Source organism: Coptis chinensis, chromosome 6 (genome assembly GCF_015680905.1).
Source record: "Coptis chinensis isolate HL-2020 chromosome 6, ASM1568090v1, whole genome shotgun sequence".
NCBI lineage: Eukaryota > Viridiplantae > Streptophyta > Magnoliopsida > Ranunculales > Ranunculaceae > Coptis > Coptis chinensis.
The window spans coordinates 33,604,225-33,676,313 of record NC_141461.1 but is presented as its reverse complement, the minus strand read 5'-3'; the positions used below and the strand labels follow the sequence as shown (position 1 = coordinate 33,676,313).

Here is a 72,089-nt window from a genome sequence, read left to right as displayed (position 1 = left end):
TTAAGGTTGTTTCTATGTTTATGCTATTAATATCTTCTTTCCTTTTATGTAAGCTCAGCCAGCCATTCAATGTATTACCGAGAGCAACATCAAGGAGTACTTCCTAATAGGGCGGCCATTCATTGAATCACAACTTAAGGCAAACACAAAGAATACTTCCCCTAGGCAGCTACTCCCTGAGCTACCCCTAAGGCAACACAAAGAATACTTCCCTAACTCTAAAGAACTATACTACTAGAAGAAAAGTAAAGAACATTAGCATGATATTAATATTGCAAAACATAAACCCTATTCTATACTTCCATCCCTTGGTGTGGGCAATGGAACTAATAACTAAAAACATAAAGAGCTAACCTGATTGAAGAACACCATGAACCAGAAGAATCATTAAACCTTAAAGATTAACCTTGAAGGAGAAGATTAACCTTCCATAAAGAAGGAAGAACACGAAGAACGAGAAGAAGAAGAGTCGAAGAACATAAGACTAGAAAGACTAATTTATTAAGACTCAGCTAGTTGAAACCGGTCTTTTATTATTAATCTCTCTCTGCCTCAAGTTTTGGAGACAATAATATAAGTGAATTGGCCAATTACATGAGGCACTTAAGTCATTTACTTATAAGGGTTACAATGAGTTCTAGAAGCATTCCAAATCGTCATTTGTTTCCTAATACAAATAGACTTCTTTCAGAGTCCAACTTCGTCTCCAAAACTGAGAAGGAATTGGCTACAGTGTCGTTTCATGCATCTGGACACACGATCCATGCATCTCAGACATGAGAAATACGTCTGGATGCGCGATCCATGCATCCCATATGCAAAAGTCTATTTTGTCTCTTCTGCTCTATCCTTCTATCCTCTTTTGCAGGCTTTGGTCCAAGCAACGAATCCTTTGGCCTTGGGCTTCCAAATAGGTCCAAGTCGTATCTTTAATAGCTTCAATTCCTTGGCCTTCTCCATGATTGTCCACGGGCTTCACATGTGATCCTTAATGCTCCGAATTGCTCCATTTTTCCCCTTTTTCTCTAATATTCCATAAAACTCTCTCTTTCACATATAGAATCATAAAACATAACTTAGAAACACTATTAGTCCCCAAAGATGGCTAAACAAGAGGCATAATCGAGGGTTAAATCGCACTTTTTGAGCACTTATCACGAGCCAGCAGCAACATGGCCATACATTTTTCACAACTCTACTCGTTTCTTTTCCTGGATTGCTTTTCATGCAACATACGGTGATGGTCTTGAAATTAAAGACGAAGGAACTAAACTTGGCAGATGGCCAGAAATCACCATTCCCTTAGCCAGCATGACCATGAACGTGGGAAATGCGATGTTGTTTGTCCTTCTGAACATCATGGGAGATTAGCATTTCTCGACCGCCAATGATGCTGCATGTGTGGTCTTCAATGCGCTTGCCCAAGGTCATGCATTCTTTGATATCTTAAACTATGTTATCTCCAATCTAAAACAAGCTCGCACAATTTGGGATCAGTATATACTTTTACCTATAACCACTTGTCGAATCATGAAGACATATTTCCTACAGTTTTCAGCTACTTTTCATGATTGAGTCAAGGAAGATTCTATGTGCCCAACAAACAAAATCATTCGTTCATTAAGGTTTAGGCAATGGAAATGTCCTGCACGGTACTTGAGACATGTTCATTGTTATTCGGACGATGATAAGATGTTGAAACATTTGAACAAATTTGGTGAACAAGAATAGGCCACCATTTGGGAAATGATTATCTTTTGGCGCGATGCTAAGAAAATGCATTTCACTTAAGAAGATGCAAGACCATCACCACATCCTGGATGGTAAACTTGAGTAGGAAATTGTATATAGTTGTATATAGTGTGCTATTGTTTTTCTTTTTCTGTATAATATATTATGTTACCACAACTTTCTATTCCAGCAATCCAGGTCTAATTTTGCTCACGGTTATTAGGTAATTCATTTCTTTATCTATTTTTTTTACTGTGAAGACTAAGCATCATTATGTTTAGGAGTGCTTTAAACCTGTAGCAAAAATTAGGCAACTTGTAGGCTGTATATAGTTTCTATTTTCTTGTTAGTAAATGTACTTAGTAACAAAGTCTTGTTTCCTCTTCAACGATGAAAATTGTTTAGAAGTCTCACATTAGCATTCGAATTAGGATTCATTTTTAAGAAACTTAAGATAATACGTACGCAATAGTTTTTACATCTTTTCATGAGTATTCATGCACTGAGTATCATTGATTGTACATTGCAGTAAGTTTCTGGAACCCACAGTTAGTCTACTTAAACTATCAATCCTGTGAGAATCTAACCAAAAGCCTCGACATGAGTGATGTGTGTGTGATGACACAAAGGAGTAGTTTTTCCGAATAGAGAAAATCACGCGTCGACTTACTTGATCACCATCCGAACCCTAGGCGAGAATTTAGGCCTTCTTTGGATCGGCATAGCTAAAAATTCTTACTTGTTACAAATTTTACCGCTAGTCACTCCACTGAACCTTTTATCAAACCTTTCACTTTCACCAAAAATTCCTTACCCATCTATTAACCCCAAATAAAATAATATACCTAAGTGATGAGTATGAGAAATAGGATGAAATGTAGAAAAATAAGAGAAAGACTTATTCCAAATAAAAGTTAGTTACCTGCTTCAAAATAAAATAAAATAAAATAGAATCATGTTTCTTAAGCCTTGAAAAAAAAAATGAGTACTAACGCTTAAGAGCAAAGTAGGAAAACTCAGGTAGAAGTAGGAAAAGAAAACAAAGATTTCTCTAGTGTAAATATCTTGAAAACCTTATTCTCTCATACTTATCATTTTGATCTTCCACTTCCATTTTTTTCTACACCACCACCTAAGCCCCCTAATACCTAACAAAGACTTCTAGCTCAATTAGGAGTAGGATGGTGTGATATTAAGTAGTAGATGTGATCGATCGACCTTGGCTCCTCTGTTGTCATTGAGTATGTGAGGAAACGTATGCCCACTGCACACTGGAGTTAACAAAACCTGAGTGGAAAAATTATGAGTGAATTTGTGTTTCGACACATACCTGTGAGAACCCCATCTAGGTACGCTCTCAAAAGGATCAAGAAACGGCCCTACTAGTGCATTTCAATGTAAAGTTCACTGTATGCATATTCATATGTAGATGTTTTAATTATTGTATGCATATTAACTTGAGTTAAAGGAATTAATCCTGGTTCCCTATTAAGGAGATGTATAGATATTTGAGATTAAATTAGAAAACAAGCTTTTGTTACTGAGTCGTTGTAGTATAAATGAAGTTTGTGAGTATCTTCTCTAGAAAACTTTCACGAGGCTATAACTCGTCCACTAGGGAATTCCTAGTGGTTTAAGGCCTTGTTGTATACGGTCAATACAACCGCACTCTGCGAAACAAGACTTAGCTTAGAATGCACAGTTTTGGCCACTTATCTGGTTTAATGTCTCTTCTTTGCTTAAGGACAAGAAAAATGTTGTTTGGGGAAGGTGTGCTAAGCACCCAAAATTGTACTATAAAACCACGTAGAGACATTACATTTCGGTTAATTTTGTGCTTAATAATCATGAAATAATCTCATTTTCGTGCTTTTGCAGGTTTGAGCAACTAACGTACAAATGATGATGAAGCCAACATATAAGCACGGAATAGGGAGTATACATAAGCTTTCCGATCAAGCCCATGTGAAGCCCAACAAATCCAGACTAAAGCCCAAATGACTCAAACAGTACAAAATCCAGTCATAAATGGGATTATTTACACAGAAGCATCAACTGTCGAAGCTCGTATCTTTTGAACTAGGACTCCGAATGCGACAAGTGAGCAGCTCAGAGGATCAGTGCGACGAACTCTACGCATAGGCGGGAAGTTGCAAAAATGACCAAAGACTGAACCACCACTGGACACAGTATATGGACCCACCATGCAGGCCCATAAGATTTGATGAGTCATCATGCAAGACAAAATAATTGGTGCAAATAATTGGTGCAAAAGTGACCTTTGCATGTAATTAATGAGATTAGGTGCTAATAATCAAAAGAAAGCAAGGTGTCAAGTTTTTGGATTGTGTGGGTAAGAAGGAAGTAAATGTGGTTTTGTTTTTCACGTGGAGGAAATGAGATTTCTCTCAAATGGAGAAAAAATAAAATAAGGGGGGATGCACTACATTAACTCCCTTGACTCTTGTTCCATTTTAATTACTAGACTTTATGTTTGGAGTTTTTAGTTTTTAGTTTGAAGAAAAAGCTTGTAACATGTTAATGGAGGAAAACACTTGCTAATTTCTAATAAAAATTTCTTTATTTCTTAGGTAATCAGGTGGTTTACATTCTTTTCTTTCTATCTTTTATTACATCATCTATCTTGTAACTTTAAACAAATACAAGGATCATGAGCCGAAATCCTCCAAGGTGGAGGATTAATGAAACTCATGAGAGGATTCATTAAAATTTCTTAGAAGTAGGATTCACCGTCTGGACTTAAGGGCACATATAGCACACTGCCCCAAAATGGTAGTGTCCGGCCAAACTTGAGACTTGGAAATTTATAAGGACTCGCATGCGCCTCCCTTTTTATGCTTGGGCTAGCCACGCACGCGAGTTATCTTTAATCTCTTCTTTTCATAGTTAATAGGATTATGTTGTATGAGTCCAGGAGTTGAGATGGGATTTCAGAGATGAAACCCCAGTTCAACTTTTTAAGCTAGGGAAATGGACTTAGAGATGAATCCATTTTGCTAGGGATCGACGCACAAGCCGGTTCGGGTTTGATAATGAACCCAAAACAGTTTAGAGATGGTGGTAATCCGATACTAAGATAAGATAATATGACCTTGCATGAGCAGCATGATTCTCCACCTTTTCTTTCCCTTTGAATATCTTAGGAAAAATACTAGGTTTTTACCGTTTTTGTTGTATTTCACATGTTTAAGCATCCGTTAGGATTTAAATCACATAACTAATCTTAGCTAGTAATCCAAAATGAATCTTACTCACTAGTTTCCTTACTTAGAGCACAATAAAGTTGTACGCTCTCCTAGTATTTAGGTTGGTACGAATCCTTTCTCGACTTAGACGCACGAAGACGTGAGTAAGGACTTGAGTCTACACCTAACGAAAATGAGATTTTGTATCTTTAGTCCGCAGAAGTGTAGAGATCAGTCCGCTTATGTCCCAAGCAACTTTTTATGTACTGTTATCTCCATTAAGGATGGAACTCATATAGGAGTTGTGTCTGCAATTTAATTCTTTATATTTTGTATTGTTTAACTTTATTTTATATGTGCTCCCATTTACAAACACGTTTTTATGGTACTCTCTATCCTTTATTTTCATTCCATACTTTGGAGACAAAGGATGATTCTGTTTAGGGGTGGTATAGAAACACGCTGTAAATGTTTAAGCACATAGCAGGTTGTATATTACATATTAATTATCGTATAAAAATAGAAAAAGCATAAAAATAGTTTATATTATGCACTTAGGATAATAGTAGTATTTCTTTTTCCATGATGATATTAGTCTAAAAATCTCAAGTACCAATAGAATTAAGCATAGTTATTAGAAACTTAGGTTAATACGTAGGTAATAGTCATTGCATCTTTTCATTAACATCTTGCATGATCATGTATGAGTGTACTTGGCAGTATTTTTCTGAGACCTAGGTTAGACTACTTAATTTTACATATCCTGTGAGATTCTAGCCTAAAAGCCTCATATGAGTGAGTATCTGAGTGATGACACAAAGAAGACATATAATTTGAGTAAACAAATCACACATCCACTTGCTTGATCACCATACCATATCCTAACGAGAATTCATGCCCTCTTTAGATCGATATAGCTAAAAATCCATACCCATAAGTAATTATCCGCTAGTCGCCTCATTGAGCCTTTCATTTGCCTTTTCGCAACCACAAATTCTTTACCCATCTTTTAAACCAATAAAAATAAAAATAATCCTACCAATTTTTGAATAAGTCTGAGAATAGGATGACTAAAGAGAATAAAGAGAAAGACTTGTAGAAAACCAAAAATTAGTTAGTTGCTTCAGAAAAGAAAAAGAAAAGAAAAGAAAAGTATAAATATAAATAAACCAAAAACTCCAAAAATAGAATAAAAAGAGTAAAAAAAGCCAAAATAAAAAGATTAAGGATGGAAACTAAGTATAGAAGCAAAATAAGAACAAAGTTTTCTCTAGTTACATGTAATTGAAGACCCTATTATCTCAGACTTGTTTATTTGAATATCCATTATGTTTTTCTTAAACCATCACCTCAGCCCCGTATCACCTAATAAAGACATCTAACTCAATTATGATTAATTTGGCATGATAATAAGTGGTAGATATGATTGATCGACCTCGGCTCCTTTGGACGTCATTGGGATTGTGAGGAAATGTGTGCCTACTGCACACTGGAGTGAGTTAACTTGAGTACAAAAATTAGAGTATTTTTGTCTTGACAAGTTGTGAGGACCTACTTAAGGACGCTATTCCAAAAGTTTCAGAAACAGACCTGCCATTATATTTCATAACATAGTTCATAGCATGCATATGTATTGTTAGATGATTTGATTATTATGTGTGTATTGGCTTAGGTTTCAGAAGCATTGTTCTTATTATATTGTTATAGAGATATATAGATATCTGAGATTAATTAGGAAATTTTATTTTTATCTCTTAGTCGTTGTAGTATAAATGAAGTTTATGAGTACCTTCTCTGAAAAACTCTAACGAGGCTACAACTCGTCTACTAGGGAATTCCTAGTGGTTTAAGGCCTTGTTGCATACGGTCAATGCAATCGCACTCTGCGAAACGAGATTAGTTAGGACCACATTTTTTGCCACTTATCTATTTTTATTTCTCATCTTTACTTGAGGACAAGCAAAATGTTGTTTGGGGGTGGTGTGATAAGCACCCAAAAATGTAGTTTAAACCCCTTAATAGTACTCTACTTAGGCCAATTATGTTTATAATAAATAAAAGTTAGTACTGTTTATGTGTTTTTGTGCATTTCAGGACTTGAAGTTGATTAGGTGACTAAAAGCACCACTTTTGCATGGAAAACGAGTCAAGATGATTGCCAAAGAAGTTATACATTTAAATCCCAAGAATCATGGAGAAAAGCCTTTTTCAAACCCAGTCAAAGCTGGGAAGTCAAAGTCAATCCGGGTAGAAAAGGGACAGAAAAGTCAATATAACTTCAACAGGCCGTATCTTTAGACTTGAGCCTTAGAATTGGGCCTACTTTATGTCAAAACGACCAATTCGGAATCAGCTTTCCAATGGACCTAGCCTTGCACCAATCAGAGCTATAAATATGGACAAAAAGAGCATGAAAGTAATTTCCAGCAGCTGAGGCCCTTTTAGATTTAACCTAATGGACTTTGGGCTCACATTAGAGGCCTAAAGTCCCTCTTTTTGGCCCATGCACAAAAATGTAACCCTAACCCTCTCCTATATAAAGAGAGTTAAGGCTAAACTTAATGCTCCTCTTCTAGCAAACCCTTAGTTTAAATTAGGTTTATGTTTCTTTAGTTTATAATTAGGTTTAGCAAATATAGCGCGCCACTATTAATTCTCAATCAATCAAAAACTTTAGTTTAATTTCAATTATTGTCTTTTCCATTATGTCTCATTATTACTGCTTTAGTATAATGATTCCTATGACACTAGGCTAAACCTCCATTAGAGGAGGTTTATGAAGCCATGTGAGGATGATTAATCATTAGTATTTATTGTTTTGCAATTAAGAACTTCAAGTTCTTCGTTATGAGTAACTAGAGATAGAGCTCATAACAGAGAACTAGAGTATAGAGCCACCACCAAAGAGATTTGTGGGGGAGCTACACTCTCATGCTAGTGAAATCTCAATCCGAGAGGACTTGGTCTTCACTAGGGATCAATACAAGCGATTCGATACTAGCGAATCGCGTGGCAGATTAAACCCTTTCTAATTCCTTTATTCATTATCTAAATTCACTGTTTTTACTTCATATCTACTGTTTTGACTCTCATTAGTGAAGCATACTTCTAATCTAGACTCGCATCCAAGTAAGGTACAACTAGAGTTTGGCAAACACGACTACTCCCTTTTATCTCACATGATTTAGAGAGTATTTATCTACTATTTTTCCACCATAATTTACTGCTCACGGTCTCATAATTCTACTATTCACAAGTCTAAACTAAATACAAGTACATCACTAACAGTTAACGTTAAGCCGGTAGGCACTTTCAAGGAATCAACAAGAAAAAGGGGTTTACTTGAAGATGGCAACAACATCAAAAGTTGTTTAAGAGAGGTTGCAAGTACACATATGTCTCTTCCTTTGAGACGATTGTTTGCTACCATTTTAATTTATTGTCATCCAAGTGGAGTAAGACAACTTTGGAATGAATTCTATCCATTTATGATCGAGAACTACGCTTCAACAAATGATAGAAATAGAAATACCCAACTATTTATTAATCGTCTTTTGAAGGAACTTGATGATATTTTAGTTAAGAAACAAAGAAAAATTATTGATTATAATTTACCCAAAATTACCGGGGACATTGACTAGGATATTGAATTAACAAGGCTTATTATTGAAGAGAGATCACTGCAAATTCCAGCGAAGGACCTAATGGCGATTCAGAACTTGAATGTTGAACAAAAATTGGCTTTTGATGAAATCGTTTCAGTTGTTAAAGAGAAACAGCATTCTACTTTTTTCATTGATGGTCCAAGAGGTACAGGGAAGAAATTCTTATACAGAGTACTTCTTGCATCTTTAAGGAATGATAATCATATTGTGATAGTGACAACCACATCAGGAATAGCAGCCATAACATTACCAGGGGGTAGAACTGCACATTCAAGGCTTGCCATTCCAATAAATATAGATTACCTATCGACGTGTAACATTGGAAAGTGTTCAGACCCCAAATGTGCATTTCATTACCTTTACAATGCTGCAAATATGTCGTTCTTATGCTCAATGAACAAACAACTCATAGCTTTTACTGTCATTTGCAGGTTACAGGCCTTTTCAAACCACTAATTGTAATAGATGCATTTTATCGCCAAAAGGAGCTCTATTAACACTTGTTATGAAGACTCTAGCTTGCAAGAAAAAATGTTGAAAAGTCAAAGTCAAAATCAACGCTCAGTGCTCAAGGACCCAAACCCAAAAGACTGAAGCCTATGGCCTTGACTCAAAAGTAGCATTGCATAACAAAAGCTTGCTCAAGAAAAAAATCAAAAGCATAAGTAAAAAGCATAAAGCATAAAGGAAAAAACAACTCATGAGGTGTCTTGCATCTAGAGAAAACATAAAGCAAACTCATGAGGTGGCTTAAATCCAATGGAGGAGGGCAAATCTGTAACTTAGAAAAGGTGTAGTATATAAACCAAAAAATGAGAGGAGAGATAGCACATAGACTTAATCTATGGTCATGTAGGAGTAATGCAGTTTTTCAATTCAAGTCCTTTACTTTCATGTTTTTATTTGCTTTATTTTTTCTTTTGTTCTTTATCAAGTTTTCAATTCAAGTTATTCAATACAAGTTTTCACTCAAGTTCTTATGTTTTAGCATCTCTACTCAATGTTTTTTATTCAAAACCAAGTTTCATTTAATTAATTTCATTCAAGTCGTCATTTCAATACAAGTCATCTTTACAAACAAATCAAGTTATGAACTTTAAAGAATTAACTATCTTTCCCCCTTCATCAAACCCCCATTCATCCATCTTCAACATTCTATGGTGAACCTCACAACCCACTCATACTACAACCATTAAAATCAAACAACTAGAGCCTAAAATAGTCATGCTCCTTCAGAAAATGACAAAAATATAGCCACGAGGATTTAGCGTAATTAATTACCAAATTCTGGTGGACCAACTACCTTCCTCACTCCCCTCCCCCAGATTCACCGTGAGTGAGTTTCTTGGTAGTACACTACTTAGTGAAGTAATTACTTACTCTTTTGAGCCGTGCAGTAGATCCCACCTAGTTTCATGCCCAACTGTTCGTTTGAACAGGGCATAGTAATCTATCAACCAAGCAAACATTTTTTCAAAACTCCAAATTGCAAAAACGAATTTCAATTGTTTGAGCATCCACTGCATCGTTTGTGCATTTTTAGGTAGTTTTGCTACTCTTGCTAAAGTGCATGATACTACGTTTAGGCACTACAAGGTTTAGCGAGCATAAAACTTACTCACTTAGGAGAGCACGTCATCCTAGACAAACTCCTATCTCTCATTCTTCACCTTCTAAGATGGCTGATGAAGTCGTGCAAGCTAAAAAGCCTCTCTCCAACTTCTACACACCATTATAATATGGACCTCCATCTTGTATATGATTCACACCGCTCACGAGCAATTTTTGCATTCCACCGAATGTGTTCAATCTTCTACCCATCTTCCACGGGTTTGAACACAAGTTACCATACGAACACCTACGCAGGATACATGAAGTATGCAATACTTTCCACCATTCGGGCATCACTGACGATCAAGTGAAGCTATGAGTGTTTCCTTTCACTCTAGCTGGTAAAAGTCACGCATGTCTTCTTTCTCAGAAACCCTATTCTTTTGAGATATGGGAAAATATTGTGTTCTCTCTCATGAAGAAGTACTTCCCACTGAAGAAAACATAAGAGATAAGAAGCAAGATACAGTTCTTTAGACATAGTCCAAGTGAGACATTCTCTGAAGCATGGGATAAATTCTTTTACTCCATTCATGTCGTCACCATAAACTTAAAAAAATCCACTCTTGTCCAATGTTTTTTCAAAGGTCTTCTCCAAGAACACAAAGTAACCTTCGACATCATGAGTAATGTAAATTTTTTTGATAAAGGTGCAACCGAAGCTTTAACCTTCCTTGAAAACCAAGCTGAAAAGAGTATTGAAGTTGGTATAGTGGAGAGTAAGTAGACTTCAAAGATTATTTGATTGAGTTTCACCATAAATTGGTTAGAACTTGGATTGAATGGGAGTTGTGAAGGAGAAAAGGTAGTAAGTACTCTTAGCTTTCAGGACTTGTTTTTGTTGACTAAACTTGTATTGAAAGAAAACTCAAAGGAAACAAATTGATTGATGAAAGGAAACTTGAAATGAACTTGTTGATTGAATGATAGAAACATAAACTTGAAAGAAATAACTTTGATTGAAACATAAACTTGAAATAAAAAGGATTGAATTGAAGAACAAAGAGTAATATAACTTGAATGTAAATAACTTGAAAAATAAATCTAACACTACTCCTACATGACACTAGAATAAGTCTAGGTGTATTCTCTCCTCCTACTTTTTGGTTCTTATACCCATACTTTTATAAAATTCTGATTTGCCCTCTCCCTCTACAATCAAGACACCTCACCATGTTTGATTTTTGCTTTTCCATTTTGCTTTTTCTTTTGCTTTTTCATATCTTCTCTTTTGTATCAAGGACATCCATCTCTGGTCTTCTGAGTTAAGGACGTGATTTTCAGTTATTTGGTTTTGAGTCCTTGACCTTTGACCTTTGACTTTGACTTTGATTTTGACTTTTTTAGCACTTTTTTAAAGCATCTTCAAGTCATCATAATAAGCATAAAAAATTCTCCTTTTGGTGCTAAGATGCATCTTTTATGATAAGTGGTCTGAAATGCTCTATAACCTGAAAAAGGCAATAAAAGTTATGAGTTGTCTTTTCATTATGCATAAGAAGGGTTGTAATGTAGTAATATAAGGGTAATAAAACGCACATTTGGGAGCTGATTACCACCCCCAAATAGTATTTTGCTTGTCCTCAAGCAAGGATGAGAGAAAAAACTAAGGTAACAAATGAGTGATTTATTATTATTATACTAATCTCGTTTCACGGAGTGCGATTACATTGACCATATGGAACAAGGCTTTAAAGCACTAGGAATTTCCTAGAAGACGAGCTTTAAGCCTCGTGAGAGTTTTCCAGAGAAGGTACTTACAAACGTCTTCTATCTAGTACAAAGGTTTTTGTTACTTTATTTATTCTCAGAAGTCTATACATCTCATTAGCGGGTAATAAGGATAAGCTCCTTTGAACTTAGAATAACATATGTATAGTAATTTAATCATCTAAAGATAAATACACAAACATGAGCAATGAAATGCAAAAGCAGAGTCGTTTCTGAAACTTTTTGAGAGCGTCCTTAAGGTGGGTTCTCATAGGGATGTGTTAAAACACAAACTCTCTGATAGATTCATTGAAGTTTCGTTCTCTCAAATGCAGTGAGCATTTATATTCCTCACATACATGAATGACATCCAAAGGAAATCGGGGTCGATTGATCACACTTGCCACTTACTATCACACCATCCTATTCCTAATTGAGCTAGAGGTCTTTTATTGGGAGTTACGGGCCTAGGGTGATGGTTTAGAAGGAAAAAAGAAGGGAAAAATAAAAATCTGATAAGTTGATCGAGAAATTGGGTCTTCAAGATACTTATAACTAGAGAAGAACTTCGTTTTGTTCTTTGCTTCCGAATTGTGATTCATTTTTTAGCCCTTTGGCTTTATGATTCCATATGATTTGGAAATTTTTTGGAGTTCTAACTTTGCTTTTGTTTCTTTTTGTTTTTTTTTTGGTATCGTCTCATTTTGATTTTGAATTTTTGGGAGATTCGATTTTTGACTCCTTGATTTTTTTGGAGTTTTGGTTTTTGATGGGTCTTTCTTTTCTTTTCTTTTTTTTTTTAAAAGCAATTAACTGATCTATTTTTGTACAAGGTCTTCTCTTCTCTTTCTTTGATATCCATCTAATTATCAACTCGTCAGCTGGATAAGCTTTTTATTGTGTGTTGTAACGGGTCAGGGATTTATGGTGAAGAACAAAAAGGCTTTTAGTAATTGGTGAAGGCTCAAGAGGGGTAACTAGAGGAAAAACTATTTTTTTAGGTTTTTAATGTTTCTTTGGCTATATCGATCTAAAAATGGCCTAAATTCTCTCCTAGGATATGGCGTGGTGATGAAGCATGTGGATGTGTGGTTTTTCTATCCGGACATCCTTTGTGTCATCACTCAATAATCATTCAGATGAGGCTTTTGGCTAAATTCTCACAGGATATGGAACTTAATTGTTATAACCTTTGTCTCAAGAACTCACTACTATATACAATCAAATGCTTATACATGTCATTCATGAAAAGATGCAGAAACTATTGTACGTAGATTAGTCTAAGTTCGAAGAACGAATCCTTACTCTATTACTATAATGATTCTTCTAAACTTTTTATTCATCATGGAAAAAGGAAACATGACTTTTAATACTAAACAAAAAAATATTTTTGGTCTTTTTTTTGAAAAATATTTTAGAAAGGAAGAAATATACTACTATATTTAATATAAGAAAATGTCTAGTTTTTGCAAAATGTTACTATACCACCCCCAAATAGAAATATGTTTCGTCCTCAAAGTATGGAGAGATAAGGAAAGAGATTACCATAGAAACATGAGCAAAAACGGCGATACACCTGTATTATGTTCTTCGTGATGAAAATACGCTACCCCCAAATAAGTTTGGGGTGTGGGCTGTTTGATATAGAACGAGAAATACATGGTTTATTGTACCAGGGATAATTACTCTATTATGAACTTTTTGGGTTTTTGTATTTTTGAAAATATATGTAATGCAGAAACGAAAAATGGAAAATTTTGGCATGATGTATTTGTATTACCTTATACTCATATACCAAATTCCACATAAGAAACAAATAACACAGGCAGATAAAATTAGAATTACACTACTAGTTATAATTATACATAAGTGCTAAAAAGAAAACAAATTGAAAATAAAACATAAATTATAAATAAAACATAAACTATTTATACAGACACTAGGGAGCTGCCTGGTCAGAATCCGTGTGTGATTCCTCACGACATCAAGAAGATCCTTCTACTTGCTAATTTCAGGTCCTATGGTATTTATCGTTACGCGGGAGTGCATCTCTAATGCTCTGCAGTGTTCTTGTGACACTATACTGAAAACGTCCCTGCTTTGGCCTACTGAAAAGACTGCTGCTCCTCTCTGAGGTTCTGCTGAGCCGTTCTAATAACTTGCCGACCTTGCCTAAGGTGGTGGATGTGCTGGTGCAGGATCCTTTGACCCTCATGGAGGAAATGAATTTTGTCCATTGGCTGAGTGAACTGTTGAGTGGCACCTTCAGCGAAGTAGTCTACAAGCTCGGTAGGGAGTGCTTGCTCAGCGGCTCTGGCGGCAGGTGGATGCTAGAGTTTCTGGACACAGTGAGCATAGATATGACCTCTAGTAGCATCTCTTACCTCCACTAGAGCATCTATAGCATCGAACCCCCATTGCTGCATGATCCTAGTGACCAACACCGGTAGAGGGGGGGTGGACCTCCTAAGTTTGTAGAGTTGCTCCCAAACGAAGGTGGCGATGCAGAAGTTGTTCTTATGTTCCTGAAGAATCCACAAGATGTGGAGCATCGCATTACCGATATTAGAAGGCTTGACTGAGCCAATCAAGTTTAAGGTTGTCCATTGAGATATTGCCAACTGATTCCTTCGCAGCGAGTTCTGAAACGCGCAGTGTGATGTGGGATTTTTCCTACCCTCTAGAAGCATTTTTGCCATCATAACACCGATGGTATTGTCGTCTGTGGACTGTTTCGTCTGAGTATAGACCTTCAGAGGAATCCCCAGAACCTCATTCACCACCTCCTTAGTGAGTTCAAACGTGTGGCCATCCCTACCAACTATGATGCAGTCATCCTCCCCTCGCTACATGTGGTTATAAAATGAAAGAGTGAGAGAGGGAGAATAACTCCCACCTTCCAACAAAACCAAAGATTCTCATTTTCTTCTTCTAATCTCAACCTTGAAGTCCACTTCAAATAGATCGGAATTAAAGAGGGTTTGAAAATTTTGCTACGACATGATTTTTAGAACTCGAGCCATTTTGAGTAGGGATTGATGAAATTGGGGTTTTTAGTTGGAATGGGAGTTAAAAATGGAGCTTATTGTAAAAATTTGGGGTGGTGGTGTGTATAGGTGAGAGGGCGGTCACATTCTGGTAGGGGGTGGCGGGCGCGCGCAATTATTTGCGGCTAGGGTTGCAAAATTTTAGGAAAGATGAGGTTAGTAGGGTGGTCACGAGGCTTAAAAGGGTTTGATGGCACGTGCCTTTTAAGTTGTTTTGAAATTTTGGCCCAAGCCCAAATGAAATCAGGTAATTCCGATCATATTTTTAGTGCATTGCCAACTTCAAAAGCCGATCCGCACTTCGTTACTCGCCCGATCTTAACTCGTGAGATACCATAACGATCAGCATCGAATATGCTACATAAGGGTATAGGTACACTTACATCTAACGGTGGATGAAAAACAAATAAAGGAAAGAACGAAAAAAGAACTTAAGGGAAATATATACAAATAAAAGAAGGAAAATTTTTAATTAATTATTTTGGGTTTTGAATATGTTTGGACTGAAAATTTAAAAGGTGGGTTGTTTTAAGTCAGATTCCTAAGACTTTGAAGTTTTTTAAAACTTGGGTCAATCCCAACCAAATGGTTGGATTACTCTCTTCAGCTGTACTCGGTGAGTGGGTAGCTGGCACATGAAAACCTTGAAAATTAAATTTTCACTATGAGGTTGAAGACCGGGACAAGTTGGTGTTTGACAATTCAAGCACCAGCCTTCTCTCATAGCTCATCTCTTACGTGTGTATGAACTCTTATCCAAATCAGGAATGGTTTTTGGTATATGTGTCCATATCTTCAGTTGCAGTTCTCTAGGAAGTACATGCACATGATCATTGAAACTGATCCATCTAGTTTTGCTAGGTGGAGGGTTTTTGTTAGTAACAGAAGACATTTTTGAAAAATTTTAGGAGAGATTGAGAAGGGGAAAGATTTTGAGAAGAAAGGAAGAATTTTTTTTGAAAATTTGTTCAAGTTTGAATCTTTTAACGTCAAATTCTCGAGACAAATAAAGAGGTGGAGGCAAAAGATAGAATTAAATAGAGAGTAGTATCACTTTGGGTTATTCTATTTATTTAATTCTCATTTGGAGATGCCTCATCTTCTTCTTTTTTAGTTGGTTTTCTTAAGAAAAAGATATCTCTAACCATATAGAGGTTTTGACAAGAAGATAAATTTATATGTGAATCTGGGATCATTTTGGCTACTCCGGGGCGTATAATTTTTATTTTTATATTATCTAGTTTTGAAAACTATGGAGAGATATTTTAAGTTACTCGTTACTCAAAAGTTGTGATTCTAAACGCTAATTTTTTTAAAACAAACCATAACAAGTACTCTCAGGCAACTTTCGTGTCAGTTCTGGTGCAAACCCAATCTAGACAAACATAGTTTTAGTTACGCGAGTTAGGAGATTTACTATGCAAGACATCGAATGACCTGACCCATGCGAATAGTGATAAGAGCCCAAAACTGTAGTTTTAAATCCTTAATAACATTACTTATAGACCAATTATGTTTATAATAAATAATAGTTAGTACTGTTTACATACTTTTATGTATTTCAGGTTTTGGAATAAATTATGTGAAGAAATATGTCACTTTTGCAAGAGAAAGGAGCAAAGGTTGGTTACTAAGAAGTTCTATGGTTAAAGCCCAAGTTTCAAGGAAGAAAAGCCATTTTAAAGCCCATTCAAAGCTAAAAGTCAAAGTCAACGCGGGCAGAAATAGAGCATAAAAGTCAACAGAACTTTCGCAAGTCGTATCTTTGGACTCAGACCTCGGAATTTGGCCTATTATATGTCAAAACGACGGGCTAGAAAAGACCTTTCAAATGGTCCAGACCTTGATCCAATCATAGGAGAAAAAGTGGACGAAAATGCTATTTCAGTAATTTCTAGTAGAGAAATCCCTTTTGGACTTAAGTAATTAGGTTTTGGGTTTGATTTAGTGGCCCAAAATATGGCTCCAAAGCCCATGCACGAAATTGTAAACCTAGCCCTCTCCTATATAAAGGGGACTAAGGCAAAACTCTAGCTCTCTCACCCATTAGTTAATTAGTCTATTGTCTCGTAGTTTTTCTTTTTAGTAAACCTAGTTTATGTTTATTTAGCCTAGCCACCATTAATTTAATTCAAGTTATCTTTAATAGAGTAGTTCTTCATTATGTCTTCTTCTTTCTATTATTTACTCTATGATAGTCCCATGATTCATAGCTAAATCTCCATTAGAGGGGTTTTATCAAAGTGTTGATGAAGACTTGATGTGTTAGTATAAAATCATTGTATTTAAGAGTTTCAATTCTAGAGGGTAGTTCATTCACCATGAGAATGGGTTTAAATTTCCTCTCATGCTAATTATTAGTTGGTTAGAGATGCCATGAATAATTAGGGATAAAAAGACCTAACCTTTATGTTGAACCTTGTGTGAAAACATAAAGATTAAGATTGCAATAAAAATCTATACTAGTATATTAGGGATTAATCAAGGTGGATATCCAATCTCCTTAATTCCTTCTTATATTCAATCTTATTACTCAATTGTCATAGTTTAAAATTACAATATATTAAATCATAGTTTTTTCCATATTAGTTATATTAGAATTATTACTCTCATCATGTTTGTGGAATTGTTAATCACTAGTAGAATTATTTACTTTCTAAGCAATTAGGAGTGGAACGAATTCTGACTCCAGTTTATTATATGATAATCGAGAGTAGAAAGTTGATATAAAAGAATCTAAATTATAGTTTATTTCTTCCTAGCATAATTAGCGTAAGTAGGAGTCAAAGCTAAATTTTAAGATTATCAAATAGCACAGTGATATAGGCGACCCTTAATAAGCAAAACTGATCTCAAACCGCCCTTAGATTGCGTTTTTCTAAGGGTTGGTCTTTGTAGAATCCATTGCCCGTTTTGTTTTTGGAAAATCACATGACTATTGATGTATCGAGAATCTAGCATTAATAAAACAGAGAAAAACCAACTCTTTTGAAAAAGAAATATAAAATAAAGAAAAGAAAAATTATATACTCGCTCCATAGGTTCACACTTACGTAAACGACGAGTAAAAAGTGTTTTACAAAGAATATGCGAGATATACATGGACTAAGGCTCTGGCACTTACAACTACACACTCCAAATGGAGGGTCCGGTTATCTTATTGATGTATTTCCTTTAAAGCAAAAGGTGGAATGGAATGGGGAAGGAATACAATGTGGAAAAGAGGATTTAATCCTCGTAGATAGGATGAACAAGAAAGAATTTTTAGCGCTCCAGCTTTATTCACATCTCTTGTTGCTTCAGTTGGCGGTATCTCAATGGACGACCTACAACTTGGTAGGCTCAGTCAAACCTTCTAACATCAATAAGGCATTGCTTAACATCCTGTGGATTCTTCAGGAGCAAAAGAACAGCTTCTTCATCGACACCTTCATATGGGAGCAACTCTGCAAACCCAGGAGGTCCACTGCTTCTTGATCAGTGTTGGTTACTAGGATCATGCAACACTGGGGTTTCGTTGTCCTAGATGTTCTAGTAGAGGGAAAGGATGCTATTGAAGGTCCTATCTATTCCCACTATGTCTAGGTTTTCTGGCTCCCACCTGTCGCTAGAGCCGCCGAGCACGCGTGTGCCACTCCAACACCTACGTCAATGAGCTATTTCGCTTAGGGTGCCACTCACCAGTTCACTTAGCCCATGGACAGAGCTCATTTCATCCATGAGGGCCAGAGGATTTTGCACAAGCAAGTTCACCAACTCAGGCAAGGGCAGTGAGTCGTTATAGCGACACAACAGTCTTTCCAATAGGAGCAGAGACATTTTCAGCATAGTGTCACCAAGACACTGCACAACATTAGAGATGCGCTACCTCATAGTGATAGACACTCTAGAACTCGACGTCAACGTTGAGAAGGATTTTCTCGACGTCGTGACGAGTCACGCACGGATTCTGACTAGGTAGCTCCCTAGTATCCATATAGATAGATGTTTATTTTCTTTTCGCACTTATGTATATGTATAACTATTAATATAATTTTAATATTATCTGCCTTTGTAATTTTTATCTATGGAATTTGGTATATGAGTAGAAGGTAATACACATACATCATGCCAAAATTTTCCATTCTGCATTACATATGTCTTCAAAAATACAAAAACCCAAAAATTTCATAGTAGAATAATTATGCAACTTACTAGTTACAATAACCCATGTTTTTCTCGTTCTATATCAACAACCCACACTCCAAAATTATTTGGGGGTGGTATATTTTCAACACGAAGAACAGAGTACAAGTGTACTGCCGTTTTTGCTCATGTTTTTATGGTAATATCTTTCCTTATATCTTCATACTTTGATGACAAAGCATATTTCTATTTGGAGGTGGTATAGTAATATTTTGCGAAAACTAGACATTTCTTATTAGATATATTAGTATATATTTTTTTCTCTAAAAATAAATCAAAAGACCAAAAATATTTTTTTGTTTAGTACTAAAAGTCTTGTTTCCTTTTATCAATGATGAATAAATAGCCTCGAACTCTCATTCTAGCAATAGAGTAACGATTCGTTCTTTGAACTTAGACTAATATACGTACAATAGTTTCTGCAACTTTTCATGAATGGCTTGCATAAGCATTTGATTGTATATAGCAATGAGTTTCCGAGACCAAAGTTAGAACAATTAAGTTCCATATCCTGTGAGAATCTAGCCAAAAGCCTCATCTGAATGATTATTGAGTGATGATACAAAGGATGTCCAGATATAAAGATAACACATCCACTCGCTTGATCACCACGTCATATCCTAGGAGAGAATTTAGGCCCTTTTCTGATCGATATAGCCAAATAAACGTTAAAACCCCAAAAATATATTTTTTCTCTAGTTACCTCTTTTGAGCCTTCAAAAATTTCTAAAACCCTTTTTATTCTTTGCCATCAATCTCTCACCCGTTACAACACACAATAAAAAGCTTACCCAGTTGACGAGTTGAGAATTGAATGAGTATCAAAAAAAGAGAAGAGAAGACCTTGTACAAAAATAGAACTGTTAGTTGCTTCGAAAAGAAATAAAAGAAAAGAAAGACCCATCAAAAACCAAAACTCCAAGAAAATCATAGGAGTCAAAAATTGAATCTCCCAAAAGTTCAAAATCAAAAGAAGTCGATATCAAAAAAAAAACAAAAGCAAAGTTAGAATTCCCAAAAATCACAATCATATGTAGTCACAAAGCCAAGGGCTAAAGAATGAATCACAATTCGAAAGAAAAGAACAAAACAAGGTTCTTCTCTAGTTACAAGTATCACGAAGATCCAATTTATCAACTTATTAGATTTTGTTTTCCCTTCCATTTTTCTTTCTAAACCATCACCCTACCCCGTAATTCTTAATAAAAGACATCTAGCTCAATTAGGAATAGATTGGTGTGATAGTAAGTGGCAATTGTGATCAATCGACCCCGATTTCCTTTGGACATCATTCGTGTATGTAAGGAATATAAATGCCCGCTGTATTTAAGAGAACAAAACTTAAGTGAATCTATCAGAGAGTTTGTGTTTTAACACATCCCCGTGAGAACCCACCTTAAGGACGCTCTCCAAAAGTTTCGGAAATGACTCTGCTTTTGTATTTCATTGCTCATGTTTGTACATTTATCTTTAGATGATTAAATTATTGTACATATGTTATCCTAAGTTCAAAGGAGCTTGTCCTTATTTCCCACTACTTAAATGTATAAACTTATGAGAATAAATAAGGAGATAAGACCCTTTGTACTAGATAGAAACAGTTTATGAGTACCTTCTCTGGAAAACTCTCACGAAGCTTAAGCTCATCCACTAGGGAATTCCTATTGGTTTAAGGACTTGTTGTATATGGTCAATGCAATTGCACTCTGCGAAACGAGATTAGTATAATAAACCACACATTTGTGAGTTTAGTTTTTATCTCTCTCATCTTTGCTTGAGGACAAGCAAATTTTTTTTTGGGGGTTGTTGATTAGACCCCAAATATGCATTTTATTACCTTTACAATACTGCAAATGAACAAACAACTCATAGCTTAATTTTATTGCCATTTGTAGGTTACAGGAATTTTCAGACCACTTATTATAAAAGATGCATTTTAACGCCAAAATGAGCTCTATTAATGTTTTTTATGAAGACTCTAGCTTGCAGGAGAAAACACTGAAAAGTCCAAATCAAAGTCAAAGTCAAAGTCAAAATCAACAGTTAGCGGTCAAGGACCCAAACCCAAAAGACTGAAGCTTACGGCCTTGACTTAAAAGTATCCTTGCATAACCAAAGTTTGCTCAAGAAGAAAACCAAATGCATAAACCATAAAGGAATGAAAAAATAACTCATGAGGTGTCTTGCATCTAAAGAAAGCATAAAGCAAACTCATGAGGTGGCTTAAATCCAAGGGAGGAGTGCAAATCTGTAACATGGAAAATGTGTAGTATATAAACCAAAAAGTGAGAGAAGAGATACCACCTAGACTTAATCTATGGTCATATAGGACTAGTGCAGTTTTTCAATTCATGTCTTTTAGTTTCAAGTTTTTATTTGCTTTATTTTCTGTTTTGTTCTTTATCAAGTTTTCAATTCAAGTTGTTATTCAACTTCTTCAATACAAGTTTTCATTCAAGTTCTTGTGTTTTAGCAATCTTTACTCAATGTTTTTTATTCAAAACCAAGTTTCAATTCATTAATTTCATTCAAGTCATCATTTCAATACAAGTCATTTCCTTTTTACAAACAAATCAAGTTATGAACTTTAAAGAATCAACTACCTTCCCCCCTTCATCAAACCCTTCATCAAAATATGATCAAAACACTAAGTGATGACGAAAGAGGTGAATAACGTAGAAGAGTAGTTGGAAAAGTGATGGTGATCGGGAGAATGATGAAGCTGTACCTTTCGGTTGCCTACGTACCCAAATTATCGATGTGATCAAGTCTCAAGAACGTAGTTCTGTATGAAAAATAGTTTGGTATTTATATCTGTAGAGTAGAGATTTCTTGTAGCTCAAATAATTGTAATTGAACCTGACTCTTAATTGATGATTATCTCTTTGATATGAAACAAATCTAGACATAAATTAATGTACGTAAGTGGCAAGCCATGTGGCTAGGGTTCAACCCTAGACACATGAGTTAATGGGCCTGTACATTGATTTATGACATTGCAAATTGGGCTTTAGCCCTGTTGATTAAACAAATAAAGTGGAGACTCCTACCAATGGATGATTGCCACGTATGTGTGGGTCAAAACACCGCCCCCTCTTTGGTATGCGAACAAAGTTCATATGACAAAGAAGAGAAGAAAAATCAAGAAAAAAATGGAATAAGAAAAGAGTGAGCGGAATGTATAACAAAGTGTCGTGCAAATGTAAACGATAAGAAAATAGACTGTCGAGAAAAATTTGTGAATTATTGTGAACGAAATAATGTCAAACTAACTTATATGGGATGGAATGTAATTAAATGAAAGATGGCTGAAGTGAGAATTGAAATGATTGGCACAGAAAAAATTTCAAAAGAAATTGATGGCAAAAACTGTACCGAAATAATTACGTAATAATAAAATTGATTTTGACTATTCATGCCAATGGAAGATTTATATTATGATTAGACAGTTAAACTTAAATGTAGGGACAATTTAGTAATAATAGGAAAAAAAAGGAAGTTAAATACTAATTGGATTTGAAGGTGAAGACTTTAGCGACTAAAACTAGATGCTAACTTCGGATTAGATAAGAGTTTGGATTAGATAAGAGTTTGGATTAGATAAGAATTCGGATTAGATAAGAGTCCGGATTAGATAAGAATTCGGATTAGATAAGAGTTTGGATTAAATAAGAATTTAGATTAGATAAGAGTTTGGATTAAATAAGAATTCGGATTAGATAAGAGTTCGGATTAGAAACGCATTCTATATACTTGGAAAAACAAGAGCTAGACGTTAAAAAATAACGATTGGCAAGGAGTGGGAAGATGAACTTGGAATATGAGAAATAGAAAGTGATAAAAAATATCAGTTAAGTTGGGCCTGGAATATATACCGGATGAGATAGATTTTTGAAGAAGACCAAAAACCACAAGCGGTGTGACAAGTCATGATGCAGCGAGGAACGGGAATACAATGTGCAAACGGAAAAAGGCGGTAAGATATGGTTGCAAGACGAAAAGGTTAGTATAGTTCTTACTTGGTTATGTTTGTTGTTTGAAATTTGGTATATAAGATTCGTATCTGGCGATGAAAGATTAAAAAACAGACGACGCATGCTTTCAAGAGAATATTAAAGGACGTTAATGGTACATTTCATCTTGGTTATGTGCGGAAATAAACAAGGTTTTATCATATGAACTATATGAAGCAATCAAAGTGACAAAAAACAAGGTATGGTGTCATCCAATTACTAAGTATATGGGGTATGGGGTATGGGGTATGGGGTATGGCATGTATAGAATTGGTTATTAGTCGGAAAAGGAATTAGTAAAGCACTTAGAAGTTAGAACTAAAAACGTAGTGCATGTGCACTCAATAAGCTATATATATGAACACGGTAAGAACTAGGAATTGGGTGAAAAAAAGACTTGATAACGTGTATTGTATGTATACAAGGATCGCACAATATGAGTGTATGGCTCATGGAACGTAAGTGTCCAACCTTAATTGGGATAAAACCTAGTAGTGTCCCACTTAAACTTGGTTTATTAACAATTAATTGGGTGAGGTGCGAATAAGATCTCACAAGAGAACATATAACAAGTATGTCATAGGTTTTTTTTGTTATTTTACAAGTTTGGTTAAGTCTGAAAGATTGACGAAAAGTTATTTTCTTTTTGCCGCAGGTAGAAACGAAGGTGTTATACGAGTAAAAATTCCACAAAGAGAAGTTTCGATTAATGTCTTAGAAGAATTAAATAAGCTGACAGAAAGGTTTGCTAAGAAAGTTCTGCTCAGAAGATTTCCTTAATTCCTTAAACGAAATAAAGAAGTGGGGAAAAGTTTCGCTCGGAAAATTTTGCTCAGAAAGATTGGCTTAATGAAGCTGTCGGAATGATTCACTCAGAAAGACCGTCTCGTTGCCTTAGAAAAAATAATAAAATCGTCATAAAGTTTCAATTCGCTCGGAAAGATTTTCTCAGAAAAAGCGGCTCAATGCCTTAGAAAAATAATGAAATTGTTGGAAAGTTTCAAGTCACTCGGAAAGATGTGCTCAGAAAAATTGGCTCAATGCATTAGAAAAAATAATGAAGCTGTCGGAAAGTTTCTCGTAGAAAGATCGGCATAATGCCTTAAAAAAACTAATGAAGCTATCAAAAAATTTCGCTTGGAAAATTTCTTGTAGAAAGATCGGCACAATGCCTTAGAAAAAAAATAACAAAACTGTCGAAAATTTTCGCTCAGAATGATCGACACAATGCCATAGAAAAAATAATGAAGCTCTTAGAAATTTTCACTCTGAAAATTTCTCGTAGAAAGATCGGCACAATGCCTTCTAAAAAATATTGAAGCTGGCGAGAGTTTCACTTGGAACGGAAAGATTTGTACGAGTTGTATAAGCGAAAAATTAGTAATGAAACATTGGATTTTCCCAAAAACCAATGATTATGTGATTGCGTGAATGTAATACTATAGAACTAAAAATTCTTGTGATGAAAATAAAAATAAAGTATGGGATTGATATTGAATATTGTTGTTGTGTTAGAGAACGTACCTGCGGAAAACTGACAGTGTTGTTGATTTACATAGTTGAAATGAAATAGAACGAGATGCCCCCGTGTAGAGAAAAACGCCCCCAATGCTAACTTAACTTGGCAAAATTAGACTAAGCGAGCGTAAAAATGTTCAAACTTAAACTGACGAAGTTAAACGTGGTAACTTTATCAAAGTTTGTCGTAGTGATAGTAACGTACTTAAACGAGCGTAAGTTGTAGCAATAGTAACGAACTAAGCGAGCGTAAAAGCGTTCAAACTTAGACTAACGAAACTAAATGAGGTAACTTCGTCAGATTTTGTCGTAGCGATAATAACGAACTAAGCGAGCAAAAAAGCGTTCAAACTTAGACTGACGAAACTAAAAGAGGTAACTTTATCAGATTTTGTCGTAGTGATAATAACGAACTAAGCGAACAAAAAAGCGTTCAAACTTAGATTGACGAAATTAAACGTGGTAACTTTGTCATATTTTGTCGTAGCGATAATAATGAACTAAGCGAGCATAAAATTGTTCAAACTTAGAATGACGAAATTAAACGTGATAACTTCGTCAGATTTTGTCGTAGTGATAATAACGAACTAAGCGAGCGTAATTCAAACTTAAACTGACGAAATTAAACGTGGTAACTTCGTCAGATTTTGTCGTAGCGATAATAACAAACTAAACGAGCGTAAAAGCGTTCAAACTTAGACTGATGAAATTAAACGTAGTAACTTCGTCAGATTTTGTCGTAGTGATAATAACGAACTAAGCGAGCGTAAAAGCATTCAAACTTAGACTGACGAAATTAAACGTGGTAACTTTGTCAAATTTTGTCATAGCGATAATAACGAACTAAGCGAGCGTAAAAACGTTCAAACTTAGACTGACGAAATTAAACGTGGTAACTTCGTCAGATATTGTCATAGCGATAATAACGAACTAAGCGAGCGTAAAAGCATTCAAACTTAGACTGACGAAATTAAACGTGGTAACTTTGTTAAATTTTGTCGTAGCGATAATAACGAACTAAGCGAGCGTAAAAGTGTTCAAACTTAGACTGACGAAGCTAAACGTGGTAACTTCGTTAAATTTTTTCATAGCGATAATAATGTTGCGATGGAAACCAAATTATACCATTAGAACTGAAGTGAAAGAAATACTTTATTGATCACCAAATCTTGAAAAGTGCAAAGATAATAACGGAAAAGAAATTATTGAACTGGGAACAGACTAAGAAATTGTTCTCCGATTTTTCGTTCAACTTGTCTATTTTGTCCGCTCACTTAGTAAAATAATTTGTTACAATGAGCAAAAAACGAACACTGCCAGGGGCTGTCGGAAATAAACCATCAATGTCAAGGCCCCATTTTTTAAATGACCAAGGTTTATGGATTGGATGTCGCTTCATCGCGGGAAGTTTGACCTATATCATATATCATGTTTTTGACAAGGCATACACTTCTCGGACAAACGCTTAACATCCATTGGCATGTATGGCCACCAATACCATTGGGTCATTGCTATGTGAGCGAGACTTCGCCCCCAAGAGTGGTGTTTACATAGTCCTAAATGAAGTTCTTCGAGGCCCAGTAAATCGTTCATTTTGCCTAAACAATGAAGGAGAGGATTGAGACTTGTGCCACTGCGATAGAGTTTTTGGTCATCAGGAATTTCGGAGCATCATCAGCTGTATGATCGTCATCGGTAGATACCGAGACATTATCAGTGCCAAGCTCATTGGAATCATCTAATAGCATAAGTGGTTAATCCAGTGTTGTTTTGGTAGCGACGACTTGATTTCCACAAATAAGTTGCGATAGAATCAGGATGTCGTACATCATAATATTGATACTGCACAATACTGATAGATGTACAATTTCATGCAATTAGTTGAATTAAGTCCAGATAAATGACCATTCTAATATCGCGAGCCACATATTATCATTCAAAGTGGCTAGCGACTAACTTAGAATAATTAATCATAACTTAGTCACCCCCAGCTGAAGAGTTGTGCGTATACCGCAAATGACAGTTTCGTACTCGACCATATTATTTGAAGCATCAAAACCCAAACGTAGAGACCTCTCAATTATGTCTTCATTCAGCTTCAAGATGACAAAACTAAGATCGGAGGCGGACTTATTATGCGAACTATCGGTGTAAATCTAAGAATCAGCTAATATATCTGATAAATATTTCAAGTCATCGCCCCTGGGAGGTAATGACAATTAGGGATCGATATTTTTCTCATCGAGTAATGCATTTGACGTAGGAATATCATCAATAAGAAAATTAGTAATTAGCGAAACCAAAATTTGTCTATGTTTAATTGTACGAGTGTTAGAGATAATGTTGTAAGCGCTAAGATAACGTTTCCATTCTGCGACTCAATTTATAGACATTGCAAAAAAACTTGTGCAGCGGATAGTCAGAATAAACTTCGATTATTCCTTCCTGGAAATAAGCTTAAGACGTCTGGCAGTAAGAAACAAGGCTAATGCAATTTTCTCAATGTAAGAATGTCTCGATTTAGCTGATATAAGAGTCTTGCTAACAAAGAATATGAGACGACTACAGGCACTATCAAATGACAATGAACAAATATAAATTAGAAATATTTTGCTGAGATTCGTGAAAAGTAACCAGTGCGAAGTCCGTATTTATCGTCTTGAATTCGTGGGTAACCATTGCGAACAATGAGAATCTAATCATTACCACGTAAATGATCCCACACGCAACTATGTTGTTAGCGTGTGTTACGTTATGGTGTGACAGATACAACACCATTTTTGAGAACTCATGGATTACCGAATGTTAGGAACAACAGAAATCTTATCCTCACCACGTAAACGATCCCACACACTATGATGTCGTTGGCGTGTGTTATGTTGTGGTGCGATAGATGTCACATCATCTTTGAGAGGAATGGTTCATTTCAAATGATGCTTGTAGTAACTATTATATTTCCAATTCGTACACGCTTGAACTTCTGAAGAAGTGCTTCTCGAGGCATTTGACTGATATTATCAGTATCAAATTGCGGATACCATATCTTCATGGAAAAGTAGTAATGTCGCGCGGCACTGAAGAGGAGTAAGACGGATTTTTTTTTGTCCGTTGTTACCAGGTTGGCCATAAACATCATGGTTTGGTTGATCGACAATAATTGTATTGGGAACTTGAGCTCTTCCAATATTCGTTATAATTTGTGTAGAACGTGATCGAGGGTGTTGAATAAGAACCGCAGACGGCGCCAATTATATTTCGACCAATTATGATCAAAACACTAAGTGATGATGAAAGAGGTGAATAACATAGAAGAGTAGTTTGAAAAGTGATGGTGATTGGGAGAATGATGAGACTGTACCTTTTGATTGCCTACGTACCCAAATTATCGATGGGATCAAGTCTCAAGAACGTAGTTCTGTATGAAAAATAGTTTGGTATTTATATCAGTAGAGTAGAGATTTCTTGTAGCTCAAATAATTGTAATTGAACCTAACTCTTAATTGATGATTATATCTTTGATATGAAATGAATCTAGACATAAATTAATGTACATAAGTGGAAAGCCCCCTAGACACATGAGTTAATGGAAATGTATATTGATCTATGATATTGCAAATTGGGCTTTAGCCCTGTTGATTAAATGAATAAAGTGGAGACTCCTACCAATGGACGTTTGCCATGTAGGTGGGGGTCGAAACACTTTTGAACCTCTGGATAGAACCTTAAAAGATATCACCGACTCCCTTTTGGTGGAAAAGTATTTGTTATTGGAGGTGATTTCTGTCAAACGCTTCCTGTTGTTTCACGTTCTACGAGGACTCAAGAGATTGACGCATCTGTTATGAAGTCATGGTTCTGGACAAAGGTAAAAATAATTATTTTAACACAAAATATGTGTGCATGAACTGATCCATGGTTTGCTGATTTTTTATTACGTGTGGGAAATGGTAATGAACCCTATATTGATGATGATGATAGTATGATTAGATTGCCTGATGATATTGTATTGCCCTAGACAGATCAACGGTCAATAAATGATTTAATAGATTGTGTTTATCCTTCACTAAGACTTAATGGGTGTAATAGTAATTACATTATTGATAGGGTAATTTTAACACCGAGGAATGATGTTGTTGGTAAACTTAATAATCAGATTATAGGAATGTTCCTAGGACAAGAAAAAACTTATTACTCTTAGGAATATTAATCCAAATATAGGGTTCTGTAATGGTACTAGATTAATTTGTCTTCATTTCTACGATTTCGGTTGGATAGTTTAGAGGTAAGAGAGAGTTTATACCACGAATACCACTCGAGCCAAATAAAAGCAAACACATGCCATTTACTTTTATAAGAAAACAATTTCCAATTAAACTTAGTTTTGCATTGACTATTAATAAATCACAAGGACAGACTATTCGTAATGTTGGTATATACCTTCCTGATCATGTTTTCACTCATGGCTCGAGGTGTGTCTCAAGAAATAACATAAAGATTTTAGTAAAAAATGGAACCTTAACTAGGCTAGAAAGATAGTATATCATGACGTGTTGCTTTCAAATAATGATGACGTTATGGATGATTTACATTGAACTTATTTTCATGTCATTATGCTATCATGCAATGAATCGTTATTTGTTTATTTTTTTCTTCCTGATTTTCATTTATACAAGAAAATGTGGTGTATTCCTACAGTGCCTTCATTATTTGATGATTATTTGTCTATTGTCGTTCATATGAAACAATTGGGTTAGTTCGGGATACCCATCCACAATTAATAGTTGCAGGTAAACAAAACAAAACAAAAGGTACTAAAACAAAACAAAAGCTTTTCAAAAAAAAATGGGGATACCCCTGTAGTTGAAAATTCCCGTAGCAATAAAATTTTATAGGGGCTTCTAGAGTATGCATGCCGCACTATAGATGTGGTGCGCAGCCTTCTCAGCCACATGTAGAGCGAGGGTAAAACCGGAACATTAGCAAACAAGTTGCCCCAAACAAGTTAACGAAACAAAAAATTCAAAAAATAAAATAGAAAGAAAATACACCAAAATTTCCGCTATAGCGCTAGTTTCGTTTAGTGTTCTTACCCATTCTCAAATCCCTAATTCCAATCATTGAGTGTTATTGCCACATCAACCCACCGTCTGCTCGCAAAAGGTACTCTCTCTCTCCCTCTATCTCTTTTTAACCTAAATTCTTCATGAATCAGTTGATTTCTTACTGTTTTAGGAGATTTGTGGCAATTAGTTAAACTTACTGTTTCAGGAGATTTCTTTTAGAAACTATGAGTTTGATTGGGGATTGTTTGGTTTAAGATTTCATTTTGGTTTAAGCATTAGTTGGTTGTTGGGATTGGGGGTTTTAAGTATTAGTTGGTTGTTGGGATTGGGGGTTTGTTTATGTTATGTGTGCATAATCTAGAATCATAGGTTTAATGTCTATAATCCTGTAGAGTCAGTTGGTTAGTTTCTTTCATTTTAGGCATTATCTCGTAAGTAGGTTAGTGGTTAGTTATTAACTAGCTAGTGTTATAAATTGTAGTGTATCTCATCTACTACAAATGGAGAGAAGTATATTATTGTAGTTTGCACTTGTGTGTGGATTAGGAAGTCAAAGGCTCCTCAATAAGCCTTAATGTTATGTGTTTTTGATACAATCACTTCTAGATTGTATCAGTTTCCAGTGGATATTTTGTGGTAGGTGTTGGGTTGCGCATTGATATAGAAACCCTATATATTTGATTAATTGTTGGCCTTTGGTTTTAATAATAGCGATTCTAGAGTGTGCTGGATGCACCAGCGCGCTGGATTCAGGACTCTTGATTCAAGACTTTGTGGGGCAGTACACACACACCTTTTGTTGATAGGAGGTCCCAGAGATTCGAGAGTACAGGTACAACCTGCGTACTCTAGATTTTGCGTTTTAATAATTGTTGTTTATTTCTTTTTTGGTTAATATTACTCATCATAGTTTTGCATTTTTCCAAAATCTAGAAGCTCTATTGATCTATATTGTTTTCATCAAGAAAAGTAGAAAGGATTAAAAGTTATGTATAGCTTTTTTTTTGTTTTTTCTTCCAGTTCTATCATCAGTTAATCACCAAATCACTATTGAGTATTAGCAAATATAACTCGAACATTACTTCTTCCAGTTCCTCAAATGAGTATGTCAAGTTGTGTATTTACTTAGAAGCAGTCATGATCTAGACCAATTCATAGTCTTATCTAGTTATCTCTTTGTTTTGGCCTTCACTAGGACAGAACAATGATTTAAACAAGTAGTGATAGCTTAGCATTATCTACTAGAAAAACCGGAAGAATGAGTGAACAAGTTGTCAAACAAGTTAACAAAATAAACAAGAAAAAAAAAGTTTTCCACTTTAGCGCTACTTTCGTTCTCCCTTCTGTCAAACAGAAAATCCAACCGTTCACTTCAATTTCGACGACATTCTCTGATCAATTTCACCCTGTGCATAGTAGAAGCTCTATAAAAAATATCATCATCTCTTTCTTTCTTTTCTTTACACTCTCTTGTCTCAAATCCCTAATTCCAATCATCAAGTTTTAAGAGGGGTTCAGCACGACAGGTATTAGATTTTTCTTATTTCTTATTGGTTTCAAGTTAGTTAGTTTTAAATCGACAGGCCTAATTTTTTATTTCATTTGTTTTTAGTATTTCCATATAGTATATAGTATTTATTTGGGTTTCTTCTGGAGATCCGTGTATTTGATGTTTATATGCATATTAATGCCATAATCTCGGTATAAACACAAGTTATAGTATAAATGGATCTGGACAGATTGAGAAGAAAGCAGTATCAATCAAGGTACATGGGTTATTGGACTGCTTGTATGTATAGGTTAAGGCACTGAATATGAGTGGATATAGAAAGAAATGTTTAAGTTTATGGGATGTCAATTGGAAACATGTGTGCATGCTACATTTGTACTCTCCTCTTGGCCAATGGTAGATGCCTAGACGAAGGGGGATGGAGTCGTGGGATGACATTTCTGACAGAGAAACAGTGTTCTCAGATGATTTGTAATTGAAATTAGGAATGTAATGCGTGTTAGTAATTGAAATTGTCTCGGCAATGTTTGAATTAGCAAACTAACTTTGTACTAAAGGTTGAGTTGTTACGCATTGATTTTTCAATTACTTTTATTTGCATTTCTAGCATGTGTTGGCTGTACCGGTACGCAGGGCTAGGAGAGCCTAGATCCAGTACATTGCCATGCAACACACTCTCACCTTTTTCTACCTATAAACCGATGTACTCTATATTTTGTCTACTTTTATATTATTAGCAAACTAATAATATATGCATGTTTAGTAATAATTTTTGTTCGTTCTTTCTCGGTTCATACTTTTATCCATCCCTCTTGTCATATTAGTTGATTTTACTTATCTTTAAATAATTTTGTTAGTTTTGTCTCAGTTCATAATTTTATTCATGATTGTTGTCATATTAGTTCATTACGTGTACAATGGTTGGTTTGGTCTTGTAAATACATATGAAGGTTATTTGTCATTGTTAATCTGTTTCTATATCAGCTGGCATAAACATCCTGGATAAGGTTGGTCACGATCTCTTTGTGCCATTTGTTTAATAAAGTCTATTTTTTTTCCTTCAGTTTTTCCACTACTACTTTCCTCTACCCACAACACCAACGTACCACTTCCGATTGTTTGCTCTTCCGCTTTCAAGTGTTAATTTCAATAATTGATTTTGATATTAGTGAGTTAGATTTATTTATTTAATTTTACTAGGGTTTGATTTTTTTGTAAGTCAGAAAAGGATGGCCGAGGAAAACATAATCCCCCCCTAATTTTTAAGATGTTATTGTCGTCTTGATGCGTCATGTTTACACGTATCAAGAAGTAACGACAATCAAGGTCGGCAGTACTACAACTGTCTCAATTGGGTGAGCCATTTTTGTTTATTGTTACTAATTTAAGTTATTGAAAAAGTATATATTGGATTCTAACTGGTGATTTTAACATGTAATTTGGGTTATTTTAGAAGCTTGGGACGCTTAAATCTTCAAATAAATCCCAAAAATCAAGTTGTGATTTTTTCCTATGGGCCGACGAAGCCGTGTTATGTCCATGTGGAGGTGGTCTTTGTAAGGTATTTGGTGTGACTGGGAATGAAAAAACAAAAAACGGCGATATTGTATTTGCCCGAGATCAGTTGTGTATGACAGAATTGTAAGGAATAAATTGTGTATCATTTTATTTTTATTTCTTATTAAACATGTTTATCTAATTGGATTGTAAACTTCCAACATTTAACTACAGGATCAATCAAAAGGTTGTGGGTTTGTCTATTGGGTTGATAGTATCACACCAATCTCAGAACAAGGTTCTAGTTCTAGTTCTACTTCTGAAAGACGTGAACAAGGGTTTAGTTTTACATCTGAAAGGCGTCTACATATTCAAGAAGCGATCGATTGTATGGTACAGAACACCTTGGCTGTTGAACTTTGTGTTGCACAGGAAAGTGCTAGTGCATGCCGCAACCTGTTACTGCAACTTCGTGATTTAGAATTGGACAAGTAATTAACTATTTGTTGCTTAATGTAATAAAGTATACGTATTTGGTGAAATGTTTGTCATTGGATGACAATGACTTGTTGGAATTGTGTGCCTTCGGATGACTGAATTGTTGGAATTATTTGTCTTTGGAATGCCATGACTTGTTGGATTTATGTCTTTGAATTACCATGTCTCTGGATTTGTATGACAGGAAGCCTAGTTTAGAGGCGGCTACCCAAGTAGATACATTGATCTTTCTCACATGTTGTAGACAACGAATGAATGGTCTCAGTATGATACATTGTGCAGATCATCCTTACTTTGGCAGACCAAAGTGCTTGACCCCATCAAGTATGACTTGTTAAGCTAGAATCAAGTTTGATGGGGTTAAATATCAAACTAGTTACTAGCTTAGTATCAAGTTTAGAGTATTTAGTTCATGTTTTACATTGTCAAATACTTGTTGAATATCTGATATATCTCGGTTTTTGGGGTACACGATATATTGCTTGAATTTGATATTTTGGTCCTTGCCCCAAACTCCAAAGTTCCAAACAAAGGCAGCATAAACTAAATTTAATATTCAGTATAGTACAACATCTTATTTTATTCAAAAAAATAAATAAACCAATTTGACATCTATTTAGAGTTTGATTAGATTTAGAAGTCTAGTTTCATTCCTTATTAATCAAGTATGGCTTGGATATCTATATATATAAAGAGGTCATTGTAGTTTATTTCATTCAACACAAGAGCTTCTAGCTCAATTGGTTATGTACATCTCTCCTCAGGGAGATAGGGGTTGCGAGTTCAAATCCCACCCAATGTTGGTTGGGATTTCTTTCTCGTGTAATTATGTGATGGGCCTTTAGGCTAGGTGAGCCTTTGGGCTAGAGATTGAGTGCTGCTACGAGTATGGGTGGACTGAGAAACGAAAGCAAGTCTTCATGGACAAAGTGGAGGCGGTTAGGTCTACTCAAAATGGTGTATTAGCGAGAGCCTTTGGGCTAGGTTCCCTTCGCGGTCGATGAGGCTTCGGGCAACGTAAGCCCTCGGGCTTAGAGGCCTTCAATGTTACAACATTGCAAACATTGTTGAATTTGAATTTCACGGTCAAGTAACAGAAGTAGGACCAAAACCTAATATTTCAGTATTTCTGGACCAAAGTCTAATTACCATAGTAATAGTAGGACCAATGTCTAAAAAACCCTATTAATTTCAAACAGTACTCTTCAAGAAAAAGATTTTACATAAATACATACCCTATTTTAAAAAATATATATATTCTTTAAACTAGAAAGTAGATGTGTGCATACACACCGACACTTTTAAAAGCTTGTTCAACAATTATAACTATACATATAGAATTTATTTTAACAAATCGTTATTCTTGTTAGCGTTGCTAACCCATTTTAATTTCCTGGAAGTTATAATTTCCATTTTTTGGGCTGATACATACTATATAGCATGTTGTTGAGCACCAAGTTTTGATCTGCCAAAGTATGGATGGTACATACTATGTAGCATCCCCTTTTGGGCCTTGAAGATGATATGAACGACAACGTCACATCGTTTGGCTCATAGAAATGCAATCTGAGGAGGTCGTTAAGGCCCGTTTTGTCTGTTTTGGATGGTATATAATATGTAACATCCATTTTTGGGATGATACATAGTATATAGCATCCTATTGAGCACAAAGTTTTGATCTGACAAAGTATTGATGATACATACTATGGATCATCCATAGCTAGTAAATTCGCGGACGGCTAAATATCGATATGGAAATTATTCGCCAAAAATTAGAAATGTAATCATAATAATATGTTTAAAAATTCGACAAAAAACGCCAAACATACAATTTGTGTTTTATACGGGTATAATTATTTTGTCGAATTACAAGTTTAGAATGCAAGAAATTGTCAGAATTGCTCATTAACTACACATGCATAACTAAACTTTTCATTTATATTTACTTGCTAACACTTTAGTTCTTCGATATTCTTTAGGTTATGGAAGGTTCTAACTTAAGTGGATTTTCAAAACATTCCATTTTGAAGCTGCTTCATACCTTTTATAGAATGCTTTTTTCCATTTAAAAAATACAGACCATATTTTTGGGTAATTATAAGCCTGGATCATAGAATTCGTGTATTAATCCCTAGGTTTGAAACGTTCGCCTTATTATTCAAATTATACTTAAAAATGTATAAAACGGGTATTAAACGCAAATTTACTAGCTATGGTAGCATCCCGTTTTGGGGCTTGAAGATGATCTGAACAACCACGTCATATCGTTTGGCTCATAGAAAAGCGATCTGAGGAGGTTGTTAAGGCCCGTTTCGTCTATTTTGGATGGTATATAATATGTAGCATTCATGTTTTGGGATGATACATACTATATAACATCCTGTTGAGCACAAAGTTTTGATCTGCCAAAGTATTGATGGTACAAGCTATGTATCATCCATAGCTAGTAAATTCGCGGACGGCTAAAAATCGATAAGGAAATTATTCGCCAAAAATTCGAAATGTAATCATAATAATACATTTAAAAATTTGACAAAAACGCCAAACATACAATTCGTGTTTTATACGGGTATAATACGGAAAAAATCGGATATATTTTGTCACATTACAAGTTTAGAATGCAAGAAATTGTCAGAATTGTTCATTAACTACACATGCATAACTCAAATTTTCATTTATATTTACTTGCTAACACTTTAGTTCTTTGATATTCTTTAGGTATGGAAGGTTCTAACTTAAGTGGATTTTCAAAACCTTCCATTTTGAAGTTGCATCATACCTTTTATAGTACGTTTTTTTCCATTTAAAAAATACGGACCATATTTTTAGGTAATTATAAGCCTGGATCATAGAATTCGTGTATTCATCCCTAGGTTTGACACGTTCGCCTTATTATTTATATTATACATAAAAATGTATAAAATGGGTATTAAATGCGAATTTACTAGCTATGGTAGCATCCCATTTTGGGTCTTGAAGATGATCTGAACGACCTCGTCAAATCGTTTGGCTCATAGAAAAGCGATATGGGGAGGTCGTTAAGGACCGTTTCGTCTGTTTGGGATGGTACATATTATGTAGCATCCATTTGTTGGGCTGATACATACTATATAGCATGTTGTTGAGCACCATGTTTTGATCTGCCCAAGTATGGATGGTACATACTATATAGCATCCCCTTTTAGGCCTTGAAGATGATCTGAATGACATCGTCACATAGTTTGGCTCATAGAAACGCAATCTGAGGAGGTCATTAAGGCCCGTTTCATTTGTTTTAGATGGTATATAATATGTAACATCCATATTTTGGGATGCAAGATACCATATACCATGTACATATACTATATACTATATACCATGTACAGACGAAAGTGGCAGTAACGACCTCCTCAGATCGCTGGTCTATAGATCCAAACGATCTGAGGAGATCGTTTAGAACAACTTGAAGCGGTCTGACAAACTCGTTTATAGTGAATCCGAGTGGCCTTCCCAAATCGTTTAAAGTGATTCTGAGTCTTTCATCATCGATAAATGTAGATGAGTTTCAAGGTGAGTGGTCATAAATATTTGCTGAATGGCTAATGGCCTGATGTCTTACCTAAGTAGTTATCCATTTCACAAGCCTACGCACTGTAGATTTTGGCATCTTTTTTTTTGAGCTCAGAATTGTATTAAGTATGGGAAAAGGGGTAGGAGATTACAAGAGTTTAAGTGTAAAACAAAGAATAGAAATAAAGAAAGGGGAAAAGATGGCAGCATACACTGATGAAGTGAGATTGTAACCCGTAGGCCTCCAATATATCACTGCATCAGGTACCACTTCCATTCAATCAAATCTAAAATAAGTGCTAGTGTAAGCCTCCCATTTATATAGCCATGGAGGCTTACCATGATACATAAAGGGGAACTCATAAGACATAGTTGTTGCTATCTTTGCCACCTACACATATCCAAAATTAGCAAAGGGGTAGTGCGACAAAACAATCAACAACCTGAGGAGGTGAGACAACCTTTCCAGCCTTGATTTTAAACCCTCTTTCAAACCACAATAAGTAACAAATTTAAAACAAGGTGGAGATGCCAAAGCCTTGAGAATTTGGTCTCTGGTAATCAAATACTACACTCTAGAAAGGAAGGAGGTTCATCAAATTGAATCTCTGATATACCACTACGTATTCCAGCAAACATTTGCCAGAGAGTGTCTTCTAGCCGATTGTTCTGTGGGCAGTGGAGATGCTTCAGCAACTATTCTTACTCATGTTATTACCATCTACTACTGCTGAACTCATTGTTGACTTGTATATAAAACATTGACAGGCCACTATGAACATAGCAGGAATAACAACAAATATTGATTCCAAAGTGAGAGTCAGCACTCGATACAGTAAGGAGACCATGAGGAGCTTATATCTTGATTAATTAAGTCTTGACTTCAAGAAATACGCAAAAAAACTTTTACGTCCAACAGTACAAATGATCCAATATCTATAGAAATTATACATAGAGACAAGTAACAATATAATAATTTATAGATACTGTAGATTAGGGTTATAAAGTAAACATTAAACACAGACAATAGATCTCCCTTACAAGTCACAAGTACCTAAAACTACAAAAATCTCCTACATCCTCAACAATAATGGCACAAGCTACAATTAAGATCTCCTGAAGACAATATAATTCTTTATACTACAATCTCGACACTCTCCACGATGGCTAAGCATTCTGCCATATAGTTTGTATTAACACCGACCCCTGCCAAAGTATAGCTAGCATATAGCATCCTTTAATTTAAGATTTATTAGAGGTCTTTATAATTTCCACTTGTTTAAGAACTTTCCTGAGTATTAAGATCCCATAAGGTAGAAGTGAATGAAATTGGTCTGCCACTTGAAATTGCCCAAAGTATTACATTTGAAGAGAAGGTAACTGCACGAAATAAGGTTCACTTACAAGAGTTGGTCGATAAGAAGTAAGAACCACCACTGTCGCATGACTTGTGATAATATAGTCAGTGGGCATAATGCCACTGGCTATAATTTCACTAGTTATGCCACAGGGTGGTTCTTACTTCTTATCGACCAACTCTTGTAGGTTAACCTTATTTCGTTCAGTTACTTTCTCTTCAAATGTAATACTTTGGGCTATTTCGAGTGGCATACCAATTTCATTCACTTCTACCTTATGGGATCTCAATACTTAGGAAAGTTCTTAAACAAGTAGAAATTATAAAGACCTCTAATAAATCTTAAATTAAACGTTTTACCCATTGGCCTATCGTGGAACTTCCCATCGTTTAATTAACATCGCGAAGAGCACGCAACTAAGTATGCATAATTTGGATCATCCGTCTGACTTTAAGCTACATAACATACAAAATATTACAAAATGAGTCACACAATAATTAGTTTGGCGTTAGCATTAATCTAACCAGTTTGGTGGTAAACTCAAAACCATTGGAGATATGCTTATACACTAATTGCAGCTTATACGCTAATTGTTCTGACAACAAACGGCCTCTATCATGATACATACTAATAAAGATGCAAGTTATAGTGTGTTTTTATTTTCAAGAGCCAATATTGAAATAAATGGGTTAATCTAAAAAAGTGAAGATTTTTCCCTACTTGACAGTCATACAATACAAAAAATTAAGTATTGTCATGATTCTGGAATAAATAAAAACACAAAATTTATGCAATAACCTTAATAATTGTCACCAAAACTCCATCAGCTTATGCAACATACATGGAAAAAATAACTATTAGTACCTTAATATACTTGCTCAATGATCTAAACCCTATTTTCCCAATATGAAGCACAACATCTACGGGGCAGATGTCTTGTTGCCAGTGTGTTTTCATTGAAAGAGCTTAATGGTACAAGATAATCCTGCTACTATAATTAACCACTACTATCATTGACAACAATAAATTACAAGATCTCCCTCCACTGCCAATTCGCAGTATGGTAAGGAAACAACATGTACTTCACTTATTCAACATACAAAAGAAGTTTCATGCAGATGTTAAGGCAAATAATATAATTCACACATATTGTGTGAGAAGAGATATAAAATACAATAGCATCCATACCTAAAACCAGTCAGAGCAAGCTTAGTGCGATTGTACTCTTCAGGCTTCTGAAGAACAGCAGACAAGTAAACCTGAGACTTTCCAGAAGAAACAATTTTTTCTCCTACCACCCATTTCAACTTCTTGTATCCAAATCGCTAAATTACCCGTGTTAGAGTCATCTTCTTCTCCTCATCTACACAATGAAAGTTATCCAACCAAAACAAGCATCCATCTCTTAAAACCCGATCAATATCAAACATCAAAAACTCTATTTTCTCTTGGCAGCCCCTTTCACCTAAACTATCGACAACATGAACCAGATCAAACACATTGTCGTAAAAGGGGAACCTCTGATCTAAACTAAAGAACATAGGAAATAGCCCCCTTGCAGCAATGAACTCATTAAAAGGGGCATCAACATTCAATGTGTCGATGTTACAATAGTTACATTTTTCTCTGCCATGCATCATCGCCGCAAAGGTCCCAGACCCACCACCAATATCTAGTCCTATTCTAATTCCCCCACTCCTCAAATCCATAACATCATCAACAAGAAAATCATTCTTACTTTTAGCCTTAACAAATCTATACTTTTCAGTTCCATTAACCAAATCAAAACAACTAACATAATCTTTCTTCATACCTAAGAACTTCCTTTTCCATCTGGGCTAATTTCTTTTGAGATAAATCTATTTCTCTAAGGATTAAAGAAACTTGTACAAGACCGATTACTATTGCAGCCCAAACTAGTTTCTTAGCACAAATATCGAGATGGTTTGCAGCCCATGCTTGCTTTGTACAAGACCGATTACTATTGCAGCGCGAACTGATTTGTACCCTACATTTTGGATATTTTAAGAGTTAGGATCCCCTAAACCCGGCCACTTGATATTTCTTGTTAACTCCCTATCCACTTTCACAGCCGTGCGTTTGCATTGAACTCCTTATTTATAGATTTTCAACGCCCACAGTTAGGAGTGTAAAAAACAAACCTTTGACCGTAGGGGACCCGGTCTTCACCCGCCGCCCAACCTACACCATATCAAAAGCTGTTGACCCAACCCCGTTGATCCGCACAATTTTAAGACTCTAACTCTAATATTTTTGAATATGAATTATATTTTCTTTTAACTTTTGTACGATTTTGGGAGATAAAAAATTGATGAGTTCAACATAAATTTAAATATTCAAGTTTGAACATTGGGCAAAAATCAAGAGTTCAAATTGAACTTTCGAATTTTGGAGAAGATGAATCATTCATCCTTGTATTAATTTCAAATTATTTTAGTCGATATTTTATTGTTTTGTACCATATATCCTCTCTCCCATCTTCATTTTATCGTGCTGTGGAAAATAATCAATTTACAAATGTTAAATCATGAAAAAGAAAATTCAAATTTTAAGATATGGTTTTTGGTTCAAGTTGTAATTTTTTATTTTTGTTTATTTTTCATTGATTGATTCTATTTTGTTTCTCTGTGTTGTGAATTGGAAATATATTACCTCAAGAATTAGAATTAGAACATTTTTATTTTTGTAGGAAATAAGGATCTTGGTCAGAGATTATTGTAAAAAAAAAGGATCTTGGTCAGAGCCCAATATGAGCCCGAGCCCATGAGCTGAAGATGGCCATTTAAAGATGGACTTATTGGGTGTTGACATTGTTCGCCCATTAGCGTTTCATGTTAGTTTTAGGAGAAGTTTTGAGATCCATGTGACAAGGATGGGGTCCGGATAAAGATGAGTCCTCAAGAAACGGATTGATGTTCCTGGAACATAATTGTTCTTGAGCAGATGTCAGAAAACCCACATCATTGTGCTCAAGTTCGTCAAGTAACTAGCTTTGGTTCCTACTTAATGTAGACGAGAGACCGATTCTACATTCTGGTAATTGACCTAAACAAGCACAACCTAAACAGTGGCTCCTATGTTTGTGCATAAGAAAGATCTAAGTACCAAGCACCTAAGCGCAAGGGTAAACTTGCCTTAAAGCATGAAAATCAATGAAGACAATGATCTCCTCCTCTTTCTCTCCCCAAAGCTTTTGCCCTAGTTTCTCTTAAAATCTTAAGGTTTACTTAGAATAAGAGATTATAAGTTGTCCACCCCTAATATAAATTTAAGGATCATTAATTGTTAAATAATATCAAACTTAGCATAAAAGAACTCAAAAATAAGATAAATATTTGCAAAATATTTAATCTCATAATTGATGATCAAAGGGTTTAGAATATAGTTTTCTAAAAAAATATATATTTACAAGTCATAGCACGTCATAAAGAAGCCCTTTCCAAAAAGACAAAAGAAGAACATATGACTCCCTGTTACATATATCTAATCAAAGGTTAGGAGTCTTTTGAGCAAAGTAGGTCCCCAACTCTCATACGTGTATCGACCTTAACGAGGCTGAGTCCAAGAACCTGCAACAACTATAAGAGGTTAAACCTCAATATAAGCAAGCTTACCCAAAAGGTTAGGACCTACTTAGCAATAGAACCATCTTTTGCATATTAGTTAACACTTATACATAACTTGTACTAGCAAATGATTCAGAATTTATTTTCAACACCATATGATAAGAGTACCACTTGTAATACTTACTTAATATCAAAGGAAAATGGTTATCATTAACCATGGGTAACAAATTCAAACATAAGAAACTAAAAAAACACAAATTTCTCATAAACTATGACAAGCCCACGTCCCGTAGCTCTTATTGACTATGGCTACAGTGGGATCCATTCATCAAATTTAAACCACGCCAAGCCTACGTCCCGTAGTACTTATTGACATCGACTGACATCGACTACGGCGGGATCCTTTTGTCGGAAATCAACCACATACATATAGCATACTCATTAACTTTAACAAAGCGAAACGTGCAAATAAACATGAACATACAATCATATTCAAATTTAAACTCAAATTCACGTACAAAATCAAATCATATTCATATACATCAAACCATATTCCAACTCAAAGTCAGTGATTGAGACTAAATTCAAATCAAATTATCAAATCTTTAAAACCTATTATAACTATATACTTTTCTCCCTCAGTTTTATAATTCTTTTATTCAATCTTGTGTGTGTAAGAGGCAAGATGGTCAATTGCTGGGAATGGTGTATAAGAGATTCAAGGCTGGAAGTGCTCTCGAGGCATAGTGCATTGGTACAGAGATTGCAGCTGGACTATATAAGGACCTAAAGCTTCAACACATGCTGATTTTGGGAGACAACAAATACTTGATGCAGAATCTAAGAGAGGAAGGAACTGAAGCAGGATGGCAGTTTAAAGAAATGATCATTAGAAGCTTTAAATTGTTTAAGACTGCTTCTGTAAACTCTAGTAACTCTATTTTTCTTTTCTGTTGGATTAGGAAAAGTGGTAATTTATGAGCTCATCAGTTGTGTACAAATTTTGGATTGTATAAATGGGCTATAAAGCATGCCGGTATTGGTCCTCCACCTGTGTGGACTTATGAAGTTGTCAATCCTTTAAGAGTAGTTAAATACAGGGATGCGAAATATCGAATTCGAGCAATATATTGTGTACTCCAAAAATCGAGTTATATTGGATATATTGATATATTAGTGGATATATATCCTTCTGTTGACCGGCTAAAATTTTGTTTTCTATGTCGATAAATTGGAAATATCATTGATTATATCAGAAATATCGTTGATATATGAATAAAAATCGGCCAAAGTCAACAATTTATGTAGCATCCATAATATATATCGGTCGATAAATATCAATATATCAGAAATTATGATATATATCGGGTAAAAAAAATCTATATTCGGTGGAGATATATCGAATATTTACATCTCATGTACTCAAAAAAAGATATATATCGACAATATTTCCATAATCTCGACGGTATTTTGGGCATTGGTTTATATATCGAAAATATGGAAGGGTTATCTCCGAAAAAAAAGAGCACAAAAGAAAGTGAAAATAGAAAATTTCAAGAGTTTCCTTACGAAATGTAACAAATTGAAAACTGCCATGGCATGTGCATTGCACGTGTATTTTGCCCCCCTGGTTTAAACCAAAATCTTACGGGACACACTTCTATTTAGTCCAACCCCACTACAAAACTCACACTATATATTCCACGTTCATGTTTTTCAAATAGCTCCATATTTGCCCGCATTCCATCTTCTGAAACCAATTAGAAGGTTGCAATATTCAAAAAAAAAACTTCCATTCAATCAAATTAAGTTCTTGAACAGAAATGGGTAAAAACAAAAGAGCAAGTGCAACTTTGGAGATGGGAAAGGGTGTCATGGAGAGAAATCCAAATGTGAGGATGAAGGTGTGTCCTAAAGTAGATAAATTACAGAAACCATCCGCCTCTAAATCTACCAAAGCACCCACTTATAAATCTCCAAAATCATCTCATCGGTCACAGGTAAAATATCTTCTAAACTTGTTTTTTTAAACTTTGAAGATTTTGTTGCATATATGGGTTGTTTTTTAAAACTTTGAAGATTTTGTTGCATATATGGGTTGAAATTTTATATAAATTTCACAAAATCCAACTTGAAATGCCATGTTCTGGAAAGATATATATGTGTGTTTGGTCTGCGCAAAGGAATCAAATAGCATATGTTAGAGTGTTAGACCATTGCGTTATTTTCCTAACATTTCACAACACATCCAAAAGATGGTTCCAGATAAGAAATTTTGATTGGACTGCTCCACTATGCTTTAGTTGACCTTCCGGGATTGCCAATGGAGTTATGGGCTTCTTTTTGAATAAACAGAGAATTTAGGCCACTTATTTGACACACTCAATGTAGAATGTAGAAGTACATTGAACTCACTTGAAGGGCATCCAGCAACTGGGTGTGCATAATTTTGATCACTCTCTCTTTTTGTGCCGGTCTTCCTTTTGAGAGGAAGGTTCATTGGCACTCAAACTTAATTGACAAGAAGAAAATACAATTTGCAATTTTGTTGAAGCAAATTGTCACGCGGTAGTCACTTCACACAAACCAGTAACAATGATACGTTTGGCCTTCTATTAATGGACTTAGCAGTCATGAAGATTTTGCTTTCGAGTGCTACCTAAAGAACATCTTCTGTGGCCCTTAAATGTCATACAGTTGACTCCTTGCGTTATACTGTTCATTTATTGTGTGTCCTAACATTCTACACCGATATCCCGTTATAATTATTTCACGATTGTAAGCTTCTATTATACTTAGTTTGTTTATATTAGGATTTTATTCCCGTTTTTCTTTTGTCTTTGCATCCGTTTGATTTAATTATTAGTTTCATGCATTCTTATCGGCATTTGATTATTTTATGTTGCATCTTTATATGTTGTGCATGTCACAGAACATGAATGCATGAGTTGTGTTAAATGCAACACACTTGTAAGATTTTATTTGTGAATTTAAGTGTCATTGATTTGTTATATGATGTATGACGGATGATGCACCGTATATATTATGCCATGTGTATATATTATCTAATGTAGTATACAATGTTTTTACAAAACTATCCCATGTCTTATGTCTTCCATTACATTGTTCACAACAAATATCTTATATCAGGAACTGAGAAAGGACAAATCTAGAGGGAAAGACAAAGCAAATGAGCGAGAGGAAGAGCAAGAGCAAGAGGTAGTGAGGAACAAAAAGAGAAAGGTAACTCCATTCCGGAGTGGAATGTCGTCTTTGGTGAAGCTTATGGGTGAACCCTCTTTTAAAAGTGCAATCAAAGAGTGTCACTTGGAAGAGATGAAGAAAACCCTTTTTTTCCCACTGTTCAAATATTGCTATGATTCGAAGCTGACCAAGAAGATGGTTTCGAAGTCTAGTCAAGTCATCAAGACTATCATTGAAGCATTTAACGCAGAGGAGGGGTGTTTCGTAATACACGGAGTTAGTGTGCGACTAATTCCAGAGGATGTGACCCTGACTTTTAGGCTACCAAAGCAGGGCGAGAATGTTGTTGAAGTAGTAAGTAAACCAGACAAGAAGTTGTTGAGTGGGGATGCACTTGATTTTAAAGTGAAATACTTCAATGCTAGCATCATCACGACTTCTGAAATTCGGAGTGCACTAGAAGGAGTTGTGAAGAAAGAAGATAAGGAGTCAATAGCCGACTTTGCCAAGCTGATGGTGTTGTTTATGCTCAACTACGTCTTCTTCACAAAATCAAATTTTAGTCTGGCTTCAGCATACGTGTACTACGTTTACAGTTTCGAAGAAATGAATAAGGTGTCGTGGGTAGCAACAATCTCCGACCACATGATGAAGTAGATTAGAAAACACATTGCTAAAAACCCAATGAGCACTGCTACATGTGTGGTACAACTACTTGTAAGTATTTAACCCAATTTAGTGGTATTATAGGTTTTATTATTGAGTGATTGAATAATAATTGTGTTTTTTTTATTTCATTTTTTTCAATGATAGTATTGGTTCTGCGAGCATACGGTGGACTTCATCTCACCGGTCAAGGATTATGAAACGCAATACCCTAGGTGCGCAAAGTGGGATCTGAGTGTGCTTAATCACAAGTTCCCACAAGTAGTAGGTGAGGGGCTGGACAAAAAGAGTAAAGCAAAGGTAAGTTTTGTATTTGATAAGTTAGCACCTAAAGATGAGCATGTAATTTGATAACTTGAATAGTAAATTGTAAGTCTGTTTTCTAACCCACGCACTATATAAGGGATAAAGAGAGAGAGAGTGAAATAACTTTTTCTATGTGAGAAAGTTAGAGTCAACTTTCTAGGGTTTCCTTGAGAGAGAACAAAAGAGAGATTTGTAAGAGTATGTTTTTGTGAGTGAGAGAGATCATTCCAAGTGAGTGAAGTAAGAGCTCCTCTTTGTAATCCTCTATCTTGTTCATCTAGATGAATGCGTTGATCTCGCCGTGTGGATGTAGGCACCTTGTCGAACCACGATTAATCCTCCTCTTGTGTGAGTGGGTTCTTTACATAGTCTCTACACTAGTTTAAGTTTGTTTGTTGGTATTGTTGATTGGGTTTAATGCTTGAGTTATTTGTTGGAACTTTTGTCTTGTGTGAAAGATCACTCCTTTGGTGGTTGATCTAGTTGTAGTTGCACGTTTCTGCGATCAGTCGCAACATAATTTATTATACCAATAATATGGCATATATCAATAAAATTATGGATTATATGTTAGTCATGATAAATAATGGGATGTAGTTGTGGACTATATAATTTGAACTTCTTAATTGAATTTAAGTGTCATTTCAGGATAAAATTCCCTTGAAAGTTAGTAAGGAGCTCAGAGATATCACCGATGATGAACAAATCCTTCTTACCAGATTGTATGAACCAAAAGAAACTGAGACTACATTAGAGATATAGAGGAGAAAACTGGTAAATCCCCGAGCTGAGAATGTGCGACTTTGGAAAAATTACCTTGAGCTGACCGAAACAAAATGGAGCAAGGAATATGATTCTGGTCAAACAGGTGGGCACATAGAAGAGGGAGGCTTGATGGATAATGATTACCCTGGCACGGATACTTACGATGAATTCCCCGGTACAAACTCCACACCAACGGAAGGATCCACCCAAATTGTGGTTAATTTGCAACAAAATGATAGTGACCCAATGATGGAAGAACCAGAAATTGAAGAGGAGAGAAAAGAAGATTATTTGGGTGAAGCAGGTGCGAATGTGGGAGATGGAGGTTTGATGGATCATGACAGCTCCAACTTCGATACTCCCGTAGATGAATCTCGTGCTAAATGTCTCAGTACAGACTCGATTCCAGTGGAAGTACCCACCGAAATTGTGGATTATCTGTGACAAGGAGGTGCGTCGGTGATAGAAGAACCACAACTTCAAGAGGAGGGGCGACAACATCTTCAAGAAGCAGAAGGTCACCCGATTACGACGGAAGAACCTCTTATTCGAGAGGAAATGCAGAAGTGAAAAGTCACAACTAGCCCATCTACAATGGTGAAAAGAGTGAAGGGGGAGGAGAGGAAGCAAGAAAGAAAAGAGAAAAATGATAAATACTTTTTGTTGTATACAAGAAAGCGAAAAGGAGACCATAGATAGAGAAGAAGAGGCAAGGAAGAAAACCAAATATGTAATTAATGAAGGTACGTTGCACAACCAGCACTAATGTAGTATATATCTAATCATATGAAACTAAGATGGGGAAGTGTAATTGCCTTATGTGGAAATCCTCGGACTTGGTAGAAGTTGGAATATGGGGTTAGATAAGGATCGATATTTGATCTGTATGTGGGTGGTCAGTGTGATCTTGGGGGTGTTCTAACATCGGTCTATCGTAGTAGAGCATTGTTCAATGCATTGATGAATTTATCAATGGTTGGATGGAAGAATAACTAGGAAAACTGAAATAGTAGACCCTTTGAGCATGTTAAGTTTTATGTTTTTTATTTCCTTGAGCGTGGTATATCTTGGAAAACTACAAAATGAGCTTGCCTTAGAAGTTTAAGGTGTCTCATGATAGATTTGTTAGTCTAGCTGTCCTTATATGCTGAAGCTTAAGCTTAAGTGTCTTTGTAGGCAACATATCAGATGTCTAAAACAATAATGTAGGGGCATATAATTGTTAGTTGCAGGTGGCATATGTAGCAGTATGACAGGTGCTGACTAGCTATAACTTGTTTGGGCTCTACTCTCATATTAGCACCTATTTTTTCCTTCAAACATGTCCCCTCTCCCATGTTTGCTCGAACTATATATTCCATTTCAGTTTGTGCACTTGCAGCTGAATATGGATCTTAAACATTGGTATTCATATTAAGATTCAAATTGATTGCTCGCTTCCATCTTCTGCACCACCATACTTTGGAAAAAATTACATATTTGCTTTATTCATTCTACTAGGTGTTTATATATTTTGCAGTCAAATATCACATCGATGCTTTACTTTTACTTTGATTCTTATATATAATTTGTCCATGTGTTGCTTACTTGGGTACCTTGTATATGGGTGCATTTACTAGCTATTTTATATCAAGTTATATTTGAGTGTCACCACCTCTTTTCAATTGCAGAACTCAAGTTTGTCGGTGTGTTAATGATGTGGTGTTAATGATGGGAGCTAGGACCAATAGAAAGATCAAGTGTACCTAAATAACCTACTAATGGTGCACGTGGTGTTGGTCCTACACCTGTTCATGATCTTAATGTACCTTAAGAGCCCATCAAGAGTAATGTAAACGCCTAATCGCCAAGATGCTCTATCTACCAGTAACGACCTTAAAGTTAATTTTATTTCTGAGTTTTTAGTTAGTTTTAGGTTGTTAGTTGATTGGGAATTTGGATTTTGGATTTTGGATGTTAGACGCCGTTACAGACTCCAATGCAAATGCCGCTACTGGGATTGGTTCATAATGCCTTTACCGAATGCAGGCATTGCCGCTAGGGAAGTGGGGAGAATTCAATGTATCAGCTTCCCACACCTAATGATTATAGTAGTGGACATGAGAGTGTTACTCCGAATGAGGTGAAACCTCGGATGCCTAGTCCGTATATGGTCAGTTTTTAAAGCTATTGATGTGGGCTTTTTTGTTAGTAGTTTCTAGCATTGACCATTAAGATTTGAAATTCATTTATTGTTTGTGCAGCAAGCACCTTCTCCTTGGATGAACCAAAGGCCTCTTGGAGTAGACGTTAATGTCGGTGAGTTTAATGGCATTGGCCAAGGATAGAGCATATATCTATCTTCAAGCTATTGGTAGTAATTAGGTTTGAATCTTGTAGCTTATGTCGAAGGGCGGGAGGAAGGGGAGAGAGAGAATCCTCCTCAACCCACGACGCAGGTTATACTCCTTCTTTAAATATGTTTATTTGTTTTCTTTTGGGGTAGGGCTTGGTTACATTTTGAAGGAAACATAAACTTGTATGTGTTAATTCTGATGAATGTAATCTAGAAGTCATTGCGATTCTAAATTATAGATAATAAATCTAGGATTTCTTCATGATGTCTTATGGCAAGCGGAAATGTGAGGATTTTGCTCCTCATTTTCATGGGGGTGGATATATACCGCAACAAGATGGGGCTGGGGATGGCGCATATGATGTTATCAAAAAACAGAGGTACCTGTTTATTACCTTTGCCAGAACATTTATACTGTCTTCATTCTTATTAAAGTAGATCTCATGGGTTCCTCCGTATGAATGTTGTGTTTTGTTCAAGTTAATAATATATGCTTGAACCTAGCATTGTTAAATTCAGCAGTTTTTTATTTACGGTTGCATCATTGAATTGCATGTGCAATTAGTGCTAGAAATAAACGAAATATCTACAAAGTACTACTGAAGATAACACTGATATTCTTACATGAACTGCAATCATACTATTACTCGAAGTTTGAGAGCGTTTGTTCTTGTTACATGTCAGCATAAGCATAAACCTAGGGATTGTCAAGAGAATAATAATGCTACTGCTGGTGCTAATAGTAATAATGGAGGTTATGTGACTCGCAATGTTTCTTGTACTCATTACTGCGGGAATCCTGGCCATAGAGCTAGGGAGTGCACTGCAAAGGAAAGCGCTAATGGCCAAGGCGAAGGTTGTTATAACTGTGGCGATTTTGGTCACTTTGCCAGAGACTGTAATAGTAATAATTGCAGGGGAAAAGGCGTGTGTTATTCTTGTGGTGGGTATGGCCATCTAGGTAGGGAGTGTTTTAATGAGAACAGTGGCGGTGCTAGATGCAATGGTGGCAGCACAAGTGGCGGAAACCACTGCTACAACCGTAAGGAGGCTGATGGCCACTATGAAAGAGACTGTCCCAATGCAGCTACAACCTTAGCAACAAATTAATTGAACCCGATTTAGAGATTGAGGGGTAAACAGACACCTTGTGGTTTTCCCAATTTTCTATATCATATAGCAGTTTACTTTTGTTTTGATAGTTTTGGTAATGAGACACCACTCTTTAAATTCTTTGTTTTTTTTTGTCTAATTGGGGTTGCTATTGATTAATTAGTTTTTTTAGGGAGAGTGAAGAACAATTGTTGGTGTGTCAATAGATGGTGGATTATTCTTATATTAATATTCCCATAATGATATCGTTTTTTAGTACAATCACTTCACTTTGTTTTTTCTTAGTTAGTGGAAGTTTACTATCTTGTGTTCTGCCCTTTTGTGTATGTTTATCTTTTCGTTGTGGAGTATTGGTGTTTTTCACCACTCTAGTACGTTATTTGTTTGGAATAGGAAAAAGAGACCATAAAGGAATGAGAATGAAAGAGAGGGAATATAGGAAGTTTGCCTTATAGATTAGTAGTACAATTTACCCAAGTTATTCCCAAAATTTTGCTATGAGAGATTGAGAGTTGGAAAATAATGTAGGAAGGTGCTATTTGACTTTTACTAATTTTAATTAGAAGCAATGTTGAATTGGGAACAAAGACTTGGGTGGGAAATATTGAAATCAGAAAGTAGGTTGGAAAGGACTGGCTAGAAGTACAAGAAACCGAAACAAGTTACTTGCCCAACGATAGGGTCTTTTTTGGCACATAGCTCATGGTTATTGAATGCACCAGTATTCGTCATCAAGTAAACTGAAATAAAGTTTTCTCTGTTGCTGTTTTCATACTTTATCAACTCATAGAACCTTGTTTTTGAACTTTAAACTGTATAGTTAGTGAATAGAAAAGGTGGTCAAACTTCGATGGTTAGGTTTTGGAACTTTAAAGACCTTTTGGAACTCATAGAACCCCTTTTTTTCTACAGTTCGCAAAATTGTTCATGCAATTCGTTTCACCATTGCTTTGAGAAACAAGTTGAAACCATCTCTTCTTCATGCATTCCTTAATTATGCTTTGATTCTCGGTTCTGAAGCCCATACTCATTTGTCAGCTTATCTTCCAAAGGTATCTTTATTTCTTCCATTCGTTTTCTTGTGTATTATTTTCATGCATGCTTAATTAGTATATATGTTATGCAATGTCAAGTAGAAAAACTCCACAGCTATATCTTAGTGAGTCCACAGAGTGTGTAGATTATTACAATTGGAGATTAACACGTTTAGTTATGACACTCTCTTAAACACATCTATACGTACAACTTCTTATAGCAAGGTTTACATCTTTGTTAACCATCAGTCAAGTTTCCTGCATCTTCACATGCATATATGCATGCCGTTTTATAGTCTCACTGCTTACATACTTTAGGGATGTGACGGAAACAAAGACATGCTTTGCAATATTGGACAATTACTTGTGGTATTTCTTTGATATCACCTTGGAAGGATTTAGATAAGGCATGTGTCTAGACGATTATCCATTTGTGCTTATCAATGATGCATAGACCAGGTTGGATTTTGAAGAGTACAAGAGGGGTAACTAAGTGGGTGCCCACATTTCTTCTAACTAGGAAGGCTTAAGAAAAACTTTTTTCTTGACCAATAAAGAATGAGGCGCTTCAAATTATCGGTATATATATTTGGAATTTCATTTCGGGAAAGGGAAATATATAATACCTGATAGTTAACATCTCACAAGATCGTTTCTCATAACTACTTTGACTGAACTGGTATTTCCAAGTGACCTTAGACAAAACTGTTATATACAAGCCTTGGAAATTTGTTGCAGGCCCTCTGCTAACTGTTAAGCTTGAATTTATAGTTTTATATATACTGTTATGTTGCAAGATGATGAGCATGATATGGAAGTCGATACTGCAACATCCGCAACTTCAGTGAAGCAATCCTTGCCTGAGCTCGAGATTTACTGCTACTTGCTTGTATTGATTTTTCTAATTGATCAGAAGAGGTTGAGTGAGGTGAAAATCTGCAACTCTTCCAATTTTTTAAGTTAAACTCATTATGTTTCATTTCTCTTCTGTTTTTGTTTCCTGAAATTATTTCAGTTTCTTTCTCGTGTTTCAGTTTTGCCCAACTATCTTATTTTTTCGTGGCTGGTTTAGTTTTCTTTCAGGCTAAAGCTTGTTCTTCAGCAAGCATTGGTCGCTTAAGGAATTAAGTGCAGGAGAATAGTTGATGTTTTAGCATCCAGACTGTTCTTCTATTACTCACTCAGTTACGAATTAACGGGTGATCTTGCTGAAATTCGAGGGTAAGTTGTATACAAGTGAGCCTTTATATTTAATTTTTAATTGTTATAGCATACATGATCCACAATTGTTGATGTTTTCCCCCATCTCCTCGAACTTGGACACTTGGTTGCTTTTTTCTCACCAGAAACCTTCTTGCCTTGCATCGGATTGCTACATTGCGCCATGATGAGTTGGGCCAGGTGTGTATATTAGTAATAGCTGTTATTTTGGTGAAGCACCTTAGAGTATATCACTAAGATTTTGGTGGTGATGCAGGAAACACTTCTGAACCTGCTACTTCGCAATTACCTCCATTACAATCTATATGATCAGGCAGAAAAGCTTAGATCAAAGGCACCGCATTTTGAAGCACACTCAAATCAGCAGGTAATTTCTATTTCCTCAACCCGTATATTCCTTTTGAGATTCCTGAGATGGTGGTCATGCAATATGGTCTTTATGTTACAAGTTGTTTGAGATTTACTTTTTGTTTCGTGTGCGTTACTTGATCTGTTTGTTAGAAATATAATGAAAACGAAGTTTGCGAGTTGAAGGATACTGCAACCGATGTGGCTGATTTGCTGTTGTGGACACTGTATGAACCATGTATAGGATGTCATTTTTGTTGAGATTCTTATTGAGCTACGTTTATTTTCATTAACGTTATTGTTGAATTGGTAGTGTTCTACCATTTCCAATCGTCACAACCAAGGGACTTACGGCTGTAGTCAAGTGAGCGGAGCGAACGATCTTGGGCCAGGTGGGGCAACGTGGCCCAAAATGTCAATTGGTTTGTTTCTATCTGTCTGTCCTCATTTCTTCTACAAACTTTGCGAATTTCTCCTCACTCCCCCTTTCTCTTTCTCTCGCGATAGTAACTGACGCTCTGTTCTCTTTCTCGTCACTCGATAACTCCTCTCTCTCAGCTCAGATTTTTTTCATTTCTCACAATTTCTCACAATAATGATATCACAATAATGAGTACACAATTTTTTTTCATTTCTCACTGTTTTTTCACTGAGTTTTCGATTTTCTCATCTTAACTCCACTCACTTCTCATCTTAACGACTTCTGCCCCTTCATTATTGTTACAGGAGTTCTCCTTTTACACATTGGCAATTTTATTGTCTCGCAACCCACCGTCTTTACGCAAAAGGTACTCAATTGCCTTTTCCTTTTTTGTTTCGTTCTAGGGGTCCCCCTTTACCCCCTAATTGTTTATTCGGCACAAATTGGTCCCCCCTTTACCCTGGTTGTTATTGAGAACAAAACTGCGTCATTACTCTTTTTAGTTCTTGAATAACTTTTTTTTTTTTTTTTTTTTTTTTTTTTTTTCCTTCGCTTTTGTGGATTATGTTGAGTTTGTGCGCCGTATAGACCAGCTTTTGATGCCACGGCAGTTAAGAAAGTGAGGGAATGTGGTCTACGGGTGGTTTGAATATTTTGGATGGGTATATACCGGCTTTTGTTGCCATGACAGTTAAGAAAATGAGGGAATGTGGTGGGATTGTTTTTGGGAAGACTAATCTGGATGAGTTTGGTATCGGGAGTTCCGATAAAATAAGGGAATGTGGTGGGATTGTTTTTGGGAAGACTAATCTGGATGAGTTTGGTAACGAGAGTTCCACTGAACGTTCCGGTTTTCAGGTCAGAGGTTTGAGTTTTATTGGGATTTTTGTGATGGGATTGATATTTGTACTTTTGATATGCCGGTCTACGGGTGGTTCAAAGATTTTGGATAGGTATAGATCGACTGGGGATGCCACGGCAGTTAAGAAAGTGAGGGAATGTGGTGGGATTGATCTTTGTACTTTTGATATGCCGTCTACGGGTTATTCAAAGATTTTGGATGAGTATAAACCGGCTTTTGATGCCACAATAGTTAAGAAAGTGAGGGAATGTGAGGCTTGAGGCTTTGACGAATCCCGGCAATCGGCGTAGGGGGAGTGCCCCCCCATACAACAATGTAAGACTTTATACGAAATGTCACTATCGGGGGCTACCGGGATTCCCTACCCCCCGCTTATTTCTTAATTTGTTACCGGCAATCGGCGTATAGGTAGGGAAGTCGCCTGATGCAACAATGCAAGACTTTATACGAACTCTCGCTATCGGGGGCTATCGAGATTCCCTATATTCAGTGATGGAGGACGTTTCCTTCGTGAGATTGTCTAATTTGCTTTTTGAGACGACGGGTTTGTATTGTTGTATCTTGTGTAGAAGTGGTATGTGGATTCTAAATCTTATTTTGTACTTGTACTGCTAACTCGTGTGGGTAATTTATAGTGTCCTCAATGTACAAAGAAGTGTTTCATTGTTTCAATTACTAAAACTAATTACAAGTCAATTTTGACTCGGATCGGCCAACTCGGCCAATTAGTTGACGATTTAGTAGGGGCAATCTATTTAACAGTTGGCTTGGTCTTGGGTAATCTATTTAATGTTTGTTTGGATGATAAGTGCCCAAATTTGATTATTCAAGCTAAACTCAATTCTTCTGGTGGTTATGCTTGTTCAGATTCAAAGTTTGTTTTTTTTTTTAGTAGTTGTGTGTGCGTAATTGTTTGTTATTTAGATTAGAATGAGGGTTTATTTGGGTGTGCTGGATTTTTTGGGTTATTGAAAATGGGGTAGAATTAGTTTATTATAAAATTTTATGACCTCAAATGTTGACCCAACAGAATACTGAGGTTATAGAAATATTTGTTTGGATGATTAGTACCTAGGTAGTTTAGGGCTAGATGCCTTAGGTAGTTAGCCTCGAGGTACTAGAGGTGAGTCTAGAGCCTATGCGTGCTTTTTCAAAAGACACTTAGGGGGTGTTTGTTTTTTCTACTTATAAGTGCTTGCTATTTATAAGTGCCAAACACTTATAAGTGCTACTATAAGTAGGTCCTAAAACCTGTTTGTTTTTTGCTGCTTATAAGTACTTATAAGTAGTAGGGGTGTTTGTTTTTTCAAGCACTTATAAGTAGTGACATTACAATTTTACCCATATTTTAATAACACATGTACTCTCTTGTCGAAGTTAATGACGATCATATAAGAAATCAATTTAATGGAAGTAAAAATAAATTCATATAGACCATGCATTAAACAATCCACAATAGACATACTGTTTATTATGATAATCATGAAGTTCTATTGGAAAGAAATTAACTTCTTTTTATTTGCATCAACTCATTTGCTATTTGGTTAGTTATGTAATTTTATGTCTAATCCCAACTTATAAGTTGGCGTAAGTAGGATTTTATCGCTTACAACTTTCGGCCCTACTTATAAGTTTTTTTGACCGTTGGCTACTTATAAGTGGGAAAAAACAAATGGGTAAAAACAAGTGGTCCACCACTTACAAGTGCTTATAAGTGGTCTAGCACTTATAAGTAGGAAAAACAAACACCCCCTTAGTGATCTTTATAGTTATGATTTGCATTCAAAGAAAAAATCACAAGGTTTAATTGTAAACATTTTGTCATAGCTCTATTTGTGGGATGGACCTCAGTTTTAACATGACAGGCAGATTACTCTGGATTTATGACAATAACCCCGCAGAGATTTGGGCAGAAGTATGTTGGAAAGGTACCTCCCTTTGCTGTTCAGCATACTAAGAAATGTTATACGTTGGACAATTCTGGAGCAACTCTAAGAAAGTGGTAGAATTTTCTTGGATTATGTAGGTTGCAAATCCACAAGACATCCTTATTCTCTCAAAGGTTAACGAAATTGCAGCTTCCTTAACCTATATAGTCAATCTCTTGAACATAATTGAAGTCTGTTAGTGGTTGTGTCATTCCCTTTCTTCTCTGGTTACAGTTGTATTCTTTCTAGAAAAACATCCAGTGTAGTTTGGAGATTTTGGGGTTCATATAGTCTTGGAATTACTTTTCAGCGGATCATTTGAAGTAGGACAACTTGTGCACTCAGAGATTGACCAAGGAGATACTGCTAAAACAAAAGCCTATAAGGCTAAAACCTATATTTTGCTCAGCAATTTCCTTTTATAAGAGCAATTTCCTTGCCCGATTTAAGTATTTTGGTCCGAGATGGTTATAATTAAAATAATAGCGTATGTAGCTCCATGAGCCGCGTCCCTGTGTTGGCGCTCTTTTGGGTGCTGTGTCGGATACCGACACACATGCCGTGTCAGTGTAACATAGGCTTACGTCCTTTCAATGCTGTTTTGCATACTTCGATTGTATGAAAGCTTCCTTATCCTCTAGGTTAGCTGACTCATACCATCTGTTATAGGCTTAAAGTGTTGTAACTAGTTTTCGTTTATCTGCACTTTATGTGTTTATAAACCTCGCACTTATATTAGTGTTCCACTACTGTTGGACTGCTGGTCATTAATATAAATATGGGAGATCGGAACTAATTTGATTTCATTTTCTCAATTTAATACTCCGAATCAATCTCTTGACCTGTTACCAGAGCAGTCCTAGAGTTTGGTCCACCACCTTCGATTACTTTGAGGAGAGTCACTTTGAACTTACATTATCGTATGTCCAGTTATATTGCAAGCTCCAAGCCTTCTTAAATAGATAGAATTTCTAGGAATTGATTGCAACTTATGGTAGAGCTTGCCTAGAAAGCCATGACAACTAGCGTCTAACTCTTAGGACTTTACCTTCACCTGCAGAATATTGTCTAAGTCAGCCATCAGTGCTCACCGAAGTGTATATTTCATCTGCGTAAAATAGGGTTGTAGCAAACTGATATTGGTCGCAGTCCAAGGAGGTTCATTTTTCCTGTTTTGCAAAGTGACTATAAAGTTTAGCTCACCACACAGCAACAAGTTTTTTTTTTCTTTCTGCCTTGAAGTTTCTTATATCTCTGCACAAAACTTGTTTTCCTGGTCATTATTCATTTGTTGAACATTAGGTCTGCCTAAATTGCTGCTTCAGCGTCAGACACAGTATTTGCAATGGACGAAGAAAACAGTGGCTCTCCTTCAGGCGATGAAGTAGAGGAATTCGACGAAAATGAAGCCAATGACATTTCAGTATGGATTCTGTTATCTCTCTTTGAAGTTTCCCTGGTGTGGAACTAGTTTTTATTGTTAGGTTGCAATAAGCCATTGCCAATCCAATGACATAGCTAAACTCATATGATATTATAAGTTTTAGTGTTTATCTTATTTCCTACATCTTTTTTTGTGTTAGGAGAATGAGGCAAGTGTCCCAGTTAGGGTCGAAAGAGAGTAGCTCCAAACGGCTCTACAACCTCATCTTCTAAGAGGGGAGGGAAGTTAGATACCTCTTCATTTCATAGACAGCTTGTAAATATTGATGAGGATGACATGGGAAGTAGATTAAAGAAGGTCCAGCCTCGTGTAAGTACATTAGTATTTTCTTTTTTATAAGTTATTCTTATCATCATGAATGTATGAAATAAATGTGTTATTTCTCGTGACATTTCCTGCAACCAATTTTTCTTTTCATTTGGTCATTGTCAGTGTTTCTTGGATCTTGATCGATACTTTTACCTTTTTAAAGAAGAAAAAAAAAAAAAGCTCAGTTCATTCAATTATGTGCTTAGTAAATATTACGACTGTTGGATCTCATAACTCCGAGGCAATCCCGTATTTGGATAGGAGTATCTCATATATATACTGTTATTGTTAAGGTTGAAGGGCAAGTGATTAATGCTTAAATTAATTTAGCTCATGAAAAATCATATCCTACCGTCTGTAATCTGCAATTTATGCTAGTTGTATTATGGTATATGCTTGACTTGGGTGAAGACACCTAGTCAGGCCTCCATGCTTACAGACTTGCCACTTGATTTCACTGAGAATATAACCCAAACAAAGTTGTAGGGATCTATTCTGACATGTTAAGACGTAAGACTATTATGATCAGACCACTGTTTTCTAAGCTTTGTTCCAAAAGAAGTTACTCCAAAAGTTTGTTCAACTAGAATGTGTCGCATGCCAAAACCTTTCACCTAAATACTCCGTGGTGTACCTGATAGTCTGAGTTAGGTGTGCTCTAAGGTATTAGTAGAATAAATTTTATCCTTTCCACTCGTCAGTTGTTAAAGCAAGGTTCTCATAAGTGGTCTGTGTAAATATTAAAATCTTTGAGATCCTTTGTTCTCGGTGAGTAGCTCTTTTGTAAGTAGAATGTAGTAACATAGTCAAGATTTGACAATTCCCATAAAACTAAAAGCTTAAGCAGTCCATTTGTACTTGCAGTTACAATAGAAGATGGAAGCTGACTGTTGATACACTTTTTGCAGGTAACACGAAATTATGGTGCTATATGGAGATGAATTATACCAGGACTCCTCTTGTTTTCAAGTATTTAAAGGAAAATCTTACCAAGAATCATCAAATTTGTTGTTTCAGATTTTTTATTGTACTATACGCACGGAATGGCTAGACACCCTTGTTCCTATTAACTTAGCCATGCCATAATGAATATAATTGCTTGCTCTAGCAGGGCTTAGCTTGTGTTGGAAGGTTGTGAAATGAATGCTTGTATTATCTCTTTTGAAAGTGTCTTTTTTTTACAGAACAAGGGGATCCCTTTTTATCTTTCGTATAATTTCCTTTGCAAGTGAAATACGGTTCCCAGCAAAAGCCTCCATAGGTTGCTTATAACAGAAACTGCATTTACATTAATTAGTAGTGATATTTGACAAAGAAGGCTGAAACTTTAAGCCCCCGGGAAACTTCCAATGTCAGCGTCACTGCGTCATTTGCACACTTACAATACAATTTGTATGACCTGAGTAAATGAGTAATACCATTTATTCGTTTGGCCTCAATGGTAAGACTAAATATATGCTTAACTGCCTTAAGTGTTAAAAGAGGAGCATTGAGCATGAGATTCCTCTCTTTAATGATAAAATGATAGACAGATTTGAATGTGTAGGAACCCTTCCTCTGACTTTACCAAACGAGATTATATGTGGAGAAATTGGGCGTTGTGTGGATAACACTTACGATGTTTTTAATATATAGGTTGAATACAATTATGCAATCCGAGTTAGATTCCATGACATGGTGTCAAGATGAAGGAGGTGGTTTTCGTCTGTCTGTCCTCATCTCCCCTCTTCTCTTCGTCCCTCTCCCTCTCCACGCACTCTCAATCTCCACTCCTCCCTCTCCCTCTCCCTCTCCCTCTCCCTCTCCGCTCATGCCCCCACTGCTCAGCAGTATACTAGTGATATAACAACTTGTTCTGTCATTTCTTATGGAGCCTGCTGAGTGTCTTTTCTCGCTGATTAGTTATACACTCCATCAAGCATTGTTTATTTTCTTCTATGAGGGTGTTATAAACCATCAAGTTTGTGAAACAATTTTGCAGAATGTGATTGATGGTGATTTGTGCGAGCATTTTTCAACACTGTCTCCTGTTGAGCAGAAGAAGATTGCTGATGAGCTGGATAGAAGAACACTGCAGGAGATATTGAAGAAACTCGAGGATGTCCAAAACAAGATCATCTGAATAGGCTTCTGTGTATGCTTGCAAAACTCGAAGAGATGAGAATTATCACATGATACCACTATGTAGAGTTCTGTTACAAAACAATCAGATATAAACTTTTGTGTAGACAAAAAAGTTCAAGCGGAGATAATTCCTTTCATCATTGTAGAGTTTACTATATGAAAGCATAAAACAGTTTTACTTCTATTGAAGATGAGAACTCAAGACTCTTTCGACAGTTTTACTATAAGCGGTGGATTATATATGGAAGGAACGTAATTCAAGACTCTTTCGACATGATGGAAAACCTCCGGAGTCAGTTTTTAACAAGATGGTTAGAGATTTGAGAAACTATCTTCAGGTGCTTCGACCGGAGCTCAGAGAGAGTGCAAGGGGAAGAGGGTTGTTGCTTAGAATTGGGATCACCAGTGAATTCAAGCAACAGATGCAAACGAACTGCACATGGATTCCTCCGATCGGTATGAGATTGAAAGCGAACACTGATGGAGCCTTGAATAGCCATGGACCGGGACATGGAGGAGTGATAAGAAATAATGAAGGCAGGGTTATGGCTGCATTCAGTGGAAGTGGTGGTATGGCGTCAGTTATATTCCAAGAACTAAAAGCTATAGAGGTATGTCTTGATCGATGCCTGATAGAAGGATTCTTAGAGGTAGAAGTAGAAGCGGATTCTATAAGAGCCGTCAATGCAATCAACAAAATTGAGGAACCTCCCCGGTATTGTCAAGATGTTGTAGCGCTATTTGAAAGGATGAAGGAAAGATTCAGTTTCATATCTTTCTCACATGCTTTCGAGAAGTGAATAGGGTAGCCGATTATTTTGCTAGTTTACATAGAAGTGATGAAAATGCTGAATTTTCTCTTCAGACATTTTGCTTATCCTCCGGATTTTGTTATACAGAATATTGTAAATGAGGATAAGAGGGGTACTATATATGTAAGGAAAAGTTAAATTAATACAGGTGGGGGTCGGCCTAACCCTAGCTTATTTGGAAAAAAAAAAAAAGATGAGAACTTCTAATTTACATAATATAGTTATATTTGGCTGAAAAAGATCATTGAGCTTGATTTGTTTAGAATATCATTCAGATATTTTTGTGTAGACAATGCAGACAAATGTGATGTACACTCATGGGCGAACAATGTCAACACCCAATATGTCCATCTTTAGCTCATGGGCTCAGGCTTTGATTGGGCTCTGACCAAGATCCTTATTTCCTACAAAAATAAAAACTTTCTAATACTAATTCTGCAGGTAATATCTATCCAATTCACAACATAGGGAAAAACAATATAATCAATCGATGAAAAAAAAAAAAAAAAAAACTTGAACTTGAACCCAAAACCATATTTGAGGATTTGAAGTTTTTTTTTCATGATTTAACATTTGTAAATTGATTATTGTCCACAGCATGATAAAATGAAGATGGGAGCGAGGATCTATGGTACAAAACAATAAAATATATTGATAAAATATAAACTAAAAGAATTCGAAATTAATACAATGATGAATGATTCATCTTCTCCAAAATTTGAAAGTTGAATTTGAACTCTTGATATTTGCCCAATGTTCAAACTTGAATATTTAAATTGATGTTGAACTCATAAGTTTTTTATCTCCCAAATTCCTACAAAAGTTAATTATAAAAGAGGGGTTCTAGCATGCTTAGCCGCATTCTGTATCGCTAGGGGCAAAGACAACCTAGATCCAGTACCTTTCCATGCAATACACCCTCACCTTTTGCTGGTGGAGGGCCCAGATTACATGCGTACCCATAATCTAGTGTACTCTAGATTTTGCCTATACAAAATATAAACAAAATTCAAAAATATTGAAGTTAGAGTCTTGAAATTGTGTTTATCAACTGGGTTAGGTTAACAGCTTTTGATACGGTGTGGGTCTGGCGGGTTGACAGGTTGGGTTTAGGTGTCTGGTCGGTGCCGGTTTGGGTGGCGACAAAAGACCGGGTCCCCTACCGGGTGATGGGTCAACAATTTTTTATTACACTCCTAACTGTGGGCATTGAAAATCTATAATTAGGGAGTTCAATGCAAACGCACGGCTCTGAAAGTGGATAGGGAGTTAAAACAGTTATCAAGTGGCCTAGTTTAGGGGATCCCGACTCTTATAAAATAACCCTTATAAAATCCACAATCACGGGTACTTCTCAGTTCGCGCAATCGTTAGTACAAAGCAAGCATGGGCTGCAAACCATCTAGAGATTTGCGCTAAGTGACAGTAGGTCTCTGAAAAATCCATTGATCCATCAAATTTTGTGAGGTTTTGCATTTCTTACTGCTAAATAAGTTGGCAAAGATGGTGAAGAGGATGAGTTGGCAAGTATATTGAGGTACTAATTGTTTTTGTTCATATAGTTTATATTTTTTGGTAATTCATATACTTAAGTTTGATGGTAGCTCATTTTACAAAACATAACCATATCTTCAAAGGTGCTACTTTTTCTAAAGTTTGCATTTGGTCACTCTCAATATACTTGAATGTTGTATAGTTTGAGTTTAGGAGTGTTTTGGTATTTGGCATATTAATATATCGTGGGGTATGGCTTTGTTTTGGTGACAGTAGTTAAGGTTATTGCATAAAGTTTGTGTTTTTATTTATTCCAAAATCATGACAATACTTAATTCTTTGTTTTTTATGAAAGGAAAGCAGGGAAAAATCTCAACTTTTTGAGATTAACCCGTTTATTTCGATAATGGCTCACGTAAAAAAAAAATAAACACACTATAGCTTGCATCTTTATTAGTATGTATCATGATAGAGGTCGTTTGTTGTCATAACAATTAGCGTATAAGCTGCAATTAGTGTATAAGCATGATTCCGGTGGTATTGAGTTTACCACCAAACTGGTTAGATTAATACTAATGCCAAACTAATTATTGTGTGGCTCATTTTGTAATATTTTGTATGTTATGCAGCTTAATGTCAGACGGATGATACAATTTATGCACACTTTGTTGCGTGCTCCACAATAGCCCCATGGGTAAAACGTTTAATTTAAGATTTATTAGAGTTCTTTATAAATTCCATTTGTTTTTGAACTTTCCCGAGTACTGAGATCATATAAGGTTAAAGTGAATAAAATTGGTCCGCCACTTGAAATTGCCCAAAGGATTACATTTGAAGAGAAAGTAACTGAACGAAATAAGTTTCACCTACAAGAGTTGGTGGACAAGAAGTAAGAACCACCCAGACCTGAAAGCACCGTGGCATGACTAATGAAATTATAGCCAATGACCAAGGTACTCTATTGCAAGAAAATTCTCATATTATTATTTTAGTACTAATAATAAATGTTGCTTTTTATTTGAAATTGTAGCAAAAGTTTGTTCTTAAAGAAGAAGCAAGGAATTACGTTTTAAAGAAGTCTGGATGATTATGGCGAACATCAAAGTCAAGACTAAATGCCCTAATTGATGCTCATGATAATAAGTGTGATAGGATTGTTGCATGCCTTAAAGATAGGAACCGTCGAATGTGGGAGATATTTGTTAGGAAACATTCATCACATGAATACCAAGTGTGTCACGTTCACTGTTTTTGGTAGATTATACGTGGAAGATGAAATATCGACTAATATTATTGATGTATGTTGCAGGAAAAGAGGAAGATATTCAGACAAATCTGGTTGAAACACACACTTCCCCTTACAAGCAGTCGACTAGGATATGCACGTCTAGACGCTAAAATGGTAATTCATGTCGATGTTGAATACTTTAATTCCATGCTTATACAGTACATAAAACCAAATGTTTAAATTGTTTAAGTTTCTCTTATGTTAGAAAAAGGAGAATTCGGATCCCTCCTCCATAACTAGATCAGATGTCTGGGTAAAGGGACATACGAAAAAGAATGGAGAACCTGTGAATGCAAAAGTAGCTGAGAAAATGGTAAGATAAAGATTTTCTGAATACATTCCTTAAGAGGGGTGACTCCATGTTTTTGCTCTTTTACTGTTGATTGGGCTTACCCAAATTTTTAGAAAACAATACAAGAAATCAAGGACACGGTAGTAGAATCTTCTTCCTCCTCCCTCCAAGATGATGCAATTTCACAAGTCTTTGGGCCTGCGCGTCCGAGTCATGTTAGAGGAGTTGGATTTGGTGTTACTCCATCACAAATGGGTATCCTATCAGAAAGCAGGGAGAAAGTTGTGCAGCTAGAGCGACAAGTAGAAGAACTATCAAGAAAGGTTTCAAGCATTGAGTCTGTAAAGGAAGAGATGCAAGACGATATTAGGCAAGAAATGCAAGAAGCGATAAAGGAAGAGATGCATGGAGCAATAAGAGAACAAATGCAACAACATATCCTTGAAAAGGAAGAGATGCAAGAGCAAATTATCCTTATGCAGAATTTAGTGAATCAGTTGACGATAACTCAGGTTAGTGGTTAAGGGCTTGCAAAGCATTACATATGTGCATCTGTTTGAGCATTTCCTTATATTTTCTTACATTGTCTTAAACAGGGCTATGACCCAATGTTCAGTACAACTACAAATGCACAAAAGGTAAAGCCATTTTTATTACGTTTGAATTTGTTTTTAACGGTTTTTAATGACTAAGTAGTATGATTATGTTTTTAAACCCAAACAGCCCACACATGGGTGTCAAGTGCAAGTTGTTCCAAATAGATAGAGGAGACGTTGTGGCTGAAGGGGTTTGGTTATCAGATAATCCCAACATCGTAGTGCAGGGAAAAAAACTTGGGTCTGGTGCTTCTAAGATTGAGGTAAAATTTGTCAACGATCCTAAGGTAAAGTTATGGAGACCAAGCAATTGTATGAAGACATTTGAAGATGCTCTAGGCTATTCCATTGCATGGCCTACTGACCATGTAATAAAAGAAGGAAATTTAGCTACTAATGATATCAAGATTTAGTCAATAATTTAGAGCTAATTTTTCATGCTGAGCATTCCTTTGTAATCATCTTTGTCTAGGAATCTAGGATTCACATCCTGCTGCGCAAGTTATTTTCAGGTTGGTATTTAATCACTTTTTTCTTCTCAAACTGCTTAAACCTTAAAAATTCCAAATTTTTGAGAATTTGAAGATCTGGGCTCATTTCAGTCACCAAGGTAATTGACTTGGTCTTGTTTTATATCCTTTTTTGACATGTGATTTTTTTTTATTAATAAGTTGTCCATTTCTTGTTTTTTTAGTTCTTCTTGAGTGAGTGTAGTGTTAGACTTAAGCCTCTTCTACTGACAAAGAGGTTATAACCTCTATGCATTTTTTGCGTATGAGGGTTGCTTGACTGAGTTACTTATAGTCCAACAAATGTATAGGCCGACTTTGATTGGTCAAAAGTTTCCTAAAGAATTTGTAAAATCTTTACATGGGATGATCTATGAGAAAATCTCCCTTATAATGCCTGTGCTGATGTTTGAGGTGTGGATAGCGAGGTAATACCCACCTCCATTCCTTGATCGTAGGGGGCAAGAGCTAGTATTTAGCACAAAAGAAGTCTGTCTTAAATTCTATATTTCTTCCGAGGTCTAACTTAAGTCTCATCAGAATGTAAATGTCGACTACAAGTAAATAGTCAAATAGCTTACAATTAAAGACAGCAGATTGGGATCCTTCGAAATGAACTTGGGCATATTCTGCTCTCTTATTCGGAGTTGGTAGGAACCTAGACATAATTCTATTTTGTATTCGGATCTGTTGGGTATTCTGTGGATCATAAACCAGCTTAATAGAAAAAGGGGAAACAAAAGAAGGGGTGGGCATTTATGATTATTTTGATGGATTGTTATTTTCCATGGTTGGATGTGATGTTCATAGAATTTCTTTGAAGGGTGCTTTGATCACAGAAGGGACTTAAAAGCTTGTGAAAACTTTAAGCCTACAGAAGGGCTTTCAGTAGCTATGGTGCTTCTATGATCAATAAGCACATTCTTGGTGTGCTTCTATAGTAACTATGCATGCCTTGTGGTCGCAAGTCTTGAGTACATTATGGTTTATTGTAGTAGTTCATACTGAAGGTTATATAAAGTTTTAAAATGCCTCTTGATCGCCTGCCTGATCTGGTCATTGCTATTTAACTGCTGCTGAATTGGGTTTCTTTAATAATGCATGTGCTGATGTTTGAGTTAAGAATTTGTACTTTGCATTTGACTAATTATGGTTATTTAGTTAATAATGCAGCTTTTGCTTAGTTGCATTTGTAAAAATTCGATGTCACTATCTTTCTCTTCAAGTTCCTAGTATAGGAACCTGCTGGTGTAGTTTGTTTTACTATTGGAACTTGACTAGAGTTCTCATGGGATGCATTTGGGAGTATCATTGAACTGTCAGCACACAAGGCAAGGTATTGAAATAGTGAATCTTGTAATGCTCAGGCCACATAGTACAGCTGTGCACCTTTGTCTGTGTCTTTAAATTTAACCAAGTAGGATTTTGTGATAGCCCGTCAGTTGTTTTTTTTTTGCCTAGAGTCGACTTGATTTTCATGTTGTCCAATTGTAAATTGTGTAGTGTTATGCTTAATCTCACAAGGCATGGTGGGATGGCTTGGTCCAGTTTGAGCTCCGTTGTAGCTTGCTCTGTGGGCAATATTTGATTGATTCAATGCTTATTTGGTCCATCTCTTGTGGGCCTGAATCTCAGAGCCAAATGACATTAGTAAGGTCAGGCAGATGAAGCACTACTTGGTTTATCTGCGATTGTCTTAGGAAACAAATAGGGGAGAATCAGACTTAACTAAATGGGTGGTAGACCAGTATTTACAACTGAATCATCTTCAAGTAAATCAAGGTCAAATGTTTTTACTGTTATGGTTTCTCTAATGAATTTAATATAATAAGTCAGTCATGGATCTCTTACACCTTACCCAACACTTGCTTTTATAAAGATAGTAGTCGAGGTCCAGATGTGTCATTCATTTGCGGAAATATTGAGACTAATAGCCATATTACACATATACCGTATTCTGCAAATATTTGACTGCTACTCGGCTATATGTTTTCTTAAACATCTAATCTTTTACGCAGAAATATAGGTGGTGAGCTGACATGCATTAACTTTGACTTCGGCATTGGGTGGTACGCGGAAGAAGAGGCTTTGGCAGATAGTTGAATGTCCTGATTTGTTTAATTCACTATATTGTGTAGTGCGATGTGTAAATTTCTTTGGTTTCTATGTGTTGGAGGACACTTGAGCATTGTGGCTCATCTTATAGAGAATAGTGTTGATCCTGCTGGATTAATCAACATTGCAATGTCGCTACTTTGCTTGTTGCTTTACATTATGTTTGGGGATTTTGTAATTGACTCTATGTGTAATGACTAAAATGATACTTTGGTAAAACTCCAAGATGGTTAATGACATCCTTAACTACTGAATTTGTTTTTTTTTTTCATGTTTCTACAATTCATTCTCCAAGATGGTTAATTTTAGGTCTTTCTTTACACATGTGAGTTCCCAAATATGTGGATTGATGTAGTCACGTGATAACATCCATTTGGTAATCCACAAAAGCAGCTTTGTAGCATTTATAAAGTGTTGTGATAGCTCAATTCATAACACTTTCAAAATATCACGGATTTTGTGACATTTTCAACACGTTACATAGTATACATTCGTAACATTTTATAAATGTTACAAACTTTGTACCAGGGGCTTTTACAACATTTACTGAAATGTTGCAAAAGTCTTTTGTAACAATTCTAAAGTGTCACAACAACTCTTTTATGTTGTAGTGCTGAAACTGATTGAAGAACACTCGAGAGAGCAATAACAGATGAGTAGTGACGACCAATATAATGGGATCTTCTATGACAACATATTAGACATCCCAAGATTAAGTTAGGTGAAATAATTTCTAAATAAGTTTGATTTGTAAATTGGGATTTGGATTGGAGTCTATGTTTTTATAATAATGTTTAATTGATTAGTGTTTTTGTTTCTTGTTATTATATGTTGATTAAGTTTGTGGAATGTAATATCTTTATAAGATGGAGTCCTCATATGTGTTAAAGCTAGATGTGCATGCTAGAGCTAGATGTGTAGGGTGGAAAGATTTTGACCTGGGAAAAAATAAATTTTTTTTTACTGACAAAAGTTTAGTAACAGATATTTCTGTTACAAAAATCGTTATTAATAGCAAGTGACACGTATATTACTAACGGATATTGTCAAGTTAAATATGACTGGAATGAAAAGCTTGGGTGAATAAAAATGGACTCTGTATGTTACACTTTGTGTTCATAGAACTCATCGACGAGTTAGGGAATTCAAAATTACACTCATTTTTTGTTAGATGGGAAGTTTCTGTTTACCTTTGCACTCGCTCAATCAATTTCCTTTGGAGATTTTCACTTAAAATCCCATCATTCTTGAGAGGAATATTTATATGCTTCTTGTCCCTTGAAAATCCTGCACTTGAAGGTGATTTAGCCAAGTCAATGATTTCCTTGTAAAAGCTAGTGAGGATTCTCTTCTGGGACAGGCAAGCATTACATTTTCAAAGAGCCTCTCCCTGTTATTTTTCTATACAAATTTTCATTGTTTCTCATGTATGTCATTTTCTTTTGTCATGTGTAGGGTTTAAAGGTTCTTGATACTTCGCGGGAAAACATTGCATCGAGCATGGCAAGCATTAGGCAATGCCCGGAAAGGGGCTCAAGCTTTGTTCATAAGTAGGTTCGCCTATAACTCGATGTTGTTGGTAGCAGTTTTTGTCAATTGCTTGTTTACTTTGCTCAAGAGAATAATGATATGAGTCCATATTTCATGACATGGATACTCACATACTGTCACAAAGAGAGTCATAAAAATCATATAGATCTACATTTAATTGTTTTCAACGATGATGCCACTTGTTAGGAATTTTTATTTCATTTTGTGTTCTATATCACAAACTTGGACTACGAGTTTTGTATATTTGAATAATGAACCCAGGCAGTTTTTGTCGATTGCTTCGTTTCCTTTCGAGTTATGGATTGTTCATTTGTTCTAAAGGCTCATTCTTCTCACTTCCATGAACTATACGATGATGAGGTAAATATTTGTTCTGATGCATAATTTTTGTGGGTCATTTGTTTCACTAATTCATAGATACTAGGTGCCAACTTCATCTTTCAGCGAACCTATATGATTCAATGTATATCACTGTCACAGTGCATAAATCTGCTAGGTTAAGTTTGATAGGGTTATATACTAAAATCATTACTTTTGTATTCACTCTAATTCTTTATATTTTGAATGAGAATCATATGGGCAAATATTATGCATATTATATATGTTATTAGTTATATGCATGTGTCTAATACTTTATGTTGTATATGATATAGTGTGAACACACAGAAGATCATATCATCAGTACCTTATAAAGTATAAGTAATCGTTCACAACCTAGATGGATTTGGACAAACTATTAGTACGGTTGTAGTATAATATGGTATTAGTCTATCTTGACTATAGGATTACACTAGTACACTTTGTGTGTATTGAACAGGACCAAGTGAGGTTGTTTCTCTTTATACTAACTGTGTAAGAGAACAAACGCCTCTGTTATTATGGATGTTTGTCCTCCTAATCCGGATATAATAATGGGCATTTACGTGCATTGTACATTACTTTAAATCATCAATGAGTGAGATTCATTTGTGAATCAACAAACTCGATGGATTGGGTAATGACATTGTATGTAAGGTGTGCTGTTGATTATAGGAGGAATCTGTCCCGCAAAGAAGTCGGGTTGATGATGTCCCCTTGAGGAGCTCAAAAAGATGTTCTTTTAAACCCGTAGGTGGATTTATTCCGACATGACAATGAGGTTGAGTGGTACTACTCAAGGACATAAGAAGTTGATTAATGTAGTTGTCAGTAACTTGACTTAATCAACGGACATTCGATATCTTAAACACGGGGAGATCAACGAGCATATAATATGGAGCCCATAAACACTGACACGTAATTTGGGATTAGGGCGGTAGTACAACAATGGCTTTTAGTGGAATAAGCCATTTGTTGATGGACTTGGGCCGTGTGTTTTGGGCAAACATGGGAAGCCCAAGCCCGTCAGGAGGCCTAACCCTAATTTCTCCTCATGGTCCCTGTTGTAGCCTATAAATAGAATACTCTCTCTCTCTGGCCAAAATTCACTATTCACTAGATTAGAAAAAGAGGCAAGGAAAGATAGATCCAAAATTAGATCTAGCTTTGTGAGAAAGAAGGGGATTGGTAGTTCGTTGCCCACACAACGTCCAATCTGTTCTAAAGGAATACAACAGAAGATCAAGGGGTTGATTTCATATTTGATAAAGCTTTGATTCTCAGAGATTACATCTAAGCCGATTCTCAAAAGGTATGTTCTCTATTCAAAATCGTGAGAATCCCATTGATTCCGCTGCGCGTGGGTTCTTGCGGTTTGTAGAAATATTCGTTCTGAAATAACGGTTCCTACAATTGGTATCAGAGCATGTATATGTTGGTAGATGTAGAATTGTTCTAACATGGTTTTGCAGGCATCTAGACCAACTGTTGTGGTCAGAATGATTTCTGGAAAGAAATGGATTGTTTTTGATTTTATGAAAAATTGATCATTTTTACAAGTTTTGATTATCAATGGATGTAATTTAAATCACGGTATGTATCGTGTTATTGTTTTTATCATTGATGTAATCTATTGTAAAGATCAAAAGATAAAAAAGATCAAGATTTGGATTGATCAAAATCTGGATCTGAATTTTTTCCGCTGGAGCGCGGGTCGCGTTGAAGTGCCTAGAAGTGAGCGCGGGTCGCGTCTTATGTAGGCACAACTAGAGCGCGGGTCATGCCTTTAACGCCAGAAAAAGAAAATTTGAGCTTGAACGCGCCACGCACCTTGGATAAGCAAAAGTGGAGTGCGGGTCGCGCTGATGCGCCTGGAAGTCGTTGAAGGTATGAGCGCGCCACGTGCCCTATACATGTATATTTGGAGCACGGGTTGCGCCCTTCAAGGCAGAAAGAGAAATTTTTTTTTTCTAAGATGAGATGTTTTTTGTTTGCTGTTCGCGGGCTATGAAGTGATTTCGTGAGGTTTCCAGTGAAGGAAACAAGTCACGATTTCTAAAAAAAAAAAAAAAAAAAAAAATCGGGGCGCTGCTGAATACCTTAGGAGATGGAGAAACGTCATGGAAAATGTATCAAGTCACTACGATCAGATCGTGGTGGTGAATACCTCTTAGGAGAGTTTAGGGATTATTTATCAGAGGTTGGGATTACATCCCAAATGTCTGCACCTAGGACTCCCCAACAGAATGATGTAGCACAGAGGAGAAACATGACTATTATGGAAATGGTTAGATCGATGATGAGTTATTCAAATTTAACAATTTTGTTTTGGGGATATTCCTTGGAAACGGCAGCTTACATTCTAAACCTGGTACCTTATAAATCAGTACATAAGACCCCAACAGAATTGTGGACCGGGCATGAGCCTAGTATGAAACACATTTGGATTTGGGGTACCCCAGCACATGTGTTGGGAGATGCTGATAAGTTGGGATCTCATACAGAAGTACGCTTGTTTGTAGGCTATCCTAGAGGAACGAAGGGTGGTTTCTTTTATAGTCCTAAGGATAAGAAGATCATTGTTAGCACCAATGCTCGATTATTAGAAGATGACTATGTGATGAACCACAAAACCCCAAGTAGTATTATTCTGGAAGAATTAAGAGGAGAGACACCAACTACTTCAGTACCAATTGTACAATAACTGGAACCACAATTTGTCAATAATGACGTACAACAACAAGAGGTGCTTCGTCGTAGTGGGAGGGTTGTTAGACAACCTGACAGGTGGATTGGTTTGGGAATGTCTTCAGACATAACCACTGATAACCAAGATCCTGATCCCTAGACCTACAATGAAGCACTCCAAGATAAAGATGTAGAATCTTGGCAAAAGGCAATGATTTCTGAGATAGAATCTATGGATTCTAATCAGTTCTGGGAGCTTGTAGAGCCACCCAATGGTGTTAAAACCATTGGATGCAAGTGGGTCTATAAAGGAAAAAGAGGGGCAGACGGTAAGTGTAAGACCCCTATTTTCTATTTACATTATTTTTCGTAACAATATTTAGTATGTCTGTATTTGATTGTATTTTTCTGGTCAACGTGCTAATATGTGGGTTTGACTTTTGATAGAAAGAGAAATGAGGGAATACCAAATAGTAATTTCGAATAATGTTAATATAGGAAAATAATATTTGAATTTTGAATGTTGGGTATAGTTTATCTTTAATTTTTTTTGGAAAGC

The 72,089-nt window shown here is 35.9% G+C and overlaps 2 protein-coding genes, 1 long non-coding RNA gene and 1 pseudogene across 7 annotated transcripts; 3 read left to right on the top strand and 1 right to left on the bottom strand.

Annotated features, from left to right (window-relative positions):
- Positions 1 to 38,597: 38,597 nt before the first annotated feature.
- LOC147492662 (putative methyltransferase At1g29790) lies at positions 38,598 to 39,972 on the bottom strand. Its single transcript, XM_086567581.1, has 3 exons — positions 39,496 to 39,972; positions 39,350 to 39,396; positions 38,598 to 38,616 (listed from the first exon to the last, which is right to left on the bottom strand). Exons 1-3 carry the CDS (start codon positions 39,970 to 39,972, stop codon positions 38,598 to 38,600), a joined length of 543 nt encoding a protein of 180 aa, XP_086423707.1.
- An 8,758-nt stretch (positions 39,973 to 48,730) lies between these two features.
- On the top strand, positions 48,731 to 49,131 carry LOC147492661 (uncharacterized). The gene is made up of 3 exons (XR_015198486.1): positions 48,731 to 48,841; positions 48,933 to 48,987; positions 49,069 to 49,131. It is a non-coding gene; the product is annotated as an uncharacterized LOC147492661 (long non-coding RNA).
- Positions 49,132 to 51,848: 2,717 nt separating this feature from the next.
- Positions 51,849 to 57,560, top strand: LOC147492660 (putative 26S proteasome non-ATPase regulatory subunit 3; annotated as a pseudogene). The gene is made up of 7 exons (XR_015199260.1): positions 51,849 to 52,099; positions 52,255 to 52,392; positions 52,518 to 52,572; positions 52,649 to 52,759; positions 53,467 to 53,528; positions 57,254 to 57,374; positions 57,535 to 57,560. The product of XR_015199260.1 is annotated as a putative 26S proteasome non-ATPase regulatory subunit 3 (transcript).
- A 5,213-nt stretch (positions 57,561 to 62,773) lies between these two features.
- Positions 62,774 to 67,153, top strand: LOC147492659 (uncharacterized). 4 transcript variants are annotated; one of them, XM_086569018.1, is made up of 8 exons: positions 62,774 to 63,087; positions 63,165 to 63,365; positions 63,444 to 63,536; positions 63,628 to 63,735; positions 63,828 to 64,226; positions 64,311 to 64,352; positions 64,783 to 64,822; positions 66,838 to 67,153. In XM_086569018.1, the coding sequence occupies exons 2-8, from the start codon at positions 63,321 to 63,323 to the stop codon at positions 66,843 to 66,845; spliced, it is 735 nt and encodes a 244-aa protein (XP_086425144.1). In that variant the 5' UTR covers positions 62,774 to 63,087; positions 63,165 to 63,320; the 3' UTR covers positions 66,846 to 67,153. The 4 variants fall into 4 exon arrangements, with proteins under 4 accessions (XP_086425144.1, XP_086425146.1, XP_086425145.1 ...); XM_086569020.1 differs by lacking the exon at positions 64,783 to 64,822; XM_086569019.1 differs by lacking the exons at positions 64,783 to 64,822; positions 66,838 to 67,153 and adding an exon at positions 64,438 to 64,622.
- Positions 67,154 to 72,089: the final 4,936 nt, after the last annotated feature.

Excerpts from the sequence above, each read along its gene's own strand:
- LOC147492662 (XM_086567581.1), bottom strand. The coding sequence starts at position 39,972 with ATGAAGAAAGATTATGTTAGTTGTTTTGATTTGGTTAATGGAACTGAA. Across the intron at positions 39,397-39,495 it reads AGAAGATGACTCTAACACGG|AAGCCTGAAGAGTACAATCG; the intron begins GTAATTTAGCGA and ends GCTGTTCTTCAG.
- LOC147492659 (XM_086569017.1), top strand. Across the intron at positions 63,736-63,827 it reads CAAAAGTAGCTGAGAAAATG|AAAACAATACAAGAAATCAA; the intron begins GTAAGATAAAGA and ends CCAAATTTTTAG. Across the intron at positions 64,353-64,782 it reads CAACTACAAATGCACAAAAG|GAATCTAGGATTCACATCCT; the intron begins GTAAAGCCATTT and ends ATCTTTGTCTAG.